Source organism: Triticum aestivum, chromosome 7D, assembly GCF_018294505.1.
Source record: "Triticum aestivum cultivar Chinese Spring chromosome 7D, IWGSC CS RefSeq v2.1, whole genome shotgun sequence".
Taxonomy (NCBI): Eukaryota; Viridiplantae; Streptophyta; class Magnoliopsida; order Poales; family Poaceae; genus Triticum; species Triticum aestivum.
The window spans coordinates 260,187,819-260,259,907 of NC_057814.1; the positions used below are offsets into that span (position 1 = coordinate 260,187,819).

At 46.0% G+C, this 72,089-nt stretch overlaps 2 protein-coding genes across 2 annotated transcripts; one reads left to right on the forward strand and one right to left on the reverse strand.

Moving 5' to 3' along the window:
- The first annotated feature begins 40,030 nt into the window (after nucleotides 1–40,030).
- Nucleotides 40,031–45,810, forward strand: LOC123164765 (rab GTPase-activating protein 22). The gene is made up of 5 exons (XM_044582323.1): nucleotides 40,031–40,605; nucleotides 41,673–41,808; nucleotides 41,963–42,012; nucleotides 43,808–43,861; nucleotides 44,223–45,810. Exons 1-5 carry the CDS (start codon nucleotides 40,370–40,372, stop codon nucleotides 45,439–45,441), a joined length of 1,695 nt encoding a protein of 564 aa, XP_044438258.1. The 5' UTR covers nucleotides 40,031–40,369; the 3' UTR covers nucleotides 45,442–45,810.
- Nucleotides 45,811–54,408: 8,598 nt separating this feature from the next.
- On the reverse strand, nucleotides 54,409–56,607 carry LOC123166011 (cytochrome P450 78A9). Its single transcript, XM_044583770.1, has 2 exons — nucleotides 55,491–56,607; nucleotides 54,409–55,377 (listed from the first exon to the last, which is right to left on the reverse strand). Exons 1-2 carry the CDS (start codon nucleotides 56,499–56,501, stop codon nucleotides 54,730–54,732), a joined length of 1,659 nt encoding a protein of 552 aa, XP_044439705.1. The 5' UTR covers nucleotides 56,502–56,607; the 3' UTR covers nucleotides 54,409–54,729.
- Between the last annotated feature and the right edge of the window lie 15,482 nt (nucleotides 56,608–72,089).

The window sequence follows — 72,089 nt, forward strand, 5'->3', positions numbered from 1 at the left end:
GGGTAGGGGGTCCCGAACTGTGCGTTTGAGGATTGATGGTAACAAGGGACAAGTGGGACACAATGTTTACCCAGGTTCGGGCCCTCTTAATGGAGGTAAAACCCTACGTCCTATTTGATTGTATTCAATAAGTATAGGGGTTACAAGAGTTGATCTACCTCGAGATCGTAATGGCTAAACCCTACATGTCTAGCCTATGGGAGTTCTGGTAGCCTCTACGGACGAAACCCCTCCGGTTTATATACACACCGGAAGGGCCTAGGGTTGTACAGAGTCGGTTGGTAGGGGAAGGAAATAATATATCCGGACACGAATCTTGCCATCCACGCATAGGGGAGTCCTACCCGGACACGGGGGAAAGTCTTCTACTTGTATCTTCACGGCCCATCAGTCCGGCCCATATCAAATAGCTCAGACACCCGAGGACCCCCTAATTCAGGACTCCCTCAATGAGCAAAGCTCTATTTCAAGTATGAACTAAACCAATGCTAACCCTAGAAAGAGGGAGGAGGAGGAGTATATAGTCTAATTGGACGAAGGGGTACATGGGCCTCGGCCCAACACGCTATCAACACACAGGCGTCGGACGTCCAATAGTCATCGGTCGTCCGAAGGCTCGCGAGGATCCGGACGTCCGATACTTGTCGGAAGTCTGACGTTTTGGCTCTGGTCAGGTTGTGTCGATCGTCCAGTCAGGGTCGAATGTCTGAGACGTCGGTCGTCCGGAGGCTTCCATACTTCTGATGTTTTGGCTCGGCGATGGTGGTGCTCGGTCGTCCGGTGGTGCTCAGCCGTCCGGGCGCTGGAGGGTGTCGGACGTCCGATCGGCGTCGTTTGTCCGGTCACTGGAGCGTGCGCAGGCTGGGACTTGGCGGGCTGGCTGATGCTCCAGGCGTCGGACGTCCGACAAGTCTCGGTCGTGCAGTGGCTGGAGATTTCCTAGCAGCTCTTCTTCTTGTTCCTTGTACTTGGTGTCCTTGCCGTCTTGTCTGTTGGGTGTAGCTGATCTGTGGCCTTCCTCCAAATACCTGATCACACATAGGGTCTCCGCTTGAGGTAGTATCCATGTCTCATATGTATAAAGTGGTAGTTCGGAGAGGAGCGACTTCACCTTATCTTCAATAGCCTTTGCTCGAGCTCTTGTCATTGGTCCAAGTGGTGTCGTGGGAGATGTAGGTAGGTCCATGGGGATGACCTTGGGATGCTCCGCATCAGATTGCCATGCAACGGATGCACTAGAGCTATAAGTTTGTGAAAGCTCAAGAAGAAACTAAGTGGGTGTGCATCCGACTCGCTTGCTCACGAAGACCTAGGGTAATTTGAGGAAGCCCATCATTAGAATATACAAGCCAAGTTCTATAATGAAAAATTCCCAGTAGTATATGAAAGTGACAACATCAGAGACTCTCTATCATGAAGATCATGGTGTTACTTTGAAGCACAAGTGTGGTAAAAGGATAGTAACATTGCCCCTTCTCTCTTTTCTCTCATTTTTTTATTTTGGGCTCTTTGGCCTCTCTTTTTTTCGTCTGGAGTCTCATCCCGACTTGTGGGGGAATCATAGTCTCCATCATCCTTTCCTCACATGGGACAATGCTCTAATAATGAAGATCATCACACTTTTATTTACTTACAACTCGATACTTAGAACAAAATATGACTCTATATGAATGCCTCTGATGGTGTACCGGGATGTGCAATGACTTAAGAGTGACATGTATGAAAGAATTATGAAAGGTGGCTTTGTCACAAATACTATGTCAACTACATGATCATACAAAGCAATATGACAATAATGAAGCGTGTCATAATAAACGGAACGGTGGAAAGTTGCATGGCAATATATCTCGGAATGGCTATGGAAATGCCATAATAGGTAGGTATGGTGGCTGTTTTGAGGAAGGTATATGGTGGGTGTATGGTACCGGTGAAAGTTGCTCGGCACTAGAGAGGCAAGCAATGGTGGAAGGGTGAGAGTGCGTATAATCCATGGACTCAACATTAGTCATAAAGAACTCACATACTTATTGCAAAAATATATTAGTTATCAAAACAAAGTACTACGCGCATGCTCCTAGGGGGGTAGATTGGTAGGAAAAGACCATCGCTCGTCCCCGATCGCCACACATAAGGAAGACAATCAATAAATAAATCATGCTCCGACTTCATCACATAACTGTTCACCACACGTGCATGCTACGGGAATCACAAACCTTAACACAAGTATTTCTCCAATTCACAATTACTCACTAGCATGACTCTAATATCACCATCTCTATATCTCAAAACAATCATAAGGAATCAAACTTCTCATAGTATTCAATGCACTTTATATGAAAGTTTTTATTATATCCCTCTTGGATGTCTATCATATTAGGACTAATTTATAACCAAAGAAAATTACCATGATGCTTAAAAAGACTCTCAAAATAATATAAGTAAAGCATGAGAGTTCAATATTTTCTACAAAATAAAGCCACTGGCGTGCTCTAAAAAGATATAAGTGAGGCACTAGAGCAAAATTGCCTAGCTCAAAAGATATAAGTGAAGCACATAGAGTATTCTAATAAATCATGATTCATGTGTGTCCCTCTCAAAAGGTGTGTACAGGAAGGATGATTGTGGAAAACTAAAAAGTAAAGACTCATATCATATAAGACGCTCCAAGCAAAACACATATCATGTGGTGAGTAAAAATATAGCCTCAAGTAAAGTTACCGGTAGACGAAGACGAAAGAGGGGATGCCTTCCGGGGCATCCCCAAGCTTAGGCTCTTGGTTGTCCTTGAATATTACCTTGGGGTGCCTTGGGCATCCCCAAGCTTAGGCTCTTTCCACTCCTTATTCCATAGTCCATCAAATCCTTACCCAAAACATGAAAACTTCACAACACAAAACTCAACAGAAAATCTCATAAGCTCCGTTAGTATAAGAAAATAAATCACCACTTTTGTTATTGTTGTGAACTCATTCTTTATTTATATTGGTGTAATATCTATTGTATTTCAAATTTTCCATGGTTCATACCCCCCGATACTACCCATAGATTCATCAAAATAAGCAAACAACACATAGAAAACAGAATCTGTCAAAAACAGAACAGTCTGTAGTAATCTGGATACTTCGAATACTTCTGTAACTCCAAAAATTCTGAAAATTTAGAAAAACTGAGGAAATTTGTATATCTATCTTTTGTATTAAAATCAGAATTTTATCACACTTCTGTGATTTTTAAAAATTCTGGTACTGGGCGCAAAAATTTGTGTTTTTCAGCAAGATCAAATCAACTATCAACTTAAGCCATCCCAAAGGTCTTACTTGGCACAAACACTAATTAAAACACCAAAACACATCTAACCAGAGGCTAGATGAATTATTTATTGCAAAACAGGAAATAAAAATATTGGGTTGTCTTCCAACAAACGCTTTTCTTTAAAACCTTTTAGCTAGGCATTGAGATTTCAATGATGCTCACATGAAAGAGAAGAATTGAAGCGCAAAGGGAGCATCATAAAACACGTGACAAACACATCTAAGTCTAACATACTTCCTATGCATAGGCATTTTATAAGCAAACAAATTATCAAGGCAAGCAAAAAACTAGCATATACATGGAAGAAGAAAGAAACAATAGCAATCTCAACATAACGAGAGGTAATTTAGTAGCATGAAGATTTTCACAACCATATTTTCCTCTCTCATATTAATTACATGTAGGATCATAATCAAATTCAACAATATAGCTATCATATAAAATATTCTCAACATGATCCACATGCATGCAAAGTTGACACTCTTCCAAAATAGTGGGATTATCATAAAATAAAGTCATGAATTCTCTAAGCCCACTTTTATCAAAAATTTCATAAGATTGAACATCCTCCAAATATGTGGGATCTAAAGTTGACACTCTTCCGGACCCACTTTCAATATTGTTGCAAACATTATTATCAATCTCATACTCATCATGGGGTTTAAACAAATTTTCAAGATAATAAGAAGAATCACCCAATCATGATCATTACAATAAGTAGTGGACACAGAAAAATTAGCATCCCCAAGCTTAGGGTTCTGCATATTATTAGAACAATTCACATTAATAGAATTTATAATAACATCATTGCAATCATGCTTTTTATTCAAGGATCTAGCGTGAATCACTTCATAAAGCACTTCATCGCAATTTTCAGATTCACGGATTTCAAGCAAAACATCATAAAGATAATCTAGTGCACTCAAGTCACTAGAAATTGGTTCATCATAATTGGATCTTTTAAAAAGATAGTAAGTGGACGAGGATCCAAAAACTCTTTGGTTTCTGATTTTCGATAAGTACACAATTATTCCAACCAAACAAGCAGCCAAGTAAGACATAAAGGCAAACGAAAAGACGAACGAAAGAAGGGCGAAAAAAGGCAAATCTTTTTGAAAATCGTCTTAGAAGTGGAGGAGAGGAAAATGAGAGGCAAATGGCGAATAATGTAATGCAAGAGATGAGAGTTTATGATGGGTACTTGGTATGTCTTGACTTGGCGTGGATCTCCCCGGCAACGGCGCCATAAATTCTTCCTGCTACTTCTTAAGCTTGCGTTGGTTTTTCCATTTAAGAGGAAAGGGTGATGCAGCAAAGTAGAGATAAGTATTTCCCTCAGTTAGAGAATCAAGGTATCAATCCAGTAGGAGACAATGCACAAATCACCAATACCTGCACAAACAATCAAACACTTGCCCCCAACGCGATAAAGGGGTTGTCAATCCCTTCACGGACACTTGCAAAAGTGAGATCCGATAGAGATAGATAAAACTAAACAAAAGATAAAATAAATATTTTTCGAGTTTTTTGGTTTATAGATCTGAAAATAAAAGATTCCAAAATAGTAGATCGGAAACTTATATGATGGAAAATAGACCCAGGGGCCATAGGTTTCACTAGAGGCTTCTCTCAAGATAGCAAATAATACGGCGGGTGAACAAATTACTGTCGAGCAATTGATAGAACAGCGCAAAGTTATGATGATATTTAAGTCAATGATTATGAAATATAGGCATCACGTCCGTGTCAAGTAGACCGACTCCTGCATGCATCTACTATTATTACTCCACACATCGACCTACTCCTGCCTACATCTAGAGTATTAAGTTCATAAGGAACAGAGTGACGCTTTAAGTAAGATGACATGATGTAGAGGAATAAACTCAAGCAATATGATGTAAACCCCATATTTTTATCCTCGATGGCAACAATACAATATGTGCCTCGCTACCCCTACTGTCACTGGGTGAGTACACCGCAAGATCGAACCCAAAGCTAAGCACTTCTCCCATTGCAAGAAAAACCAATCTAGTTGGCCAAACCAAACCGATAGTTCGAAGAGAATTACAAAGATATCAAATCATGCATAAAAGAATTCAGAGAAGATTCAAATAAATTCATAGATAAACTGATCATAAATCCACAATTCAGCGGATCTCGACAAACACACCACAAAAGAATATTACATCGAATAGATCTCCAAGAACATCGAGGAGAACATGGCATTGAGAATCAAAGAGAGAGAAGAAGCCATCTAGCTACTAGCTATGGACCCGTAGGTCTGTGGTAAACTACTCACGCTTCATCAGAAGGACGATAGGGTTGATGTAGAAGCCCTCCGTGATCGAATCCCCGTCCGACAGGATCCCGGAAAAGGCCCCAAGACGGAATCTCACGGGAACAGAAGGTTGCGGCGGTAGAAAAGTGTTTTCGTGGATGCTTCTTGTGGTTTCGGAATATATGTGAATATATAGGAGGAAGATCTAGGTCAGGGGGTCACCGACGGGCCCACAAGGTAGGGGGCGCGCCCTCCACCCATGTGGCCGCCTCGTGGCTCTTCTGACTTGCACTCCAAGTCTCCTGGGTGTCTTTTGGTCCAAGAAAAATCATCGTGAAGGTTTCATTCCGTTTGGTATTCCTTTTCTGTGAAGCTCAAAAACAAGGAAGAACAAAAACTGGCACTGGACTCTAGGTTAATAAGTTAGTCCCAAAAATAATATAAAATAGCATATAATGCATATGAAACATCCAAAACAGATAATATAATAGCATTGAACAATAAAAAATTATACATACGTTGGAGACGTATCACCGATCATACCCAGTTAGACCTAAGAGCGGTGAGAAAATATGTAGGGACATGAGGGTCCATATATCGGTGTAATGGAGCACTAATGTATCTACCAAACTAGACCAGGGCTGAAATATTATTTGAAGTGAATTTATTATCTATATACGATGCATCACTAATGGAAAGGTATTGGATTGGTATGAAGAATATGTTTAGATATCTTCTGGACACCAGAGACCTTTGTATAAGAAAAGAAGATATGACCATGGTTATATATAGTAATGTTGGGCATGTATCTAATCCCCATAACCCCACATCATATACTGGCTTTGTCTTCTCGAATGGAGGTACAACCTTCTCTTGGAAGTCGACAAGACTGACTTTAGTGGTTGCATCTACTAATCATTCTGAAAATAGTTGATTTGTGAAGAAACACACCAATGTATGTGGCTTCACAGAATAATGATTTTTGTTGAAAGTTCAAGTAAGATTGATTGGTAGAAAACACCCACCATTACCTATGAAGATAATGTTGTTTATATTATGAAGATTCATACATGTTATAAAAAGTGATATTAGAATGTGTATTGCTCCAAAATTATTTAGCCCGTGAATTGCAAAGAAATAGAGAGTTTAATATTTTTCAAATTGCAGTCATGTGGTAATCTGGGTGATTTGTTCACAAAGTCTTTATCAAGTTCTTCATTCCAAAAATATGTTAATGAAATTGGTACGAGATGACTTTGTTATATATAAGGTTCAGGCCAGTGTGCTCTTGAAGGATAACCTGTTTGAGATCCTCGGATCCTTGATATTCCACTCTTTTTGTTTATGTTTTTTTTTGCTATGTGGTTTCTCATAGAAGATCTTGAATGAGTTAATAGTAATACAAGCATTAGATATGTCAGTTTCTCTTTATTTTCTCAGTGCTTATTCTAAAAGAAGTTCTAGGGGGGTTGTTGTGAATTAATTAAATCTAATTGATATATATCATCTCCTTCCCCTCCCCATTTCCCAGTCGTTTGAGACGTTGGCATCTCCAGAGGGCAACTCCAACCAGGAGACCCAAACATGCACGGATTTTGTTTGTTTGGGTCGCCAAATGGAAAGGCGGGTACAGGCGGTGCACCCAACGGTGCTACCCCATTTGGTGAGATGTCCGCTTCCGGCATTTCGTCGAACACCTAGCAGGAACGACCGCCGCCAACGTCAATGATTTGCACTGTGCCAATGTAGCTGCCGAGGGATGCCGAGAGCCAGAAGAGCGTTGTCGGGCCTTTGTCAAAGGTGAGGCCGCAGATGTTGTTGAAGGTGAGGCGGAGGAGGAGATCCTGCATGTCAACGTACACGCCCGCGGAGGCCACATCGGAGAGGATTGGGAGCATGCAGTGGTGGATGGAACGGGAGATCCAACAGGACATGCCGATGCGAAGCATGCGCGTGGTGAACTCGAGCGTGGCCGCCTTGCCCTACGCCACCCACCCATCTCGCTCTGCTGCATCGACGAGGGCATTGAAGTGTCCGGCGGCCGAGTGGTGCTTGGTTCCGGGTGGACCATGCTTCGACGGCCAGGAGGCGCGATGGCTCAAGGTGTGGTGGCTCGGCGTCCATCGCGATGAGAGAGACGAAGGAAAGATCAAAAAGTGTGATAGGCGGGAGGAAAGAGGCTATCATATGGCAAAAAAGGTTTCCCCGCTTTATATTATAAAGCAACGATCACCACATTGCATCCGAGTAGACCGATACAAACACACGCCACCACCGCACACAACACAAACATCCAAGGCAAGATACAAAGGTGTCGGGCACCGATACACCACACACCGACTACCAAGCTAATTACAGATATGCGAAGAAGACTGCTAGGAGCCGACGGAGACCTCCACCATGAGCAATTCACATGGAGAGATGAGACGGACAACGATGAATCCAGGAGAGCTGTTGTCATATGGGCCAGCGCGCGGACAAGGAGGACAAAACGGATGGTCTGTGTCCCCTTTCATCCAAATTTAACATAATTTCGGACGACTCTTCACGAACACAAAACGAACACGATATTTGTTTTGGTCGCTTTGTTGGGCCGTGTTTTTAGCTTCATGGACCTAAACGGGCAAAAGTGGACGATTGGGTCGGTGCGTTGGAGTTGGCCTTAGAATGTGCGCACACACGCGCACACAAAGTGATAGTCACTGTTCATTTTGACATTCATCAGTTTCAAACAAGAAGCACATGAGGCCCCTGTTTGAGAAGCAAAGAATTTTCGGAAACTAGCTCATGTGCACATGAACACGAGGAGAGCCAGAGAAGAGCAACGTGGCCCGGTCTTCTTGAGGGCACAGTTGATGAGACGTAGACGCACCACGTGCCGTTGGCACGATGTTGCACGCCGGCTAGCTCGCTCTTCTGTGCGGCGCCGCATATATATAATGTATAAACCAGACCGTGGTCTCTCGCCGGGGGAACAGCATGTCGTCGCCGTTGGGTTCGGTCAGTCGACGCAACCAACGGCGGTATCCTGGAAGGACTGCGATCGAGTGTTCCTCGAAAGATGCGACGAGTGCGGCGCAAGCTGCGGAATGGGCCTCTCCAATTCCGACCCAAAGTGCCTTTTGTGTGGGCATTTTCAAAATGACCCGTAAATGTTTCGCAGCGGTTCGAATCTATATTAATCTTTCGCAGCCGTTCGAATCGTAGAATCTCTATATAGCTATATTGGTCCACGGAGTGGTTCAGATGCGATCTCTTCCATAAATCGAAAATAAAAGTGGGAAGGTTTGCAGAAGTCCTCTCAAACTCGTTTCTGACCGTCCTGGCTCATCAAAAATCCCTCATCCCTCTCACGCGTCTTCGGTCAGCGCCGCTCCAGAGAGTCAACGCCCACATTCATGCCAACCCAAAGCGGACGAGGCCGCTCACTCGCGCCGGCATTGAAGTAGTGTGTGGGCCGAGAGAGTGTCTCCCGCGCCGCTTTCCGGTGCAGGCGACTGCCGCATGTTCAAACGACGCGAGGGCCGCCCGTCCGTTCTTCTGCAGCTCACATTGATGGCACGCGGTTGCCGAGGCATCTTCTCCTGCGCCACTCGTCTGTCCGTCTGCCGCCCACTGGTGCTATATAAACCGCTGTCCCGGTGCCCCGGCAATAGCCACAGTCATCCCTCTCCACACCATTCCCCGCCATGGATCCCTCCGCGGCCAAAAATCTCTGGGACGAGCTGACGTCGGAGCAGAAGAAGGCCATGGCCGCCATTGCTGCCGACTGGCAGGCAGCTAGGCAGCCAGAGGACGTGCAAATGGAGGACGCCTCTGACGACGAGCCAGCGCCACCCTCCTCTTCCTCCGTGACACCCTCCTCCTCCGCTCCACTCTCGTCGGTGCATTGCACCCTGACCATCGGCGAGGTCCGTGCCCATTATATGGACATGATGCGGGAGGAGCAGTTCTGGTAGGCACATGCCGACGCCAACTACAACCACAGCCTCCTCCAGGAGCATCTGCAGGTGGATGAGCAGGTCACCGCCGGCAGGGCGGTCACACTGGACTCGGATCTGGCAGAGCAGGAGGCGCTCCTCGAGTCCTACCGCTCCACCCGCGAGATCCGCCTCGCTCGCTGGCGGTACCAGCAGCGGGTGGCGGAGGTAGCGGCCGCCGGCAAAGGAGCGCGAGGACGACGCGGGCGAGGCGTTGTTCGGCGACACCAACGACGAGGAGGCCACGCCCCGGCGCCACGACCACGAAGAAGTCGACACGTCCGTGGGCGCCACCGTCAGCGGGGAAGAGTTGTGCATGGTAGGTCGCCGTCGCTCGGGTCCCAAGAAGGCCATCATTCCTCCCCTCTCGTCGATGCCAAGCTTGGTGGGCTCAGCATTGACAGCCAATTAGTCACTTGACGACGACGTCGAGGCGGACAACTTCATTTCCTGGGGCTCTAGATGCGGAGCTGGAAAAGACGAAGCTTTCGTTCTCTTCACTCATGACGAAAACGGGGACCCACGCCGGCGATCATTTAGATTAGCCCGCCTAGAACCGCTTCATGTATTTGTAATGAAATCCGTCAAGTTTATATGAAATCCACATTTGTTTGCACAAATTTCATCTCTTTGATTTGAGTTGTTATAAAAATGTATGCAGTTAATATTTGATGGATGTCTCCCATATTCATATTCATGGACTGATCCTATGCGGAAGGTTTTTGACGGGTTGTAGTTGAAGATGCCCTTATTATGCGGCTTTCGTCCGGGTGCTCGCACGAATTGCGAGCAGAGCGGGTGTCGAACGAGGGAAGGCGGCATGGGCATGCGTCGTTGTTGAGCGCAGATCGTTGTCGAGGGAAGGCGGTATGAATGGACGACGCACTTGTCTCATCATCTCGTAATTAACGACCGTATTGTACTGTTATTCACTGGCCAGAGACACTGTCCTTTTCGCTCAAGTATAAGTAGTAGTGTCGTTGAATTGTCACGGCAGATGTCCTCGTGCAAGGACTTAGTCGTGGAGCCATCGCAGCTAGGAAGCTTAAAGGGGTTAAACGGGACAAGGAACACGAGGGTTATACTGGTTCGGCCCCTTACGGAGAAGGTAAAAGCCTACGTCCAGTTGAGGTGGTATTGCTTAGGGTTTCGATGACCAGGGAGCTTAATCGCTATGCCTGGCTTTCGACGAGATCTTACTTGTCCCTAAACTGCCGCCGGGTCGCCCCTTTATATAGAGAAGTTGACGCCCAGTGGCTCTCAGAGTCCCGGCCGGCTCATAAGAGTGTCCGGCTCGGACTCTCAACTATTCTTGCCTTACACTACAAGTTCCATCATAACGGCGGTTATCACTACGGGCCTTAAGCCATCTCCGGGTCTTAAGCCCATTATCTAACCCGCCGTCTTCAAGCTTGGTACTGGGCTTCGCGTGATGACCATTATGACGTAACCCGGCCCCTCCTGGGTGGGTGACTCTAATGGTTATATCCTCAACATTAGGCCCCAGATTGATTTGAACCGGTTCATGTCAATCTTCAATTCCTTTGAGAGAAAAAATCTTCAATTCCTTTGAGAGAAAAAATCTTCCGGCTTATGGTCGTGCGAAGGTTATAACCCGCCGTGACGTCATCTTCTGGAGTCCTGGTAACCCGCCGTGACGTCATCTTCCATTAAGTCCATTTTTTTATTCTGTTATACTCCAACGGATCTTATCTTTAATGGCTATCCCGAAAATCGAGGCGCTTTCGCGGCGAGATAATCACGCCGTGGCCTCCTCGTTTCTCGCGCCCACTTATGAGCCTCACCTTATAAATAGCCCGGCCCATGAGCCTCCAGTTACTCGTCGCCTCCATCTTCTTCCTCCTCTCGCCACTGTGCTGCCGCCCGAGCTCCGCCGCCGCCGCGGGTTTCCTCGTCTTTACCAACTCAGGCCACTGCATCAACCTGACGTGACCAGAGAAACGCGACGAACCTCCGCAGTAACTCCGCATCTGTAAGCTTTCTCCTCCCTGTTCCTCAGATCCGCATTAGCGACCTTCGAGTTCGTCGGTGTTCGTCGATGTTCGTCATGAACACTTGATAGATTCCACTCTTAATACCCCTTCTTGATCTTTAGACGGTATAGAACTGCTGCGGTAGCTGTTTCGCACCCGTTCCAGATGTACTTAGATCCCTTTTCATTGCACAGAGGCTCCGTTCGAACCTGTGAACTTCCTCTGTGTCAGTTCTAGGTCTAGAAATTTTCCCTTTCCAGTCGATCGTTTGATCCAGAATAACTACTGTGATCTGTGAAACCTGTTTGCGCCGCACTTAGTCAAAAATTGCCTCTGTTTAGACATGGCGGCTCATATCTCCGGCTTAAAAGAGGCCACGCGTTGTAGAATTTCCGGCTCATTTATGATAAAACTGTAGACAATTTGAATTACTCACGATGCCCTCAGCGGCTTAGATAACCCGATGCACTTAGCCATATGTCATTAGGCCCCTTCATAAGCCGCCATTTTGAGTGTTGAACTGTAAATCTCCTCCGGCTTATAATTGAACCGGACATTTCCCTTTTGTCATAGGCTTCATCTTTCACAATGCCACCCAAGGCTCCCAAGGCATCCATCACGTGCAACTGGATGAGATCCAATGTCACTGATGACACTTTAGCCGATTTCGTGAAGACGCGTTACCTGCCCAAGAAGGAGGTCATGTCTTATCGTGCCCCTGACCCGTCAGAGGAAAGACCTCAACCTAGAGATGGCGAAGTAGTGATATTTACTGATCACATGAGCCGGGGCTTCGCACCGCCCGGCTCAAAATTCTTTAGAGAGGTTCTGAACTTCTTTGATCTGCGGCCGCAAGACATAGGACCCAATTCCGTGTCAAATATTTGCAATTTTCAAGTATTCTGCGAAGTCTATCTCGGAGAAGAGCCCAGCCTACTGCTCTTTAGGGAGCTGTTTTATCTGAACCGCCAGAATGAGTGCGCCAACGGGCTGAGCTTGGAACTTGGGGGAATCTCCATTCAACGACGGAGAGATTGCCTTTTTCCTTACGCTGAGCCGCCAAGCCATCCAAAGGATTGGAACCAGATATGGTTCTACTGCCAGGATACTTCTCCGGCTGACGAGAGCCCTCTGCCCGGCTTTCGTGCCCTGTGTCTGGAGCCAAATCACCCCCTGCCAGACAAACTGTCTCGAGCTGAGCATCAACCTCTGATCCCCACCATCAATAAGATCAAGGCTCTCCTGGGAAATGGCCTCAACGGCATTGATCTTGTCCGGGTCTGGATCTCTTGGCGGGTGATCCCCTTGAGCCGCCGCCCCGGCTTAATGTGCGATTACATGGGCCGGAAGGATGACCCTCTGCGGCACAGCCCCAACGATCTTCCTGAGGACGTCGTGGACGACATGACCAAGTCTCTCCTGAATGAGAGCTTAGCGGACTGTGGGAGAACCGGCTTAAACCCCTTCTGCCAAGCTAACCCGGCTCCGGCGGTAAGCCACTGACCTGAACACCTTGGTTTTCCTTTTAATAGCTTTCATCTGAACTTTAAGAAATCTTTGTTGTATGTTTCAGGCTAATGACAAGTTCTGGAAGGTCAAATATGACCATGAGGCGGCCAAAAAAGCCAGGAAGGCTAAGAAAGCCGCCAGGAGAGCCGCTCCCCGCAAGAAGGGAAGCAGGCCTACTGCCTCAGAGCTGCTTCAGCTAAGTGACAGCTCCGAGTCAGAGGTAACCCCTGAATCAGTAGGCTCTTCTTTTGTTTCTTGTTTATTCCCATCCGCCTTATCGATACTGATCATCAGCAGGATGACACCGGAGCAAGTAACCCGGTGACTGAAGAGGTAACGACACTTTCCTCCGACTCGGAGCCCTTGCCAAGGCTGAAAGTCCGAAGAGTAACCCGGAAAGTAAGATTTTCACATCCTTTAGCTTATCAAGATCCTCAATTTCTTTTGAAGCAACAGATTCGTGAGAGCCGGCGGCACACCCGGACCAATAAGGACGCAGACCTCTCCTCCGGCTTACCTGAAGCATCAAGGAAGCGCCGGACCGAGGTTATCTCCAACTTATATCCTTTTCATCCTTTGGCGGGCATTACTCATCAACCGCTCAATTCTTCTGATTCAAATTATCAGGAAACTTCACCTTCCTCTGGTGATTCTATGCAATCTAACCTGCTGGCTTTCAAGACCGCACCCGGGTAACGATGCATCTTGTGTTGTGCTTATCTTTACTCATGCTTTTGTACTAACCTTTTGTCCTTTCAGTGCCCAGGCAAAGCTCAGCAAGAGGGCAAAGAAGAATAAACCGGTCGAAGAGCCGGTCCTAACTGAACCGGAGATTTCAGCTCAAGAGCCGCCATCTGCCTCTGCTCCTGAAGCCACCGCTCCAACCGACGAGCCAGTCATAGAGACTTCCGCAAACCCAGAGATCCCCAGCCCAGCTCAGCCGGCCGATGACCCGGACGTCGTAATCACCCGGACAGAGTTTGTCGAGCCGGGGAGACCCACTGCGCTGGCCAAATGCTCCGCCAAAGAAGAACTGTTGGAGCGCCACAGGGCCAGGCTGGAGATTACTGATTATGCGAATTTGAGCATTGGAGACATCATCTCAAGTTACATTGGTCAAGTGCACAACAGCCGAGACTTAGAGATTGACATGGTAAAGCAAGTACAGCAAAAATCTGAGGTACCACTCTCTTGCTTACTCCATAGTCATTCTCCCCATGCTAGCCCCCAAGTCTACCACTGATGATAGAATATGTTGTAGACTTAACTTCCGGCTTACTTTCATGAACCGACAATGTATAAATAGAACCTTTCAGCATGCATTAGCCCCCAAGTGCCAAGTGTCTTTGCTTGGAAAGTGCTTGGGACTTTAAAGTTGTATAATAATTACTCATACTATAACCCGGAATTTGTACAGGCTGCTTGCAAGAAATTTGAAGCTGAGATCTCTGAGCTGAAGAACCGCCTGAAGACTCAGGAAACTGAGACCCGGAAGGCCAACGCTAAATTTGAGTTCAGTGTTGCTGCACAAGAGAAGCTGAAGAAGAAGTTTGAAACCGAAAGGAAGACTTGGGCCGAGGAGAAAACTGCTCTGGTCAGCCGAGCCGAACAGGCGGAGGTGGCTCTGACGGAGAGAACCGCCAAACTCTCCGGCTTAAAACGCTATGTGTCACAGATGGTCGCCGCAATCTTCGGTAAGTCATTCTGCAGGCTTTCAACAAGTTTACATTCTTTATGTCTCATAAGTCCCATCATTGCTAGCGGCTTACCTTACTTTGTTAAACAGGTCCCAGAAGCGCCAACCTCAATCAGAATGTGCTGACCAAGCTGAAAGCCGTGTACACCTTGGTGGAGCAACTCTACACCGGGTCACAGCGCGCCTTGGCCGTTGTGGCCCTGTCCAATGAGGTTCCGACTCACCTGGCGGACGTACTTCGGCAGCTTGCCGTTCTTCCTCAGCGCTTTCAAGAGCTACGACGGGCCTCTGCAAGAGCCGGAGCCATAGCTGCTCTGAGCCGGGCCAAGGCTTTCCTCCCGGAGCTAGACCCGGCGGAGATCGCGCTTGGATACCCTAGTCTGAAGGAAGACGGCACTCCCTTTGATCAAAAAGACTTTGCTGCCTGCGTGAAGAGTGTGCGCCCGGTGGCTACCTCGATTGGGAATGACACCGACCTCACCAAGTATCAGCCGGGCTATGACTCGGAAAATCAGAGGATCCCCACTCCACGCTATGAAGCAATCAGCTTGATCCCTCCGACTCGTAAGCATACCTTTGCCCCAGAAGTTGACCCGGCCGGGTTAATTGACGAGGAGGCTCAATTTGAAGCTTTGAGCGGCATTGACTGGAAATCGTCAACCTTCCAGGTCATGGGAACAGCCGGAGGAGCGGAGAGGGATGAGCCGGAAGCTTCGACCCAGCAAGCATCTTGACTCTTAGGCGGCCCATGGCTACGCCTTTAAAACAATGCCTCACCTTTTGGACTCGGGGAGTCTTGTAATAGAGTAGGACAAACATTTTAACCTTGTCGTGCCATCGTGCACGTGTTGAATGCTTAACTCCATTGAAGTTGCTTCCTTATATTCCTCCGGGTCATAATTGATCATTTATTGTCCTTAAGCTCGAATAGCTGTCTTTAACCATCCTGCATAGAAAACAAGTCACAAGTCTCTAGGCGGCTTACCGCACTGAGAATCATAGACCTTATATATATAACCCGCAATATGAATTAAAAATCACCAAAGACTGGCCCTCAATTACATCTTTGATGTAACCATAATAGCATATTTACAAGCCTTCAAGTATAGTTCCGGCTTATGTAACCCGAATAATGAGGTGAAGATCTCAACTCCGGTTTACCAGCATTAAGAATACTTACTATATGTTATCAACATTGTGAATCAAAATTAAGTCGGCAAAGGAAAAGCCGCCCTTGCACACTGTTGATGTGACCAACAGAACTTGTTGTAAGTCAGAAGATCAAAAACTTAGGGGCTTCCGGTTCGAATACGACCAGATAACCGTCCCAAAGGGGTTAAGCTAAGATTCGAATGCGATCATATAGCCCCCAGTGGCTTTGGCGATGCCAATCAAGAGGGTACCGACAGCTATGTTCTCTTTGGTTCGAATACGACCCATGTTTGAACAGGAAGCCCCCAAATGACCTTAAGAGTTGTTTAACGACGCCGATTCGAATACGATCCACGTCGGTTCCCAAAGGGGGTTGAGCTATGATTCAAATATGATCAACGAAAACTCCCCAATGAGCTCGGCACTTTGCCAATCAAGTGGGTATCGACAGCTATGTTCTCTTTGGTTCGAATACGACCTATGTTTGAACAGGAAGCCCCCAGGTGATTATATTGTTTACGGCTAGATTTGAATACGATCATAAGCCGGATCCACCTCCAAGTGACCATGTGATGTTGTAATGGAAATAACACGTTTACCTTTGGAGGAGAAAAGGACAGAGGTCCTGCTTTATTATTTAACATAATATATACATGGCTATAGAAATATGTACATTATGAGAGCCGGTGGCTCAAGTGTAATAAGGCCGAAGCTGAGCTATGTTCCACGGCCGACGGGTCTCTTCCTCCGACTTGCGTGAATTTTATGCTCCCGAACATCAATAAGGTAGTATGACCCGTTGTGCAAGTTCTTGCTGACCACAAAGGGCCCTTCCCAAGGCGGGGATAGCTTGTGTGCATCTGTTTGATCTTGGATGAGCCGGAGCACCAGATCACCTTCCTGGAAGACCCGGGACTTAACCCGGCGACTGTGATAACGGCGCAGGTCTTGTTGGTAAATCGCTGAGCGAGCTGCTGCCACGTCACGCTGTTCGTCCAACAAGTCAAGAGCATCTTGGCGCGCCTGTTCATTATCCGCCTCAACATAAGCCGCCACTCGAGGCGAGTCATGACGGATGTCACTGGGGAGGACTGCTTCCGCTCCATAAACCATGAAGAAAGGCGTGTAACCCGTAGACCTGTTAGGAGTAGTATTGATGCTCCATAACACGGAGGGTAACTCCTCCACCCAACAACCCGGCGTCCGTTGCAAAGGGACCAAAAGCCGGGGCTTAATGCCCTTCAAGATCTCCTGATTAGCTCTCTCAGCTTGACCATTGGATTGAGGATGAGCCACTGATGAAACATCAAGTCGAATATGCTCTCGTTGACAAAACTCCTCCATGGCGCCCTTAGACAGATTGGTACCATTGTCAGTTATAATGCTGTGTGGAAAGCCAAAGCGAAATATCACCCTTTTCATGAACTGAACCGCCGTGGCTGCGTCACACTTGCTAACTGGCTCTGCTTCAACCCACTTTGTGAACTTGTCAACTGCCACCAAGAGGTGGGTCTTCTTATCCTTGGACCTTTTAAAAGGCCCAACCATATCAAGCCCCCAGACCGCAAATGGCCAAGTGATTGGTATCATCCTCAACTCCTGAGCCGGCACATGAGCCCGTCGCGAGAACCTCTGACAACCGTCACATTTACTGACCAAGTCCTCCGCATCAGCATGAGCCGTCAGCCAATAAAAACCATGACGGAAAGCCTTGGCCACAAGAGATTTTGAGCCGGCATGATGGCCACAATCCCCCTCGTGAATCTCACGCAAAATATCTTGGCCTTCCTCAGGGGAAACACAACGCTGGAAAGTTCCAGTAACACTGCGACGATGCAACTTGCCATTGATGATGACCATTGACTTAGACCGCCGGGTTATTTGTCTGGCCAAAGTTTCATCCTCAGGCAAATCTCCCCGGGTCATGTAAGCCAAGTATGGTACCGTCCAGTCTGGGGTGATGTGGAGAGCCGCCACCAACTGTGCTTCCGGGTCAGGGACAGCCAAGTCTTCCTCTGTAGGTAACTTAACAGAAGGGTTATGCAAGATGTCCAAGAAAGTATTAGGCGGCACCGGTTTTCGCTGAGAGCCCAGCCGGCTTAATGCATCAGCCGCCTCGTTCTTCCTGTGATCGATGTGCTCTACTTGGTAACCCTGAAAGTGTCCAGCAACGGCATCAACTTCACGGCGATAAGCCGCCATGAGAGTGTCCTTGGAATCCCACTTGCCTGATACTTGTTGAGCCACTAGATCTGAGTCGCCCAAACATCGTACTCTGCTCAAGCTCATCTCCTTAGCCACCCGAAGACCATGGAGCAAAGCCTCGTACTCAGCCGCATTGTTAGTGCATGGAAACATCAACCGTAGCACATAACGGAACTTGTCACCTTTAGGGGAAGTCAACACGACTCCAGCCCCCGAGCCCTCCAATTGCCTAGACCCATCGAAGTGAATAGTCCAATATGTATTATCTGGCTTTTCTTCCGGCACTTGTAGCTCTGTCCAATCGTTGATGAAATCCACCAAAGCTTGAGATTTAACAGCAGTGCGCGGTACGTATTTCAGACCATGAGGCCCGAGCTCTATAGCCCACTTAGCCACTCTTCCTGTGGCTTCTCTATTTTGGATGATATGTCCAAGGGGAGCAGAACTAACCACAGTGATAGGGTGACCCTGGAAATAATGCTTAAGCTTCCGGCTTGCCATGAACACACCATAAACAAGCTTCTGCCAATGTGGATACCGCTGTTTGGACTCAATGAGCACTTCACTGACGTAGTAAACCGGCCGTTGAACCGGGTACTCCTTACCCTCTTCCTTGCGCTCCACCACCACAGCCACACTGATGGCTCGTGTGTTAGCAGCTACATACAGTAATAAGGGCTCCTTGTCAACCGGAGCAGCAAGGACTGGGGGCTCAGCCAGCTGCCTCTTTAAATCCTCAAAAGCAGCATTAGCAGCATCATTCCAGATAAAGTCATCAGTTTTCTTCATCAACTGGTACGGTGGCATAGCCTTTTCACCCAAGCGGCTTATAAACCGGCTCAAAGCAACAATGCTAGGCGCTGGACGTCGTTTATACACGCCGGCTTAGCCAGAGAGGTGATTTCCTTGATTTTTTCCGGGTTAGCTTCAATGCCTCTGTTAGAAACCAGGAAACCCAAGAGCTTGCTTGCAGGAACACCAAAAACACACTTGGCCGGGTTAAGCATCATTTTGTAAACCCGGAGATTATCAAAGGTTTCTCTAAGGTCATCGACTAGAGTCTCCTTCTCCCTGGATTTAACCACAATATCATCCACATAGGCATGAACATTGCGCCCAATCTGGTTATGAAGACAATTCTGCACACAACGCTGGTAAGTCGCATGTGCACTCTTGAGTCCAAAAGGCATAGACACATAACAGAAGGCTCCAAAGGGAGTGATGAATGCCGTCTTCTCCTGGTCCTTAACTGCCATTTTAATCTGATGATATCCAGAATAAGCATCCAAGAAACTTAAGTGTTCACAACCCGCCGTAGCATCAATGATTTGATCAATACGGGGGAGAGCAAAAGGATCAGCCGGACACGCCTTGTTTAAGTCCGTGTAGTCCACACACATCCGCCAGGTGCCATTCTTCTTGAGCACGAGCACCGGGCTAGCTAACCATTCTGGATGAAAGACTTCGACAATAAACCCGGCTGCCAAGAGCCGGGCCACCTCCTCACCAATGGCTTTCCGCCTCTCCTCATTAAACCGCCGAAGGAATTGCCTGACCGGCTTAAATTTCGGATCAATATTGAGAGTGTGCTCAGCGAGTTCTCTAGGTACACCTGGCATGTCAGAAGGTTTCCATGCAAAAATGTCCCTATTCTCACGGATGAACTCGATGAGCGCGCTTTCCTATTTTGGATCCAGATTGGCGCTGATGCTAAACTGCTGAGATGAGTCACCTGGAACGAAATCAACAAGTTTAGTCTCATCAGCTGACTTAAATTTCATTGCCGGCTCATGCTCCGTGGTCGGCTTTTTCAGAGATGTCATATCTGTTGGGTCAACATTATCCTTGTAAAACTTCAGCTCCTCTGTTGCACAAACAGATTCTGCATAAGCCGCGTCACCTTCCTCACACTCCAAGGCTATCTTTCGGCTGCCATGAACCGTAATGGTCCCATTGTGACCCGGCATCTTGAGCTGTAAGTATACGTAACACGGCCGTGCCATGAACTTGGCGTAAGCCGGCCGCCCAAATATGGCATGATACGGACTTCTTATCTTGACCACCTCAAAGGTCAATTTTTCCACCCTGTAGTTGTATTCATCTCCAAAGGCCACTTCCAGTTCGATCTTACCAACTGGATAAGCCGACTTACCAGGCACCACACCATGGAAAACAGTATTGGACTGGCTGAGGTTCTTATCAATCAACCCCATACGACGGAAGGTCTCATAATAGAGGATGTTGATGCTGCTGCCTCCATCCATGAGCACCTTAGTGAACTTATATCCTCCCACCTGAGGAGCCACCACCAGGGCCAAGTGACCCGGATTATCAACCCGGGGAGGGTGATCCTCCCTACTCCACACAATAGGCTGCTCAGACCATCTTAAATAGCGTGGAACCGCCGGCTCAACAGCATTCACAGCCCTCTTATGAAGCTTCTGATCTCGCTTACACAGACTGGTGGTAAACACATGATAGTGTCCACCATTGAGCTACTTTGGATTGGTCTGGTATCCCCCCTGTTGCTGTTGATGGCCCTGGCCGAACTGCTGATTAAAGCCCCCTTGAACATTCTGAGGATTGGAATTTGAGCCACCGCCCGGGCCATGAAAGCCGCCAGCGCCTGAGCCGCCGCCCGAGCCATTATTGCCATTAAAGGCGTTGGAATTCTTAAAGGCCTTCATGATTGCGCAATCTTTCCATAGATGAGTAGCTGGCTTCTCCCTAGAGCCATGCCTTGGACAAGGCTCATTCAACAACTGCTCAAGCGTTGGGCCTGAACCGCCGGCTCGGGGAGGTGGCCTCCCTTTACGTCGCTGGTTGTTACCCTGTGAGCTGGCATTGGCCACAAACTCCATGCTGCCAGCAGCCTTACGCTTGTTACCTCCTTGGTTTGCCGGGTTATGCTGAGGACCCTTGCCATTGCCGTTCTTCTTTCCCTTCCCTGTCCTTTCATCATCTGACGCGGGGTCCTTGGTACTATCAGAGTCGGCGTACTTGACGAGAGCCGCCATCAGCGTACCCATATCATTGCAGTCGCGCTTGAGCCGCCCGAGTTTCATCTTCAGGGGCAGGAAACGACAATTCTGCTCCAACATTAAGACTGCAGAGCCGGCATCCATCTTATCAGATGAATGTATTATCTCTTTGACCCGGCGAACCCAATGTGTCGTAGACTCACCCTCCTGCTGTTTACAGTTAGTCAAATCCACAATTGACATAGACTGCCTACAGGTATCTTTGAAGTTTTGGATGAACCGGGCTTTCAGCTCAGCCCAAGACCCGATAGAATTCGGCGGCAGCCCTTTCAACCAAGTGCGGGCAGTCCCATCTAACATCATGGTGAAGTACTTGGCCATCGCCGCTTCGCTGACCTCCAGCAATTCCATGGCCATCTCATAACTCTCGATCCAGGCTCCGGGTTGTAAATCAGCCGTGTAATTAGGCACCTTCCTAGGCCCTTTGAAGTCCTTGGGTAGACGTTCATTGCGAAGAGCCGGCACTAAACAAGGGACACCTCCAGTCCTCGTAGGGATACCCACGTCGACGGAAGCCGTTGGATAAGCCGGGGGTGTCTGGTAAGCCATCAACTGAGGCACCTGTTCCGCCTCTTGCCGTGCTCTGTCTTGGTCTGCTGCGTGAAAGGCCCCGTTATGAGCCGGGCCGTGGCCAGGTGGCAAGTCATGGCGTCGGACATTACTTGAGCCGGCCGCTGAGACCATGTGTCTGCTATAACTCGGGCTCCGGCCTGGACGAGGGGTTGAATGGATCCTGTCCCGGCTATAAGAGTACGCCTCTTGCTGTGCCAGAGCTGTCTGAAGGAGCTCTCTGACCCGGCGGGTTTCAACCGCCATTGGAGAGTCGCCATCAATTGGGAGAGCCGCCAGCCGTGCCGCCGCGGCGACCATGTTTTCCAACGGGTTGGCATAATGACCCGGTGGTATTGGCATGTACTGAGGCGGGGCAGGGTTCACCCGGGGAGGTCCCATCACTTGGGGCTGAATTGGTGTCCCAGCCCCGGGCACTATGATCTCCGGCGGGTTACTAGACCCTGCACCCGGCGTGTTGAAGAGGTTTCGAGGATCGTAAACCGGAGAGAGTCGAGATTGGGCCTTCTGATGCCTCCTTCTCATGACCTCATTGGATGTGTTTTGATCCATCGTGAGCCGGAAGGACTGTGCCTGAATCAGCTGAGTCTGGGCGTCGAGAGCCGCCCTCTCTGCAGCCATCCTGATCCCCTCCGCCGCCAGATCCTCCTTGGCCTTTGCTAGATCCAATTTTAACTGTGCCACCTCCGCGCCATGCTGAACTTGATCCACCGGAGCCACCGTAGCAGTCAACAGGACCGTCAGCTTGTCTGTGAGATCCATCAGCACCTGAGCCGGTGAAGGCACCGGGTTTCCTGACCCGGAGGCGGGGTTTTGAACAGGTTGCGCGCCGGCCATGAAGATTCCAACCCGGCTCGGCGGTTCAAAAGGGTCCGGAATGCTGTCGCCATCGGAACAACCCCTGAGCCTGCCGTCTTGAAGTTGATACGACGAGTTTGACTCATCCGTAGACGACTCGCCGTCAGAGCCGGCGGCCGTCTCATCACTAGATCCAGATCCTTCAGAGAGTCCTCCATGAACACAACCCACAAAAGCATGCTTCAAGGCAGGTAGAGCCCGGGCGGGTCGTGCGCGCTGAGCCGTCTCGATGAGATCGGCGCAGAGATCCGGCTTAGGGCCCGGCTCACCAATCTTGCCAGTGAAGACATGAATTCCGCCGAAGGGGACCCGGTACCCGTACTCAATTGAGCCGGCGTCGGGGCCCCAGTTTGCATCGTCGATGTAGAGCTTGCCGCGACGACTCTTAGTCATCCGGCCCACAGCGTATCCCTTGAGCCCTTCGAAGCTTCCCTTCAAGAACTCAAATCCACCGTGCGCCAGCCCCACGGTGGGCGCCAACTTTCGTTGAATTGTCACGGCAGATGTCCTCGTGCAAGGACTTAGTCATGGAGCCATCGCAGCTAGGAAGCTTAAAGGGGTTAAACGGGACAAGGAACACGAGGGTTATACTGGTTCGGCCCCTTACGGAGAAGGTAAAAGCCTACGTCCAGTTGAGGTGGTATTGATTAGGGTTTCGATGACCAGGGAGCTTAATCGCTATGCCTGGCTTTCGACGAGATCTTACTTGTCCCTAAACCGCCGCCGGGTCGCCCCTTTATATAGAGAGGTTGACGCCCAGCGGCTCTCAGAGTCCCGGCCGGCTCATAAGAGTGTCCGGCCCGGACTCTCAACTATTCTTGCCTTACACTACAAGTTCCATCATAACGGCGGTTATCACTACGGGCCTTATGCCATCTCCGGGTCTTAAGCCCATTATCTAACCCGCCGTCTTCAAGCTTGGTACTGGGCTTCGCGTGATGACCATTATGACGTAACCCAGCCCCTCCTGGACGGGTGACTCTAATGGTTATATCCTCAACAAGTAGGAAACTTGGAATGAGTGGTTTAACTATCTCAAAAACAATCAACAACAAAATAAGTATAAGTAGTATAGAAGCATAGTACGGAAACATGAGATTTTTTTTAGAAGAGGACGAAAACATGAGATGCGTTTAGTGTAGTTTATGGTTACAGAATCGTCCAAAAATCAATGGCATCATGCCATTATTATGGACTAACACTATTATGGCATTAGCGCCTTTATGAGTTTTTTTAATTTCTCATAATATAATCGTGCAGCAATTTAGCATCTGGTCCACTCCCATCGAGCACTTGCCTATTTTCTTTGACCGTTTGGGTGTTGGTTCCATGATGGAACGACTCGTTCAAAAGAGTTAGTCTAGTACTCAACCCTATCTTTTTGGGTATCGTATAAGCATATGATCGATTGACCACTGATATATGTTTCTCACTCAATTTCGAAAATCGCTACAAAATAAATAATTGGCTAACATATTATAACAGCCGAATTAATAGGAGATAGACTATCCATTCAACAACCTTCTTTTACACGGACTGTAAGAAACATGGAGGACTGACTAACAAGTTGACCTCGGGTATGCATGAGTGAAGACAAAGTATGCATCAAAGACTAGTGTTGGGTGCCTGGGTATATGAAACTAGTCTAAATTCTACACGGTAGCCAAGCTAAAAGTATATGAATGAAACCATGGGCATATGAACCCATTTCGAAAAACACATTCCTAAATGTCTAAAAAAATTGGAAAAAAATATCACGCATACATCTTTATATTCTATGTGCACGCACAAAGTTTCGTAGAAAAATATCTTTTTGTTTGGCACGTGCAAAAAGACAAAAAATGTGTCGTGGAGCGATATTTAGGAGCACTCAAATTTGTCTTTTTCGCGGAGGCAAAATAAAATAGATTTTTCACAAAACTTTGTGTTGTGCACATATATTGCAAAGATGTATGCGTGAAATTTTTGTTTTAATTTTTTCAACATTTTAAATCACATTTAAAATGTTTTAAAAGAAAGTGAGTTCCTATGTTCATGGGTTCACGACATCCACGCTCGCCTAGCGGAGTTATATATACGGTGACCAGTTTGAGGAGTTGCATGTATCAAACTTGCATTGCTTGGCTCCTATGTAAATACATCTAATTACATCAAATAATTAATGAGTATTATAAACAAAGATACCGAGTTATTGTATATTTGCAAAAAAGAGGGCATAGACTGGCCAAGGACATGAAAACCCATAAACAATCAGCATAAAAAGCGGGATGGTTAGGAGGAGAGTTGTGATGCCCCCGATTCGACCGTACACTAATCATACACGCAAATGTGTACGATCAAGATCAGGGACTCACGGGAAGATATCACAACACAACTCTAGACACAAATTAAAATAATACAAGCTTCACATTACAAGCCAGGGGCCTCGAGGGCTCGAATACAGAAACTCGAATACAAGCGTCAGCGGAAGCAACAATATCTGAGTACAGACACAAAGTTATACAAGACTGCCTTAAGAAGGCAAGTACAAAAGCAACAACGATCGAAGAGGCAAGGCCTCCTGCCTGGGACCTCCTAACTACTCCTGGCCGTCGGCGGGCTCCACGTAGCAGTATCCGTCGGTGGTGGCATCTGGCTCCAGGGATCCACCATCTGGTTGCGACAACCGGAAAGAAGGAAGAAGGGGGGAAAAGGGGAAGCAAAGCAACCGTGAGTACTCATCCAAAGTACTCGCAAGCATCAGATCTAAACTAAGTATGCATTGGTATCAAATGAAAGGGCTGTATCTGTGGACTGAACTGCAGAATGCCATAATAGGGGGGAAAGTCCTAGCCTATCGAGACTAGCATCTTCAAGCAGCTCCAAGCATCTTGCAGCATAAAGAAGAGTAAAGAATAGCAATTTAATTATTAAGCATGTTGTAGCAATAATGCCCAGAGATCCTTCCTCGACTCCCTGCGAGAAAGCAATCCCAGAGCCACATAACTTAAGTATCCATTTCTAGTTGTATTAGATCAAGATATAAGTCTGAACGTCCATTACCGTGGACACGGTATTCGAATATGTATCTTCCCTGCAGGGGTGCACCATGTTTTCCAACACGCTCGATCACTCTGGCCGGACACACCTTTCTGGGGTCAATGCCCGGCCTCGGAAGATCAACACGTCGCAGCCCGACCTAGGCTCAGCAGAGAGGTCCCCGCCAGTCTACATCCTAAGCACTCCGGGGTCTGGGCCCATCGCCCGTTGCACTCCGGTCATTGCGCGCAGGGCGATACAGACCACCTCCACTGGGGCGCCGACCAGGCCGTGCCGCAATGCTGAACTGGACGTCTGACAAAGCTTCGGCTGATACCACGACGTCGAGGCCCATAACTATTCTCGCGTGGTGGTTAGTGCGTAAAGGCCAAAGGCCAATTCAGAACAAATACCCAAACCATAGTGTATTATTAGCTTGCGGAGACGAGCAGAGACTCACGATAATGTGACCCCGTCGCCCTGTCTCGAGGAAATACGGTAAGGGCAAGCCCAACCCACTCGAGGGCTGCCTGACTTCCCGACCGTGCCTCGTAACCATCTTGCGGGTGCTCTCCGGGCCCGCCCAACTTTCCCAAAGGTCTCAAGTAATGTCAAGGTATCCGTGTGTCCAAACATCAAGGGGAAAACCCAAGGAATCACCCTCGGAGGATTCCACTCAATGTAATCATCAAGGTGAACGTAAGAGGGACCATCCTCGAGGTTCACACTTGAGGTGTTGAACGACAGAGCCGTATCGGGAATGGTGAAAGAGGAAATCACCCTCGATGACCACGACCGAATAGCTACACTACAGAATTAACATCAGGAGTGCGTTATGAGGGATCACCCTCGGCACTCGATAGTAGCTCTGCAGAGTCGAGCAACAAAAGGGGCGTGATGTGATGTGAGGTGTCGGGCTCTGGTCGTCGATTACGTAGATCGAGTCGTCGATGATGAAGCAGGGGCAACAAGGACAAGTGGGGGTCACTGATGGATCACTAACCAACCTATACTAAGAAGTTTAGGAGAAGCAGGTAGGTAACAATAGCAGGTACAAAAGCAGGCTATGCATCAGAATAGGAGCAATCAAATACTAGCAAAATCTAATGCAAGCATGAGAGAATGGAATGAGCGATATCGGGATGATCAAAGGGGGGGCTTGCCTGGTTGCTCAGACAAGAAGAAGGGGTCGTCGTCGACGTAGTTGATCACAGCAGCATCAACGGCAGTCTCGGGGTCTACCGGAGAGAAGAGAGGGAGAAACAGTAAATACATAGCAAGCAAGAGCATAACATGACAACAGGCAGAGCTAGACGTGTTCTAATGCGGTGCTACACGTTACCGGCGAAGGGGGATAACATCCGGGAATGTTTCCCCAGGTTTAGCATTTTCGGACAGATGAAACGGAGGGGAAAAGTTGCATGTTCACGTAGTTAGGGGCATGTGGCAGACGAACGGATCGCGTATTCGGATTCGTCTCGTTGTTCTGAGCAACTTTCGTGTAGAAAACTTTTTCATCCGAGTTACAGATTAATTTATATGATTTTCCAAAGATTTAAACAATATTCTAAAATTATTATTAATTCGAAAATAAATGCTAAAATGCTAGATGCACCCAACACAGGGTACACAGAACTGTACCCAATGGCTGACAGGTGGGCCAGGGGGTCCCAGTTGACCAGTCAGTGTTGACTAGTCAACAGGGGGTGGGGTCCCCGTGTCATACACTCACCTAACTAATTAAAGATTAGGTAGTTAATTAGCAGGTTAAGTTAATTAAGCAAACTTTAATTAAGTTAATTAATTGATTAACTAACTATTTATTATTATTATTTTAATCTTAATCTTTTTAAAAAAAATTGGATAGGGCGTGGGGCCCCCATTTCATAGGCCCGAGGGGGGCCTAACGGGCACTGGCGTTAGCGGGGCTGCGGGCGATGGCGCCCGCCTCGAACGAGCCACGGGCGCGTGTCTGCGCTAAGGCACCGGCGCCAGGCGCGTGGTCGGCGGCGAGGCTGGGCAGAGGCCGGCGAGCAGCGGGGAGGGGAAGGGGCAGACGGGCACCGGCCGACGCGCGCAGGCGCCGGTGGGCAGAAGCGGCGCGGGCAGGCAGGGCCGACGAGGTCCTAGCGGAGCATCGCGGCATAGCGTCGGCGCGGCCGAGCGCAGCGGCGGCGGAGCAACGCAGCAGCAATATCAGAAGGCAGCGGAGGAGCGACGGGGAGGCTGGTGGTCGCAGCCGGGGAAGGCGAGGCCAGCACGCGGATGGGGTACGGCCGGAGCACGACCATGGTGGCCAACGGCGTGCGCAACCACCTACGTCGATGGGGAGGAGGGGGGAGGGGAATCGGCGAGGGGCTCACAGCGGAGCGTAGGGGGTGGCAGTGGGCTCGGGATTGCGATGTCGAGGGCGTCGGCATCGGGTGGCGGCGACGTCGGGGCGGTGCCGACGGCGACGGCGTCGGGGACGTTGGGGTCGGGGCACAGCGGGGTTGAAGGCAGAGACGGGCGGTGCTGGCAAACGGCGACGGCGAGGTGGACACCGGGCACCGGGCGTAGAGCGACGGCGATGGGCATCCACGGGCGCCAGGGGCAGGGCGACGCGGTCGAGCCCTGATCCAGAAGAGGATCGGGGGAGTGGGGGGAGTGCGTGGGGAGTGGGGGCTAGCGGTTTAGGTCACGGGAGTGGGAGGGGTTATACAGGGGCGCCGGGTGGGCCTAGTGGGCCGGCCAGCTCGGTTGAGCCGGTTGGCAGAGACCCAGATGGGCGGGGGGGGGGGGGGTTGTGGCCCCTTTTATTTTATTTCTTTTAATTAGTTTATTCCTTTTTGCTTTTATTGACTTTAGAGCATCTAAACATCCTATAAATTTTTGTTTTCTCCACCAATATTACCAAATGATTAATTGTAACAACTTGGACATTTTAGTTAGCAAGTTTGACAAAATTTGAATTTCACTTTAAACTCAGTTTTGATTTTGAGTTGCGATTTGGACCAAGCGAAGTTTAGCAACAGTAACAGTGGTGACGTGGCACCGTTAGCATGAGATTACTGTAGCATAATTATTCGGGCGTTACAAGAGTGCTATTCCCAACCCACCTAGATTCATGGTCTAGACTTGATGTTGATGCCTGAATTTTTCTGGATTTATTTCAGGCCTTTAGGCAATATGTGTCGTCTCAGTCTCTCGGAGGTGCTCATAGAGGTAGGGTGTGCTTGTTTTTGTTCATAGGGGTGAGTGTGCATTTGTACGAGCGTATGCGTATGTACTATGTTAAAAAAAATGGGCATGTACCAAACCAAAATCATACTTTAGCGGGGAGAGATACTTCCTACGTTTCTTTTTGTCTGCGTATAATATTTGGTCAAAGTCAAACTTAGTAAAGTTTGACTAATTTTATAGGAAAAAATATCAATATCTACAATATTAAAGCTACATGGTATGAAAACTAATTTCATGATGCATATAATAATATTGATTTCATATTATGAATGTTGATATTTTTTTATAAACTTAGTCAAAATTGTCAAAGTTTGACTTTGACCAAGATTTATATGCAAACTGCAAAGAAACAGATGGAGTACATGCCAAATATTTAGTTCTCATAATAAGTATACCAAACATTAAATAATATTGATATAAAAGAACTTCAACTTATCATACGAAAAAGAGAGGAAGTACTTCAAAGAATTAGCTGATTATGAACCGGTTTAATATTCATAAACCAACCGAATTTGTTTTCTATAGATAGTGTTCCAACCAATTAATTCCCAAGGTAAGTACCAAGCGTTAAATATGATATAGTAAAGATGCTTGAAATGGGGTAAATTAAACAAATTACAACTAGTTGATTTCGTATTTGTAATTCATAAAGCACCATATTCTTTTATCGATTGACTTAATTTTGCATTACCACCAAGAATAATTACAATACCAAAGAACATCAACAAAAAAGAAAAAGATTGCCCACACAAAAAAGAAAAGAACTAGAGTTGGTCTGTTTTGATCTCTGGTATGCACGAGTGAGGACAAGGTACCATAAAAACTAGAGTCGGTCTGTGTTACCAGTCTAAATCTCATGTGGCAGTCAAGTGTAACAGCCTTATATTGGGTGACCAGTCTGAAAGAGTTTTTTCAAACATAATACAGATGTAGATGTTCATATATACGCACATACATTCACCTCTATAAACAAACACACGCATACTATATCCCTATGAGCATCTTCGAGAGACAGAGCCGACACATCATCTTGAGGTTGACAAAATTACCACAAGCGTCTCCTCAACCGACGGGAATGTCTACTCCAACTGAACGAACATCGTCAAAAAATATGAGCACGAGTGTCAAGTCTAGAACTTAAACCTAGTGGATTGGCTCCAAAAAAAACATAACCTTTTGAGTTAGACTCAGATTCATAGTATGAAAGAGTTATACACATCAAATTTGGATTGTTTCGCTACTACGTAAGTACTTCTAATTACATGAGTAATTAATTATACTATAAAAGAAAGATATAGAGCTATTGAATATTTTCAAACGGAATGACATAGACTGGCTACGGACATAGAAACACATAAATAACCAACACAAGAAGGGGACACATACCAAACCAAAATCTCATACTTTAGCAGGGAGACACCTGCCAAATATTTAGTTTGCACGACAAGTACCAAACATTAAATAAGATTGACATAAAAATATAAATAAGTGTTGGGGAACGTAGTAATTTCAAAAAAAATCCTACGCACACGCAAGATCATGGTGATGCATAGCAACGAGAGGGGAGAGTATCGTCCACGTACCCTCGTAGACCGTAAGCGGAAGCGTTATGAGAACGCGGTTGATGTAGTCGTATGTCTTCACGATCCAACCGATCCAAGTACCGAACGCACGGCACCTCCGAGTTCAGCACACGTTCAGCTCGGTGACGTCCCACGAACTCCGATCCAGCAGAGCTTCGAGGGAGAGTTCCGTCAGCACGACGGCGTGATGACGGTGATGATGATGCTACCGACGCAGGGCTTCGCCTAAGCACCGCTACGATATGACCGAGGTGGATTATGGTGGAGGGGGGCACCGCACACAGCTAAAAGATCAACTGATCAACTTGTGTGTTTATGGGGTGCCCCCTGCCCCCGTATATAAAGGAGCAAGGGGGAGGCCGGCCGACCCTAGCAGGGCGCGCCAAGAGGAGGAGCCCTCCTCCTAGTGGGAGCAGGACTCCCCTTTCCTAGTCCCACTAGGAGGGGGAAGGAAGGAGTGGTAGAGGGAAAAGGCAAGGGGGGCGCCGCCCCCCTTCCTTATCCTATTCGGACTCAAGGGGAGGGGGCGCGCGGCCTGCCCTGGCCGGCCCCTCTCTCTCTCCACTAGGGCCCATCAAGGCCCATTAACTCCCGGGGGTTCCGGTAACCCCCCCCCCCCCCCGGCACTCCGGTAAAATCTCGATTTCACCCGGAACCATTCCGATGTCCAAATATAGGCTTCCAATATATCGATCTTTATGTCTCGACCATTTCGAGACTCCTTGTCATGTCCGTGATCATATCTGGGACTCCGAACTACCTTCGGTACATCAAAACACATAAACTCATATTACCGATCGTCACCGAACGTTAAGCGTGCGGACCCTACAGGTTCGAGAACTATGTAGACATGACCGAGACACGTCTCCAGTCAATAACCAATAGCGGAACCTGGATGCTCATATTCTACGAAGATCTTTATCGGTCAAACCGCATAACAACATACGTTGTTCCCTTTGTCATAGGTATGTTACTTGCCCGAGATTCGATCGTCGGTATCTCAATACTTAGTTCAATTTCGTTACCGGCAAGTCTCTTTACTCGTTCCGTAATACATCATCCCGCAACTAACTCATTAGATGCATTGCTTGCAAGGCTTATAGTGATGTGCATTACCGAGAGGGCCCAGAGATACCTCTCCGACAATCGGAGTGACAAATCCTAATCTCGATCTATGCCAACTCAACAAGTACCATCGGAGACACCTGTAGAGCACCTTTATAATCACTCAGTTACGTTGTGGCGTTTGGTAGCACACAAAGTGTTCCTCCGGTATTCGGGAGTTGCATAATCTCATAGTCATAGGAACATGTATAAGTCATGAAGAAAGCAATAGCAATACACTAAACGATTGTATGCTAAGCTAACGGAATGGGTCAAGTCAATCACATCATTCTCTTATGATGTGATCCCCTTAATCAAACGACAACTCATGTCTATGGCTAGGAAACTTAACCATCTTTGATTCAACGAGCTAGTCAAGTAGAGGCATACTAGTGACGCTCTGTTTGTCTATATATTCTCACATGTACTAAGTTTCCAGTTAATACAATTCTAGCATGAATAATAAACATTTATCATGATATAAGGAAATATAAATAACAACTTTATTATTGCCTCTAGGGCATATTTCCTTCAGTCTCCCACTTGCACTAGAGTCAATAATCTAGATTACACAGTAATGATTCTAACACCCATGGAGTCTTGGTGCTGATCATGTTTTGCTCGTGAGAGAGGCTTAGTCAACGGGTCTACAACATTCATATCCGTATGTATCTTGCAAATCTCTATGTCTCCCTCCTTGACTTGGTCGCGGATGGAATTGAAGCATATCTTGATGTGCTTGGTTCTCTTGTGAAATCTGGATTCCTTTGCCAAGGCAATTGCACCAGTATTGTCACAGAAGATTTTCATTGGACCCGATGCACTAGGTATGACACCTAGATCGGATATGAACTCCTTCATCCAGACTCCTTCAATTGCTGCTTGCGAAGCAGCTATGTATTCCGCTTCACACGTATATCCCGCCACGACGCTTTGCTTAGAACTGCACCAACTGACAGCTCCACCGTTCAATATAAATACGTATCCGGTTTGTGACTTAGAGTCATCTGGATCAGTGTCAAAGCTTGCATCGACGTAACCATTTACGACAAGCTCTTTGTCACCTCCATAAACGAGAAACATATCCTTAGTCCTTTTCAGGTATTTCAGGATGTTCTTGACCGCTATCCAGTGATGCACTCCTGGATTACTTTGGTACCTCCCTGCTGAACTAATAGCAAGGCACACATCAGGTCTGGTACACAGCATTGCATACATGATAGAGCCTATGGCTGAAGCATAGGGAACATCTTTCATTTTCTCTCTATCTTCTGCAATGGTCGGGCATTGAGTCTGACTCAACTTCACACCTTGTAACACAGGCAAGAACCCTTTCTTTGCTTGATCCATTTTGAACTTCTTCAAAACTTTATCAAGGTATGTACTTTGTGAAAGTCCAATTAGGCGTCTTGATCTATCTCTATAGATCTTGATGCCCAATATATAAGCAGCTTCACCGAGGTCTTTCATTGAAAAACTCTTATTCAAGTATCCTTTTATGCTATCCAGAAATTCTATATCATTTCCAATCAACAATATGTCATCCACATATAATATTAGAAATGCTACAGAGCTCCCACTCACTTTCTTGTAAATACAGGCTTCTCCAAAAGTCTGTATAAAACCATATGATTTGATCACACTATCAAAACGTTTATTCCAACTCCGAGATGCTTGCACCAGTCCATAGATGGATCGCTGGAGTTTGCACACTTTGTCAGCATCCTTTGGATCAATAAAACCTTCAGGTTGCATCATATACAACACTTCTTCCAGAAATCCATTCAAGAATGCAGTCTTTACATCCATTTGCCAAATTTCATAATCATAAAATGCGGCAATTGCTAACATGATTCGGACGGACTTAAGCATCGCTACGGGTGAGAAAGTCTCATCATAGTCAACTCCTTCAACTTGTTGAAAACCTATCGCAACAAGTCGAGCTTTGTAGACAGTAACATTACCGTCAGTGTCTGTCTTCTTCTTGAAGATCCATTTATTCTCGATGGCTTGCCGATCATCGGGCAAGTCAACCAAAGTACACACTTTGTTCTCATACATGGATTCTATCTCAGATTTCATGGCCTCTAGCCATTTTGCGGAATCTGGGCTCATCATCGCTTCCTCATAGTTCGTAGGTTCGTCATGGTCAAGTAACATGACCTCTAGAACAGGATTATCGTACCACTCTGGTGCGGATCTTTCTTTGATTGACCTACGAGGTTCGGTAGTAACTTGATCTGAAGTTACATGATCATCATCATTAGCTTCCTCACTAATTGGTGTAGTAGTCACAGGAACAAATTTCTGTGATGAACTACTTTCCAATAAGGGAGCAGGTACAGTTACCTCATCAAGTTCTACTTTCCTCCCACTCACTTCTTTCAAGAGAAACTCCTTCTCTAGAAAGGACCCATTCTTAGCAACGAATGTCTTGCCTTCGGACCTATGATAGAAGGTGTACCCAACGGTCTCCTTTGGGTATCCTATGAAGACACATTTCTCTGATTTGGGTTCGAGCTTATCAGGTTGAAGCTTTTCACATAAGCATCGCAGCCCCAAACTTTAAGAAACAACAACTTTGGTTTCTTGCCAAACCATAGTTCATAAGGCGTCGTCTCAACGGATTTAGATGGTGCCCTATTTAACATGAATGCAGCCGTCTCTAAAGCATAACCCCAAAACGATAGCGGTAAATCAGTAAGAGACATCATAGATCGCACCATATCTAGTAAAGTACGATTACGATGTTCGGACACACCATTACGCTGTGGTGTTCCGGGTGGCATGAGTTGCGAAACTATTCTGCATTGTTTCAAATGAAGACCAAACTCGTAACTCAAATATTCTCCTCCACGATCAGATCGTAGAAACTTTATTTTCTTATTATGATGATTTTCCACTTCACTCTGAAAGTCTTTGAACTTTTCAAATGTTTCAGACTTATGTTTTATCAAGTAGATTTACCCACATCTGCTCAAATCATCTGTGAAGGTGAGAAAATAACGATACCCGCCGCGAGCCTCAATATTCATCACATACATCAGTATGTATGATTTCCAACAAATCTGTTGCTCGCTCCAGAGTTCCGGAGAACGACATTTTAGTCATCTTGCCCATGAGGCATGGTTCGCAAGTACCAAGTGATTCATAATCAAGTGATTGCAAAAGTCCATCAGAATGGAGTTTCTTTATGCGCTTTACACCAATATGACCTAAACGATAGTGCCACAAATAAGTTGCACTATCATTATCAACTATGCATCTTTTAGCTTCAATAATGAATATGTGTATCACTACTATCGAGATTCATCAAAAATAGACCACTCTTCAAGGGTGCATGACCATAAAAGATATTACTCATATAAATAGAAGAACCATTATTCTCAGATTTAAATGAATAACCGTCTCGCATCAAACAAGATCCAGATATAATGTTCATGCTCAACGCTGGCACCAAATAACAATTATTCAGGTCTAAAACTAATCCCGGAGGTAGATGTAGAGGTAGCGTGCCGACCACGATCACATCGACTTTGGAACCATTTCCCACGCGCATCGTCACCTCGTCCTTAGCCAATCTTCGCTTAATCCGTAGTCCATGTTTCGAGTTGCAAATATTAGCAACAGAACCAGTATCAAATACCCAGGTGCTACTGCGAGCATTAGTAAGGTACACATCAATAACATGTATATCACATATACCTTTGTTCACCTTGCCATCCTTCTTATCCGCCAAATACTTGGGGCAGTTCTGCTTCCAGTGACCAGTCCCTTTGCAGTAGAAGCACTCAGTCTCAGGCTTAGGTCCAGACTTGGGCTTCTTCACTTGAGCAGCAACTTGCTTGCCGTTCTTCTTGAAGTTTCCCTTCTTCCCTTTACCCTTTTTCTTGAAACTGGTGTTCTTGTTGACCATCAACACTTGATGCTCCTTCTTGATTTCTACCTCCGCAGCCTTTAGCATCGCGAAGAGCTCGGGAATTGTCTTATCCATCCTTTGCATATTATAGTTCATCACGAAGCTCTTGTAGCTTGGTGGCAGTGATTGAAGAATTCTATCAATGACATTATCATTCGGAAGATTAACTCCCAGTTGAATCAAGTGAGTGCAGTACCCAGACATTTTGAGTATATGCTCACTGGCAGAACTATTCTCCTCCATCTTGCAGCTGTAGAACTTATTGGAGACTTCATATCTCTCATTCCGGGCATTTGCTTGAAATATTAACTTAAACTCCTGGAACATCTCATATGCTCCATGACGTTCAAAACGTCGTTGAAGTCCCGGTTCTAAGCCGTAAATCATGGCACACTGAACTATCGAGTAGTCATCAACACGCGACTGCCAGGCATTCACAATGTCTGCAGTTGCCGGCACGGGTGGTACACCTAGCGGTGCTTCCAGGACGTAATTCTTCTGTGCAGAAATGAGGATAATCCTCAAGTTACGAACCCAGTCCATGTAATTGCTACCATCATCTTTCAACTTTGCTTTCTCAAGGAACGCATTAAAATTCAACGGAACAACAGCACGGGCCATCTATCTACAAACAACATAGACATGCAAAATACTATCAGGTACTAAGTTCATGATAAATTAAAGTTCAATTAATCGTATTACTTAAGAACTCCCACTTAGATAGACATCCCTCTAATCATCTAAGTGATCTGATCCAAATCAACTAAACCATGTCCGATCATCACGTGAGATGGAGTAGTTTTCAATGGTGAACATCACTATGTTAATCATATCTACTATATGATTCACGCTCGACCTTTCAGTCTCAGTGTTCCGAGGCCATATCTGCATATGCTAGGCTCGTCAAGTTTAACCCGAGTATTCTGCGTGTGCAAAACTGGCTTGCACCCGTTGTATGTGAACGTAGTGCTTATCACACCCGATCATCACGTGGTGTCTCGGCACGACGAACTTTCGCAACGGTGCATACTCAGGGAGAACACTTATACCTTGAAATTTAGTGAGAGATCATCTTATAATGCTACCGTCGATCTAAGCAAAATAAGATGCATAAAAGATAAACATCACATGCAATCAATATAAGTGATATGATATGGCCATCATCATCTTGTGCCTTTGATCTCCATCTCCAAAGCACCGTCATGATCACCATCGTCACCGGCGTGACACCTTGATCTCCATCGTAGCATCGTTGTCGTCTCGCCAACTATTGCTTCTACGACTATCGCTACCGCTTAGTGATAAAGTAAAGCAATTACATGGCGATTGCATTTCATACAATAAAGCGACAGCCATATGGCTCCTGCCAGTTGCCGATAACTGTGTTACAAAACATGATCATCTCATACAATAAAATTTAGCATCATGTCTTGACCATATCACATCACAGCATGCCCTGCAAAAACAAGTTAGACGTCCTCTACTTTGTTGTTGCAAGTTTTACGTGGCTGCTACGGGTTGAGCAAGAACGTTCTTACCTACGCATCAAAACCACAATGATATTTCGTCAAGTATGTGTTGTTTTAACCTTCACAAGGACCGGGCGTAGCCACACTCGATTCAACTAAAGTTGGAGAAACTGACACCCGCCAGCCACCTGTGTGCTAAGCACGTCGGTAGAACCAGTCTCGCGTAAGCGTACGCGTAATGTCGATCTGGGCCGCTTCATCCAACAATACCACCGAATCAAAGTGTGACATGCTGGTAAGCAGTATGACTTGTATCCCCCACAACTCACTTGTGTTCTACTCGTGCATATAACATCTACGCATAAACTTGGCTCGGATGCCACTGTTGGGGAACATAGTAATTTCAAAAAAAATCCTACGCACACGCAAGATCATGGTGATGCATAGCAACGAGAGGGGAGAGTGTCGTCCACGTACCCTCATAGACCGTAAAGCGGAAGCGTTATGAGAACGCGGTTGATGTAGTCGTACGTCTTCACGATCCGGCCGATCCAAGTAGCGAACGCACGGCACCTCCGAGTTCAGCACACGTTCAGCTCGGTGACGTCCCACAAACTCCGATCCAGCAGAGCTTCGAGGGAGAGTTCCGTCAGTACGACGGCGTGACGACGGTGATGATGATGCTACCGACGCAGGGCTTCGCCTAAGCACCGCTACGATATGACCGAGGTGGATTATGGTGGAGGGGGGCACCGCACACAGCTAAAAGATCAACTGATCAACTTGTGTGTCTATGGGGTGCCCCCTGCCCCCGTATATAAAGGAGCAAGGGGGAGGCCAGCCGGCCCTAGCAGGGCGCGCCAAGAGGAGTCCTCCTCCTAGTGGGAGTAGGACTCCCCTTTCCTAGTCCCACTAGGAGGGGGAAGGAAGGAGTGGGCGAGGGGAAAGGCAAGGGGGGCGCGCGGCCTGCCCTGGCCGGCCCCTCTCTCTCTCCACTAGGGCCCATCAAGGCCCATTAACCCCCGGGGGGTTCCGGTAACCCCCGGGCACTCCGGTAAAATCTCGATTTCACCCGGAACCATTCCGATGTCCAAATATAGGCTTCCAATATATCGATCTTTATGTCTCGACCATTTCAAGACTCCTCGTCATGTCCGTGATCATATCCGGGAGTCCGAACTATCTTCGGTACATCAAAACACATAAACTCATATTACCGATCGTCACCGAACGTTAAGCGTGCGGACCCTACGGGTTCGAGAACTATGTAGACATGACCGAGACACGTCTCCGGCCAATAACCAATAGCGGAACCTGGATGCTCATATTGGCTCCTACATATTCTACGAAGATCTTTATCGGTCAAACCGCATAACAACATACGTTGTTCCCTTTGTCATTGGTATGTTACTTGCCCGAGATTCGATCGTCGGTATCTCAATACCTAGTTCAATCTCGTTACCGGCAAGTCTCTTTACTCGTTTCGTAATACATTATCCCGCAACTAACTCATTAGATGCATTGCTTGCAAGGCTTATAGTGATGTGCATTACCGAGAGGGCCCAGAGATACCTCTCCGACAATCGGAGTGACAAATCCTAATCTCGATCTATGCCAACTCAACAACTACCATCATAAACACCTATAGAGCACCTTTATAATCACACAGTTACGTTGTGACGTTTGGTACCACACAAAGTGTTTCTCCGGTATTCGGGAGTTGCATAATCTCATAGTCATAGGAACATGTATAAGTCATGAAGAAAGCAATAGCAATAACTAAACGATCGTATGCTAAGCTAACGGAATGGGTCAAGTCAATCACATCATTATCTAATGATGTGATCCCGTTAATTAAATGACAACTCATGTCTATGGCTAGGAAACTTAACCATCTTTGATTCAACGAGCTAGTCAAGTAGAGGCATACTAGTGACGCTCTGTTTGTCTATATATTCACCCATGTACTAAGTTTTCGGTTAATACAATTCTAGCATGAATAATAAACATTTATCATGATATAAGGAAATATAAATAACAACTTTATTATTGCCTCTAGGGCATATTTCCTTCAATAAGATCTTACTAAATCCTTGAAATGAAAGAAGTTCAACCTCTTCTACAAAGAGGGAGGAATTCTTTTTTTAAAAATAGCTGATTATGGCTCGGTCTATAATTCATGAACCAACCGAATTTATTCTTTATAGATATCATTCTAGATAATTAATTACCGAGATAAGTACCAGGCATTAAATAAGATATTGTACTAAAAATGCTTGAAATGGGATAAAAATTACTACTAGCTGATTTGGAACTTATAATTCATAAACCACCGTATTCATTATCGACCAATTTCGCATTACCACCAAGAATAAGTACAGTACACCAAAGAACAAAGACAACTGCCTACAAAAAAAAATACTTGAACGGTCACACTAACTTTGGTTGGTTCCACAAAAAAAAAACCTAAACTTTTGTGCTAGACTCGATTCGTAGTACAAATGTGATATACATATCAAATTTGGATTGCTTCGCTACGACGTAAGTACTTCTAATTACATGAAATAATTAATTATACTATAAAAGAAAGAAACGAAGCTATTGTATATTTTCAAAAGGAATGACATAGACTGGCTACGGACATGGAAACCCATAAATAACCAACACAAGAAGCGGACACATACCAAACCAAAATCTCATACTTTAGCACGGAGAGATGACAAGTACCAAACATTAGATAAGATTGACATAAAAATTTAAAAGATCTTAGTAAATCCTTGAAATGGAAGAACTTCAACATATTCTATGAAAAGAGAGAGAGAACTTCAACAAAATTGGCTGATTATGAATTGGTCTATTATTCATAAACCAACCGAATTTATTTTCTAGAGATACCATTCCAAACAATTAATTCGTGAGATAAGTACCAGGCACTAAATAAGATATTGTACCAAAAATGCTTGAAATGGGATAAATTAAAAAAATTACTACCAGCTGATTTGGAATTTATAATTCATAAACCACCGTACTATTCATTATCGACCGTATTCCGCATTACGACCAAGAATAGTTACAGTACTGCCAAAGAACAAAGACTACTCCATACAAAAAGATACTCGAACGATCACACTGACTCGTGGGCCCGGAGAATCCTACTACTACCTCATACGTCAGTCTCAGTACGCGACTGTTTAAAACCAGCACCCACCGCACCCACCTTTTTTTAACTCCCCTTGTCTCTCTTCGGAGAGAGAGAACCGAATCACCAATCGACCGCACAGTGATCCGCATCCGCCACTGAGTCCCACCTCGCCGCCGGCGAGGTCCTCGTCGTTGTCCGGCGGCGTCGATGGAGAGGCCCGCCGCCCTCACGCGGGAGAAGTCGGTGTGGGCTTGGTCCCGGTAGTTACAATCGGTTGGTGGGGGCGGGGGCAGACAGGACAGGAGAGCGCCGCGGCGATGAAGGCCCTGCGGCGATCCAGCACCTCGTCTTCGTCCTCATCCTCGTCGTCCCCGAGGACGCCATCCTCGCCGCCGCCGCCTTCGTCGCGGATCCACCGCCGTTCGCTTCTGCTCGTCGCCTCGTCGGCCTCCTCTTTGGCGGCGTTGGGGAAATCGGCCGCGGCGGCTTCGGCTTCAGCGTCGCCGTTGCTTACCGCAGATTCCTCGTCGTCGTCCCCACCGAATTCGGACCGGTCAGTTCTCTCGTCCGGAGTTATGACCACCGATCAATACAGAAATGAAGTTGCTTAAATGGGGGATTTTTGCCCAATAGCATTTTTTGTTTTCTTGGGCCATAGTTAGATTAAATCAACTAATGATGCTCAAAATCATGCTTCTTGTGTGTGTTTTGTTGGAAATGGTGGTTTGGTCAGTGGTAGTACTGATGTAGATGCCCCTTTAGACTAAAAAAATGTTACTTTTGTTTAAGTGCTCACTGGTCAGACCAAGTTGTTTTACGCTTTGATCTGGATAAGGCTTAGTTAGGAGTTCACACTTTGTAGGCAGGAAGTCGTAGCTCACCTTGTTAGTTCCGTTTCCGTGAAATGCACGCCAGTTGTTCAGCCAATTTAGTACCAAAATCAATGAGTCATCTTAAAAAAGTTTGGACATGCAGGGTGTTTTGGTTTCATTTGTTGGCAGTTGTAGAGTTGTTTCGCAAGTATGTGCCATGGATTTGTTCATTGCAATTGTTTCCTAGCATCGTGAACTGGGCACCTTCAGCATCTGTTTGAGTGGTCTGTTCAGAGTTACTCCCTCCGTCCCATAATATAAGATGTTATTACAACCAATATACTCACATACTGGTTGTAATAACATCTTATATTATGGCTTATGGGACGGAGGAAGTAGATTACAAGTTGTATGTGGGTGTTGGTAGCAACTCATAAAGAGGTACATTTAGCTTCTAAGGTTTGCATTACCTGTGGCAGCCGTGTCCAAAAACAGTTTCATACCAAACCGTGAAATCCTTAATTCAGTTTTTCGTACTAACTTCACCACCCTATTTGAAAAGCAACAAATGAAAATGAACTATGCCACTGATTGCCGGTTTCCATGGGTTGAGTAAAAATCGTTTTGAACACCCCTAACATGTGACTGATAATATTGGTCGTAGAACAGTAGAAGGAAAGTTGTATTGTGAATACAATGCTGAACTGCAGTAATGCATAACTTAAATCATCACCGAATTATCATTTGGTGGCACCAGTTTATAGAATTATCCATTTCATTTTTTATAAAGCAAGCAATCTTTTTCCAGAGGTGCAATTAAATCTCCATGGTCTCGGAGGAAAAGAAAACAAGCACTCTCTTGTCAAAACTGGAGCCGTCTATTTTCTGTGAATGGGAAGTTTCGTGATGGAGGAAGAAAATTTCTGAAGAAAGTTCGCAGTGGGGTAAGTTTCGTTAGCGTCCAGGTTTTATTTGTAATGGATGTCCGACATACATATGTGATCATTAGCTGTACACATGTTCGCTATGATGTAATGTTCTGCATCTAAGTCCACTTTAAAGAATGTCAAGGTTATTAATTCTATAATTCTCTTACAGGGAATTGAACCAGGTATCAGGGCTGAAGTTTGGCCATTTCTACTTGGAGTGTAAGTTACCTGATCCCTCTATTTTTATACATCTAGTATGGTATAACAGTCATCTTGTTAACATGGTTTGAAGTTGTAAGCTTGTAGACATGATTGCAATTTCAGTAGCAAGCATCTCGCGTTTTTTTCCTGTAGTTTAGAGAGGGTTTTCATTGTTCTAGTACTCCTTGAGTACTTAATGTTATATTTACTTGTTGCTGTCTGCCTCTCTATTTGTTGCTTAGCAAAATAATGTTGTGACCCTCAAAGAATGTATGGTGAACCTGTTGAAATATTACCTATCTGGGCCCCTTCTTTTGCATGTGCTAGCAGAGTTTTTAGGATTAAATCACCTATAGCATCAAGAACTATTTAGACAACCTTGCATGCGGTACAAACATCTCAGTTGATGGCAAATGTAAATTGGGTTAAACTAGTATGCCTGAACTGTAATCCAGCCTTGAAGTGCTGCGAAGCATGCGTTTGATGGCTGTATCATAGTTTAGGCATGAAGTCCGAACATTGTGTCACTAATGCTTAGCTGGTTAATGCAGAGAGCCATCAATTATGGCTTTTAAGGTGTGTTCTGAACCTCCTTCCTGTCCTTGCATGCATTTAAGTATGAACTTGTTGATCTATGCTCATGATAGCGAGTAATACTATGCTCTTGTAGTTATTTCAGCCATATAGTTGAAAGTGATATTTCACATGATAGCTGCAATAGAGATAAAATCTGATATTGCACCATGTGTTGAAAACTGCAAAGTCTATTTGAATCAATGGATTTCCAAAGGAATGTTAGAGGATTCTGATCCTTATGAAATTTTCCCACATGGGTTGTTTGATTCATAGGATTGCAGACCATAGGAATTTTTTCTTAGGATTCATTTGTACTAGGTTCTGTAGGAAAAATTTCCATCCACTCCAGCCTCTTGGAAAGAATGCTATGTTTCTCCTATGCACAATAAAAAAAAACTGTTCAATCTTGTATAGTAGTGAAGATAGCATGACATTCCAAACCTGCTTTTTTCCTATTCCTGCGTTTGGAAATCCTGCAAATCCAAGAGGCAAATGGTTTCGGTGACCTGGATTTTCATAGCCAGCTTTTCATATTGTTCTTTCTGTCTTTCAAGAAAAGGCATACACCACCAAAATTGAATAGAGGAATTATAACCCATGTTTAGCAAGATCCAAATTCCTACCAAACTCTTTAAGGATCACCAGCATGCACAGGAAACAGTTTTAAGACCCAGACAGACGAGTAAGCTGTTATGGCAACTGATCAAGAAAACTACTCTTACAGAATACAGTTTTAAGACCCAGACAGGCGAGTAAGCTGTTGTGGCGACCGGTTGAACGGCTGGAACTATGGTGCGAGCTGCTTGACTGTGGCCAGATAGCATACTGTATTTGCCAGCAATCAAGTTCAGCTCAGGTTGTACTGTTATAGCCTGATAGGGAAGGTCCTCCGTGAGGGTGAGGCTGAGGCTGAGGATTGACACATATTTTGCACGATTTTTCTTTCACTGTTTCCATAAATTGTCCAATTGCTGAAGTGGACCAGACCTGCCAATAGTCTAGGACTTTTCGGTCTAACTGGTCTTGTCAGGTTTTTTAAACCATGCTTCAGAATTCAGAACTGTGTCTGAAACAGTAATATATGGTGGTTCTGTTTTATATGGTGTAGTAAAATCTAATGTGAACCTGTGAACAAAGTACCTCAATATTATATTTTAAAACATTTAATAAGTACTTCTTGCTTAGTATGCTTTTTACACTAAGTCTGAAGATTGACCAAATTTCTTGTCATATACAGCTATGATTTAAATAGTTCTGAAGAGGAAAGAAATATCATCAGGACAAAGAAAAGGTAACAGTTTCATAACAACTCACCTTCTGTCGGTCCTTTCTAGATTTTAGTTGTACACATGGTCTGCATTTATTATTACTCACCTTCACATATAGCACGAAGTGAGAGTAGATAAGTACTCCCTCCGTCCCAAAATAAGTGTCTCAACTTTGTACTAACTTTAGTGCAAAGTTGTACTAAGGTTGAGACACTTGTTTTGGGACAAGAGGGAGTAATACATATAAGCTTGGGTGGAACTTCCATGACCCATGTTGGAATTTTCTGTGTTTCAAATTATCAGACGAGAATGGAGTGTGAATACTGACTTTAATGATGCCTGATTAATTTATTTGCATTTTGTTTGGCACATCTTCTGGTGCAGGAATGAGTACGAAAAGCTCAGGCGCAAATGCCATCAAATTCTGAACTGCCAAAAGGGATTTGGGCTAAAGGTTATAAATGAAATCAACAATGAGGGGTGTTCTCGTGGTGTGCCTTATCTGCAAGATGTTAGTGCGAGTGTTTCTGTATCAGCCAAGGAATTTAATTGTTCAGGGAGCGAGGCAAATAGTCCGGATAATGCTGCCTGTGGTGCTGCAGAATGCATGGATGATGATACAAGTGAGTTAACTTGTGTAGATCAATCTATGGCAGAATCAGAATCTTCTGACTCTGCATCTTCTGATGAAGAAGACCACGGGCAGATATCCGTCTGTGCTGATATAGAAGAGAACGGCGCTCCAGAGCCTAAATTTGTCAGGAGTACCTCGTCCAAGTCAGACTTCTTTAGATCTAACAAAACTCCAGAGGATTTTGCAACATGGCAGCGCATTATACGTCTAGATGCTATCCGGGCAAACACAGACTGGGCTTTATTCTCCTGTAACCAGGCTGAAATCTCCGAGGAAAAGGCATTGCAGCGTGCATTGTCTGTTGGTTTGAAAGATTATGACCATTTAGAGCCTTATATGGTATATCATGCTGCCCGGTTAGTTGCATTGCTTGAGGCATATGCACTCTATGATCCAGAGATTGGCTACTGCCAAGGTATGAGTGACCTGTTGTCACCTATAATTGCGGTAATGAAGGAAGACCATGAAGCATTTTGGTGCTTTGTGGGCTTCATGAAGAAAGCTCGGCACAACTTCAGGCTGGATGAGGTTGGAATAAGAAGACAGTTGAAGACTGTCTCCCAGATAATCAAGCGCAAAGACTCGCACCTCTATAGACACCTGCAGAAGCTGCAGGCCGAGGACTGCTTCTTTGTGTACAGAATGGTGTTGGTCCTCTTCAGGAGAGAGCTCACCTTTGAGCAGACTTTATGCCTGTGGGAGGTGATGTGGGCTGATCAGGCCGCTGTTCGAGCTGGGATCGGAAGGTCCACTTGGGGAAGGATAAGGCTCCATGCTCCTCCAACCGACGATTTGTTGCTGTATGCCATTGCGGCCTGCGTCCTACAGAGGAGGAGGCTGATCATCGAGAGGTACAGCAGCATGGATGAGATACTGCGGGAGTGCCATAGCATGGCTGGGCAGCTCGACGTCTGGAGGCTGCTTGATGATGCGCACGACTTGGTTGTTAACCTCCACAATAAGATCTGATTCAATCGCTCTTTTCGGATCATTTGTAGACCTAAAAAATTATGCCCGAGGTATGTTCTCAGTGAAAGTGAACTTTCATCTGTTGTTTGTCACCCGGCATAAAAACCATTCTAGGTATAGAGATTGTTGTAAGTTTAAGTGGATAAAGTTCCCTGCAAAGAAAAGAGAACATGGAAGATCAAGTATCCCAAGTTCAGCAAAATACAGTACATCTTTGGATGTCCATAGTTACCAGGTTGCTGCCATTGTAAACAGTCGGTTGTTTAATTTGATGTAGGGAACTTGCTGTTTTTGCCTTAAAAATTCCTTCTTGGCAAGAACAGCATCCCCCCCCCCCCCTTTTATTATAGTCGAAACAGATTTTTACCCTTATTAAGGAATAAAGAGCAGTATACGAACTACTTCCTCTGTTGTGTTTACTGACAATATTTGCACCGAATGAACTTCCATCTCACACACGCAAATCACAGCTCCCACTTTCCTTGCTGTTTTACTCAGAATGGTACGTACATATGTTTTAGATAGAGAAAGGGTTGGATGCTGTCGTGTGAATCACATGCACAGCTGTTGGAATTCAGATTCAGATATGCACATCCGAGACTGATCTGAATCACATGCTCTAGTGGAGCAATTTCCTGGTCGTGTTACTGTTCGCGCTGTTTCCATCGGCGATTCAGACTTGACAGCTGCGTCCACTTGATTTGAGGACGTCTTCTTCCGCGGAGGAGAGCAACGAGAGAAACGGTGCTGATATTTGCACTGCTCGGGGGACACCTGCGCTAGAATCCAAAGCCTTGATGCGATCTTACCTGAAGCAAAAGGAGGCAACCACATCAGTGGCCCTGTTTGAATTCACGGGTCAGAGTTAGTTTGAGATTAGTTTAGACTCAACTAACTCAAAAATATCTAAACAGAACGATTAATTTAGGTTAGATACATCTAACTCATCCAAAAAATCTAACCCACCTAAGAGGTGCTTATTTGGGGTAGTTCTTCTCAGAACCACTAAAAAAACACCTTTTTCTCTTGCTCTTTCTGAGGTAGATCCCTCGTCACTTCCTCGAAGCTTCTTGTCCTCTCCCTCCCTCCCTCTCGCACCGTCCGTGGAGGCGCCTCGCCGTATCCGCGCTCCATCTAATCCTGCTATCCAAACACCTTTTTGGTTAGAGTTAGTTCAAGATTAGTTCAGGGTTAGAATCTAACTCTAACCTTTAATTGAGTTAGAGTATCCAAACAGGGCCAGTTTCAGTTGCCATGGCCCACTAATGGGACACACGCGCGCATTATGTGTTTCCCGACCCCGCGCCTTTCACAGATCTTCGCATATCCTCGTGGCACATACAAGGCACCTGAACGAGCCATAGAAGTATAACATCAGGGAAGTCACAACTCACAATGATATGATAGCAACATGTCATGTATTTACCTTAATACCATTTCAACGCTAACGATGGTAAGCACTGGATGTCGTTCCGGCAGTGCCAAATTTACCAAAATTAGGAACTTCTATTGAGGGTTTTTTTGGCAAACTTTATAAAGGTTTTTTTTTTGAGGGAACAAACTTTATAAAGGTTGACAAGGCAATTGGCAACCAACTACTAATTCATAGTCAATTTTTTTTTTAGGTTTGCCTAAACGTTGATAAGTGAAATGTTGGCATCGGACCAAACATAGGTAATTACTACTCCCTCCCTCTCATACCTCCATCTCATAATATAAGAGCGTTTTTAACACTAATGTAAAAAACACTCTTATATTATGGGACGGTGGGAGTAAAATATAATCCCTCTGTCCAGAATTACTCATCACTCGAATAAATGTATTTAGCATTGAAATATGTCTAGGTACATCCATTTTAGTGACAACTAATTTTGGGACGGAGGTAGTAGTAAGTTATAGGCCGTGTCGCCGAGTTGATCTTTCCGGCAGCCGTGATCGTCGGATCCTCCACCATTGCCGTCTCCGGCGTCTTTTTGTACGGCTCCATGTGGCGGTGGTGGCAAAAATGGGCGGGAATTGGGGTGGATAGCGGCAGGATGATAGAGAGGAGGGTTGAGAAAGGGGATTTTGTCATGGAAACAGTGCGGTCAGTTTCAAATGCGCGGGCTCTGCCTCAGTTTTGGGTGGGCCAGGGATGACGGAGTCCTATGTGGCTGGTGTTCGGACTCCCGAAAAGTCCCCGCTTCTGGTTTGCGGGAAAACGGACGTCTGGACTGGTCGGCGGACCGATGCGGGAGTAGTGGTGGAGACCGGAGGACCAGCAGGGGCCGTGGCACCCCCTAAGAGCATCTACAGCCGGACCTCTCAAACCCGCCTCATACGCCCGGACGGGCCGCCCGGTCATGTTTTTCGACCCAGACGGACGCCTCAAACCGGCCTCAAACGCCCGGGCTGACCGGCACCCCCCATATCCAGCCCAAATATGGGGGCGCCCGGGCGCGCCCGCCACGTCGGACTGACGAAGGGGGCCTAGCCGGAAACGCCCTCAAACCTGGCGGTCCGAAGCTCATCTCAGTGCCTTGCCCGGCTATTTAAGTCGACCGGCGGCACTGAAACCTTACCTTCCATCCACATTCTCCTTCCCCTGTCCGCCGCCGCCGTCACTTTTCACTCCACCGGTTCGCCTAGTAGCCATGCCTCCACGCCGCCGGGTGAGGAGTGAGCTATTTTTTACGCTGGAGCGCCGACTCGAGCTACTTGAGCAGATCCGGGCTAGGCGCGAAGCCCGAATCGCCGCGGGCCTACCTCCGGATATAATGGATTCGGAGGAGAAGGAGAGGGATGAGCCGAAGGAGAAGGGTGTGGGGGACGCTGGCAACAGGCGGAGCAGCAGGCCATCCTGCTTCACCGACGATCATCTTGGCCGTGGCTAAAGTGATTATTGCTACTACTTGCCTGACACCGACGATCATCCTGGCCCTGGCTTCACCCCTGTACAGCCGTGAATAGTTAGTCCTGTATGACAGAGCTGGGGCAGCAACAGTCTGGATTGTCCAACAACTGGACCAAGCAATCAATCACTCAAGATTTGAAGCTGTCTACAGGAGCCGTTGGTCCGGTGGCGTTTGAACGAGAAAGGGCTGTATATGCTGAGGGAGGGAGGGAGAGATCTCTCTGGATCACTCTCCAGCTTGCTGCTACTGTGTGCAATGGTAACATACTGTGTGGGAGGCTCCGTGATTGCGATGGGTGCTGGCCTGCTGGCCAAGTGGTCTCCGGTGCAACCCCCGGGCCACGACCAGTTTGGTTGGGTCGCCATGGATGGATGTGATCTGACCTTGCTGCCTTTTCCAGCTGCCTAGCTTGCCTTGTGCTTGCACGTGCAGATGCTGATATGCCCGCCCGAATTCCTCCCCAATCTAGTGCGACCGGCCGGATAGCTAGCTACGCGTGCTACGGCCTACAGGGCTGGAGAGTGGACACCTTAACTGAATTATTAATTCCTAGGAAATGCATATAGTCTACGTGCTCATGATGCTTTGTACCCCTTCAGAAATACTACTTCCATTGCCTCCATTTTTCAGGGATGAGAGAACTGAGACTTTCTTAGCCTAGTGATGTCCGTTTACCTCCGTTGCTGTCCTGTAAGTGTAAATTACTCCCTCTCAACTGAGCTGAAAAAGGTAGCCTGGCCTCTAGCTAAGCTAACCAATTGGAGCGTGCTACCTGCTAGCCTCAGTGTGGATCAGTGCAGTGACTGAGCATTGCAACTTGCCCTCATTTCCTTGGTCCTGCCTGCAACTACTAACTGCTTCCAAGGAAAGCTTCAAGCCATGCATGCCTGGAAAGCATGCATGCAGTGAGTTTTAACTGATTAGTTTTCTCTCTCCTTTCGTAGTGGACTCAATGTTATATATATTCAGCCTAGCTCGTGAATGTTGCATCAGTACTAGTACTACTAGAGTACTACCTATCTATCCCTAAGCCTGTACCGTTTCAGTGAGTGTCGCTGGTGAAGCTGACCTCCTCCTTTACGTGTGTCACGAGGGGAGGCTACAGCTCCAATGGACTCCAGCGTCGTGTCGCTTTACCCAGCGTCGCCGGCCGGCCGTACGTCGTGCCCATGGGGCCGCCCGGCATTCTTATCTTCAGCTCGAAGCTAGGCTGGCCAGCTGCGTGCTGATGCCATGCTTGGGATAGATAGATAGGTAGCCTAGACCTTACCTTAGTGGTGCCTTACAGCATTGCTAGTGCATAGCGCTATCTGCAGGGATCGCTAAAGAAGATACAGGCACGGACTGTGAGCCTTCTCGATCTGCATCACCAACATCGATCCAGCTTTGGGCCAGGTGGCGGCGGGGATCATTACGTCCTGCTAAAGACCATGTGGGTAAATCCTGCCTAGCTAGCTAGCAATATTTTCTTGTCGATCTCCAGCCACCTTTTCTCCATCCTGCCTTTGCATATACAGTATGCAGATAATTCGTCATGAAGCAAAGTATTTTTTTGGAGCATTTCTAGTGCTATGTACTGCTTCAGCTTGTTTCAAGACTGCACCAGATGTTCACCCAAGTGCTCGAATCGGAAAATTTACTAAGGCCTTCTTTGGTTTATAGGGTAGGAAAATCGTAAGAATAGGAAAGTCGTAGGAAATGAGATGACATGTATCTCAAATCCTATGAGTAGGAATAGGAAAGGAGATGTCCTTTGATTCACATCATAGGATTTTTTTTCCATTGAGTCTAGGCTAATGTTTATTTTCCTATGAAATGTGGAGGATAGGAAGAATTTCTCCATAGGAATAGGATTTCTTTCCTACAAACCAAAGGGCTCTAAAGGAATTTTTCCTATAGAAATCCTATCCTATGAAATTCCTACAAGATTCCTCCAAACCAAAGAAGGCCTAAAGGCACAATATCACATGAAATAAAGAGATGTGTTAAAAAAAACATAATAAAATATCTGGTCGTCGATCTGGTGGATCATTTCTTTATTAGTAAACCATTCCTGTTAGAATTTACATAACCGTATACAAGCAGAGAACACCCGTTAATAATATATTACCTGTTTTACATGACCGTATATAAACAGAGAACATCCATTAATAATATATTCTTAATTGTATCTAAATAATAGTTCATAACCTATTAGATTTACACAACCATGTCAAAACGATCTCAACTATTAGATCTACCTAGCCAAATAGATTGACTCCTCGTAATTTTATCTAAACGGACCGTATCCGTTAGATATTTATAATTTTACATAAACAAAGCATAATTGATAGTTCTTTCATAAGTATAGCTAGATAAATAAAAACATATTTATGTTCATAGTTGCACTAAGATATATCTAGCATGATAGTTTTAAATCTACATGTTAAGCGTTAATTGAACTATAAGTACATGCTATGCCTGATTTAAACAATTTATCATCATTATATATTTATGGGACCCCAATAACGCCCGAACATTCGGGATTTCGAACTTCTCCGATGGCAATTTTAGTGACACGAGGATGGCAAGTTTAGTTGGCAAGCATTGCAAATCCGTTTTAGTGTATCTTTTGCCAGAAAGTTACCGTGCATGTCAACTAAATTTGTCATTCTCGCGTCACTAAATGCCATCGAAAACGTTCGATTTGCCACGGTTAAATCCTGAACCTTCGGGATTTATCATTTCCGTATTTATAATCTAATGCAACATATGGATACACACTAGGAACGTAGAAAAAACAACCAACGGAAAATCTCCTCTTCACATCTTATGATCACAATTACTACTATCGGGAGCGTACAAATTTATTAGGGGCGATAGCCTAAATAATGACTAGGCACCAACGTAAGCATCAATAAACGAGAGTTGGTTACTAGACAAATGGTTTGAGGCTGTGTTGGTTCTTGAGTTGTTGAAATTGTCGTTTTATTCATAGAAGATGGATCAAATGTATACATGAGTAATAACATCAAGGTAATGCTTGAATTTTAGATGCAAAAATGGATAATATATATAGTCATGAACAAAATGATAAAGTGGTAGCTAAATTACTTATTAGATTTTTTCCAAGAACTTTCTCCCGTTTCCTCCCCTAACCCTAGGAGGTCAGGGCAAACTTTTTCCTCCAGACTTCATCGGCAAGCCCGCAGATTCATCTCCCCTCTGCCTGACGCTCTGGCGGCCGGTGGCGGGGAGGAGAATCCCGGTGCATCCACTCCAGGTAGTAGTTTAGGTTAGGTTTCTTTAGTCCTCACAGGTGCGGTGCTCGGGCAGATAGCAGCGCTGCTTCTTCGAGTTTGTATTTCGGGCTTTCATCCTCCTCGAGTTCGTCATTTTGGACGTAATCGACGGAGCTCCAGCGTAGATTCCCGTCATCTCCTCGGGGCAGTGAGGTTAGGCTTTCTCGTCATGTGGCGAGATTTGGTGTCAAATGCTTCAGATCTATGCAAGGGTTCAATGACAACGACTGCGGCTTCAGAGCACTGGTCCTTAGGGGCAAATGCACGAAGACTTTCCGGCTGTCATCGACAAAGTCAAGCGGGCTCCAGTAGGGGAGCAGTGACAGCGGCAAGTTCTGACGGTTGTAGTGGTTGTTCGGTAGTTTTGGAATCCTGATGTCAATTTTATTATGTCTGAGATGCTTTGTACTTTTGAAGAACTTTTATAATAGATACATTTTCCTAAAAAATAAAACAAATAATAGAGTGGTATATAACTACATATAATTGATCAAGCTGACGTGCACATCGCAAGTAAATTTGGTTGGTGTACTTACAACTCCAAAGTTACACCTTTGAAAATATATCCATTTCTAAATCGTCACGTATTTTGCAATGAAGATGGTAGATGTGTGTGTGTGAGAGAGAGAGGGAAATATTTGCATAGGATAAAAAAAACGTACTAATAGTTTTGGGAAAATGCTAGACTTACCTAAGGTTTTTACGTAACCTGCATAAACTACTTTTCCCTCTAACTACCCCCCCCCCCTTCTGATTTTCAGGGTGGGCCCCAGCCCCCACTAAAGCTCAATTAAAGACTGCCAAATCTCCCCATAGGTAAGGTATGTAAGAACCCCTTTGTAGATGTAGCATTGCTCATAGTTTTGATATGGAAATTTTTTTTGTTGATTGTTGATTTTTTTTATAGCTAAGCAATCGTGTCAAACGGTGGTTTCTTTTCCTTTTTAAGTAGTATAAGAATAAGAAAGTATAGCTGACTGTTTCAAAGTCGTTTGCACCCAGGTCTTGGTCGATAAAGCTAAGGTCCATCATTGTCTTGACCGTCGCACTCGTGTGCCATTTCAGAGAGGGCATTAGCCGGTAGGTATATCTTTGGACGAGATATTCCGTGCTAATGGCATCGCCAAGCTATTCCGTATGCTCCCCTAAAAAAAAGCTATTCCATATGCATCGTGCAAACTTACTTGATCAACATAATAATAAAAAGGTGAAAGCAGCCGTCGTGCAAAAATGTACTATGTGTGCATATATGTGTGATGGACGTAGAGCGCGTGCGTGCAACTTGGTTCGATCTACCGGGAGTGGCGCGTCCACGTACGCGCCGACAGGGACAGCAACTCAATCGGCATCTGGCGCGCGCGTGCGACAATGAAGGCCAAGCTAGGCGCACACACGCTCGCTTGGGCAGCTAGCGATGACTCCAAAGTTGCCATCGATTGATCCATCCCCCACTGCATATACATTCATTTTTTTAATTTTTACTTTTTTTTTTTTGCGGGATGGGGGGTAATAGACATTCATACACCAACAGACCGAAAAAGCATCAAATCGCGGCCGATTTGCTTGGATCCGTATATATATTATTTCCATATATTATTCGCTGCCGCTATCCCGAATCAAGTGGCTGAAGCCGATCTCATCCGTCCGCGCGCGAGGCGATAAAAAAGATCTGGCTAGCTCCGTCGATGATGTCAATTTCAGAAGATCATCTCTCAGGTGTTATTCTTGTGTACTGTAGCGACATCGTTTTCTTGACTTCGTCAGCGGCCAGACGACAAGCAACAACCAAGCGATCCTGTGATCCATCGATCTTGATGCGCAGCCTGATACAGTAACATAATTTAATTATTGACCTGCCGGAATGTGATTGGCAATGATTGAGGCCGGCAAACTATTTCCTTTTGAACTGTGCTTCCGACCAGTCAGATGGTGCTATCTCACGGGACGGGACGCATATATACAAACTAATAAGAGAATAAACAGGAATATACAAAAGCGTTCCTTAGTTCTCAACACTGTCTTTTTATTGAAAACATGTGGTAGATACAACTTGTTAGATATAATTTTTTAGGATTAACTTTAACACATGAACTTAATCTCATGATTAGAACACCTTTTATGCAAAATAGTAGTGACTAACCGTGATTGGCAGGGACCAATAGAAGATAGCCCATGGCTGCACCTTGGGGTCTCCGGCAGTAAAGGCATGGTCGAGGAAGAAGGGCAGCACCACCTGGGTGACATAGATGGCAGCAGGGAGAGTCACTGACATGGCCCTCGTGCCATCCGTTGGTGGAGATAAAGCAGCTGATCGCTGGTGGCAGCAGGAAGCCGCCAGCACTGATATGGTGGCCGGCGGTGGTAGACGGTCTTCTAGCCCTTTTAACCATTTTTTTGGGCGGCTTAACAAATAAGCTACCTCTCCCCAGCTTAAAAAATAAGTTGATCCCAAAAGAATTTGAGGCTTCTAAATTAGTTATCTCATAACTAGTTCAAAAGCCTCAATAAATGATGCTAATGGCTTATGGGAAAAGCGAGGGAGGAGGCGGCTTATTTTTTAAGCCGCCAAAAAAACTGACCCTAACACTTCCTTTTATGGATCGGTGGTTAGGAGTCTGTGGGGTCTAGCCCGTATATCTCACCTATGCAAATGTGTACGTTCTCTTTTTATATACGTGATAGTGCTAAGGAACCAGAGACCGAAACCGAACGTTAGTTTTGGCGTGCCTCCGATCAAAGCACAAAAATGGGAAAAGACTCCCCCTATTCTCTCGGTCAATGACAACGTGAGATCAACTCTAACACAACTGATACTTGCATTAAAATAAATATTTTTACATAGGAACTTGTAGTAGTACATCTCTAGGCAGCAAACCGGAAGCACAAGAAAACTGTCACACTCACTTCCTGATAGTAGCTCATAACTACGCAATTAAACATCTACCCTGCTAAGAACAGTAAAGGACAGCAGTACACGTACCAGGGCCGGACCTATTGTAGTAGCAGGTACATTTCCAAAGCGGGACACTACATTACCACTACACTACACGCACTGATAGTAGTAAAGAAGAAGAGGCCAACGTCTACCCTGCCCGCATGGCCCAGCCACGTCATCACACAGCACGCCTCGGCCTCAGCCTTGCCTCCAGCGGAGCTGCCATCTCACACGACAGCCCCAGCACCTCAGACAAGTCCACGCCACCTGGCCCGTCGGACGACGGCGGCGTCCACTCGAACTCGTGCAGCAGCGTGGCAACCCAGAATCCGACGGTGGCGATCGCGAGCGACTTGCCGGGGCAGCTCCGCCTGCCCGACCCGAACGGCGCGAGCCTGAGATCGGAACCCGTTAAAGAGAACTCAGCGCCGGCGGCGGCGTGGTCCGACGATGGCCCGGCGAGGAACCGTTCTGGCTTGAACTCCGCCGGCTTGTCCCACACGACTGGGTCGTGGGTTATGGCCCACATGTTGACCATGACAGTGGTCCCCGCGGGGACAAGTAACCCATCTACGTGGACGTCTGACGTGGCAAGCCGCGCCCACGACAGCAGTGGGCCTGGTGGGTGAAGGCGCAGGACCTCCTTGACCACGGCCTGGAGAAAGACGAGCGAGGCGGCGTCCGACTCGGTCACGGCCCGGTTCGGCCCGACCACCCGGTCCAGCTCCTCGTGGACCCTCGCCTGCACGTCCTGGTGCAGCACCAGCCGGGCCAGCACCCATTCGATCACCACTGCCACGGTGTCGGTGCCACGAAAGATCATCTCCTGCAACCCACACAGAAAACATTTCTCGTTATGAGCAAGCTAATTATCGGACACATGCATATCTATTTAAGTGTTCATTCGTGTTTTCCATTTAAGCGTATGAACGAACATACCCAGAGGACGGCGATCATGTCGGCGTCGGAGAGCTTGTCGCTGCCTTGGAGGGACAGCAGGACGTCGGTGAAGTCTACCACGGCGTCGGCGTCGTCGTTCCGGGCGGCACGGTGCTCGTCGATGATCCTGCCGACGAAGCAGTTCACGCGGGGGACCAGGGCGGAGCACCTGGACCGGATCTTCTGCGGGTCGAAGCGTGCGAGCCACGGGAGGTGGTCGGACCAATTGAGCTGGCCGAGCAGGTCGTAGCCTTCGTCGACCAGACTCTTGAGCTCCGCGGCCTCCCCGCTCCCGGCCTCGTCCAGCTCGTACCTCCGGCCGAAAACGGACCACATCACGTTGTGCAGCGACGCGCGTTTCAGGAACCGCCGCGCCTCGACGTGCTTGACGCCAGCGCCGCCGACGGGCCTCATGGCATCCACCATCTGGCGTGCGATCACTGCGCGCTGCGCGGCGGAGGCGGCCACCTGCCGCGGCGAGAAGAGGTGCGAGGACGACACGCGGCGGAGCGTGCGCCAGTAGGCGCCGTAGGGGGCGAACCCGATGGCGCGATGGAACATAAGCCCGTAGGCGGACTCCTTGACCGGCCGGTCGGCGAACGCCGGGCTAGCCAGCAGCTCTCTCGCCACGTCAGGGTCGGCGGTCACCACCACCCGGGTCTCCCCCATGGAGAACGCCATGAGCCGCCGGCGCCTGACGTTTCCCGCCGCCGCCGCCGCGAGCTTCCGGTGCGCGAGGCCGGTCATGAGGCCCATGCTGCCGATCACGGGGAAGCCCCGTGGCCCCGGGATACGGGCCTCGCCAATGCCCAGACCCTTCCTCGTCCACCAATACCTCCCCCACGCCGCACCACCCTGAGACGCCCAGCGCAGGAGCGACGTGACGACGAAGGCGGCGAGGAGAACGGCAACAAAGCCTACCACTCGGTAAGGCTCGCCGTCGCCGTTGGCGCAGCATTTGGCGGCGAGGGAAACGTACAGCAGCCAGCCGCACTCCTCGGATGGAGCCATGTCAACGTACGTGCACGTACTTTTCCCTCGTTCTCGCGCTGAGGCCGAAACACTAGGAGGCCAAATGAAAGGACGGATTGAGCTGGAAAGTCAAGTGCAGTTTGAGTTTGGGAGGACGAGACCGCGGGGCACCGCCTTTTATAGCGGCGGAGTCCATGTAAAGTGATAAATGATTTTTTTAAACCCCTGATCAAATAACAAGAGTCTTACAATTAAAGAAAAGGCATGTCCTATTTTAACCCTTTATTAGTAATTGTCTCACCACATATTTAGAGATATTTTATTATTAAAAATAAGACGAAGAAATAACTCATTGTACAGTACTTTATATTGTCTTCTAACAAATACATGACGGGCTTAAGATAAGATAGTCTTATTAACTGCTAATACATGCCTAATGTGTGCTTGCCTTGTGTCTGTGTGGATAAGGCTGTAAGAAAAGCTCGAGGGCTTGTGAGTGGTTCAAAATTGACTGAAAAAGAAATGAACAGTGGATGACTACTCTATGTAACTCGATCGAGAGACAAGCCAATCTTGACGCAACATTGGCTCGCTCTATACCTTGATAAAATATAATTATATTAAGTATTTCTGGTATCTATTAAAAAAAGGATAATTTATAATTATATGTGTTGTGTATGATTTTTCTTGATTTTATCTACTAGCAGAAACATTAAAGCTTGATTGATAACAAGTTAGGCTTTAATAGCCGTGTGTTAAATATCTTATTTTTTTCTAAAGTTTAAGAATAGACACATGTTCATTTTATTTTCTTGCTAGTTCATCCATGATCTCTGATATATTTTTACTAAATCCTTATCTGGTAGGGAATAATATTTTATAGTGGGTTCTTATGTTGTGTTGTGGCCTTTTTTGTTACAAATGTTCCTCTAAATTATTGGAAGAAAAAAAACTTATTTAGCTCTAAACCCACTCAAAATAGTTACAAGCAGAGCACGAGCTACTTTCTACAACTTGATCTTACGTTTCGTTGAAATCTTAGTATAACTTGAGCCGAGCACTAGTGCAACTCATTTGAAGTTGAGCTGAGCACTAGTGCAACTCATTTGAAGTCGACTCGTCTTCAGCCCTATATATGGCTCGTGAGGGCATCGCCTACGCTACCTCCTAAACGGACATAGTATATGTCCGCGTTCGCGTTCACGAATAGTGATACGGAGCCGGCCATCCAACCCTATCATCAGACATCCAGACACATTGCAAACATAATTTGATCAAACTAGACAATTTTCATGCAAGCCAGATGATTTTATTTAAATCGAACCAAACTCATGGCATTTTTAATATATTTTATTAAGCAAAAATGAACACAACATTTTATAAATCTTTGCCGGCCATGGAGGCGTCCCTGTTCCACGTCCCATCTTTCCCATGTCCGACGAGCTCAGCATCTTTGCCGGCCATGGAGGCATCTCTGTTCCACGTCCTGTGTTCCCCATGTCTGGCGAGCTCAGTAGCCATGAGCTCCGAGAAGTGAACTTGCGAATCGCCAGCAAGGGGAAGAGTAGGACATGGGACACGGAGCTTCCCCGCATGGGAAACGAGATATGCCAAGATCCATGTCCGACCTCCTGCTCTTCCTCGTCGGAGTCAGTCGTGTGGACGTCGCCGGTAGAGTGAGGTCCACGAGCGACACAGACGAGCAAACCTCGTCGTCGTCGTAGCCCAACGCAAACCGCGCGAACGACGCGGAGTTGCCCATGTTCCTGTTCGCTATCCCCTAGCCCGCGTCGCCTTCGCGTCCAAGATTGTGTTGCAGCCGACGTGAGCGCTACTGCGCGTAGCCTCGTAAAGCGCTTGTTTTTGCTTGACAAAGTCGAGGTCCTCCGCTAACGAACTCACCGTACATTGCCCTTTCCACCATCCGGATACGCGAGGAGAGCAGGGTTGTAGCGCCGGTCCTCTTGCGCGAGCCAGAACGCCGTCACCGTCTGCTTCTCCTCCATGACATTGTTAAAATATGTACGCGCATGTGGTGAAGACGGCATGGATCGACGTGGACACGGTGTCGACTCATTGTCAGACACCTTGGTCCACATGTTTGTGGCGATTTGATGGTCGGCGAAGATGCCCTAGTCCCACTACACTACTACTACCTCTGTCCTCGTATATTGGTCCACTTTGTAATCCGTGCCAAATTTTAACCAAATATTTAACTAACAAAATATTAATGCATTAAAAAATTATATTATTGGATTCGTATTTAAACATTTTTAAAGATATAGATTTTTGTGACATGCATAGACATTTTGTTAGTTAAATTTATGGTCAAAATTTCACATAAAATACAATGGGATCAATAAACGAGGACGGAGGTAGTAGTATGATCCGGTGGAGAGAAATATAGTTTAATAATGCAATAATGGCGGGAGTACTACCCCCTACAGCTCCGCTGATCACCTCTGCTTGGTTCCATGGCCACCGCCGCCGGCGGGCGCGCGGGTAGGCCCGACAACCCAGACACGCATAACGGAACGGAGCACACGTGGGTCCTGCGTGGCGCGGCACTCTGCGGTGGGGCCCGAGGGTGTCGAGGGCACGTGAGCTCTCTGTGGCTGCCCAATGCGCAGCCAGCCCGAGCAAGCGACGCGTCAGATGGGACTGGACGCGACGGGCATACGGGCTGGACCGTACTATACCTGACTGCTCTTGCTGCCGCGCGCCGCGCGCCGCTGAGAGCTCAGCCGGTTGTCACGTCCCGTCTCCGCCTCGATGGCGACCACACCGCGGCCGTCGACCGGCCGCGCAGCGCAGGCAAGGTGCATCGCCTGGTCGGCGCGATGTGTTCGCGTCAGATGGCTGCACCCTGTACCTGTGCCTGTACGTTCGGGCGATTAGTTACGAGTCGGGGCCTCGTGCCGGCGAGCAACGCGGGACGCGACGCATCCAGACCATGACGCGCCGTGCGGGGCGGCCGAGTAATGGGCGTTAAATGTGGGCGGATGGGGCTGGGGCCAGGTGCATCAATGGCGCCATCGATCCCATTGATCAATCTAGTTAATGTGTCGTTAGAGTGGGTTCAATTCGCTGGGGTTCGTGGCAGCGTGACGTGTCCAGGGTTTAACAGGATATCGTCGTAGTAGTACCAACGTACGACCACTCATCAAGGCCGTATCCTTTTTTTCCCCTAAAAAAAATCAAGGCCGTACAAAAATTTTCTAAAGAAAAGAAGAAGACTCATTCCACAAAAAGGCATACAATATTGGACCTGGAAGTTAAAGCAAACGCCACTAGCAGAGAAATTGCGCTTGACAATGGGTTTTCGACGCACGCTTGTGGATGAAAGTGACGGGGCAGTGGAGAGGCCTAGTGCTATCTCCACTAAAATTTTGCTAGAGTTAAACGAGATTGAAAGACGGTTTCTATTGATTCTAAGAATGTATACATATGGAAGAGATAAGAAGAAAATATGCTCGTTCTTAGGATGATAGAAGGGACATGATCGTTCCGGGTTGATGAATGGGTTGATATGGACCTAAAGGGGGAGAACAGGTACAATTATAAATTTTAATTCTTACATAACAATTCTAGGCAATAATGCGAAATATGAAAATGAGCCTATCAATTACAAAGATGAATCTACAAATCTCACGGCCGCCGCCTCTTCCTCCTCCTAAAAAAAGCAGCTAGGGTTTCTGCCTCTCGCCGGCTCCGACGCAGGTCCGCCTCGTCTCCGGTGGCCCTAGGGCCATGGAGACGCGGTGGATCCTGCCAAGGACCGGCGGGAGGGCTTCGCTTTTAGTCATTTCTTTTAACTTTGTTAGGGTTTGCGTTCTGCTCAGGAATACGAAAATGGCGGCGGCTTTCTGGAGATGGAATAAAGGTCTCCCCGCCTAGCTCCCGTTCCAGTGGTGCGTGTAGCATCGTTGGTGGGCGTGTGGAGGTGTGTCTCCGGCGGATCTATCTTTGGTGGATTTGCACGTATCTCGTTTGTGTTCGTCTACGTTCGTGTGTATTCGGATTGGATCCTTCCGATCTATGTTATTCTTCATCCGCGGCGATTGTTGTTCTGGTGCGCTGGTCCTATGGGGCCTTAGCACGACGACTTCCCGACTGTGTACTACAACAAGTTGTGCCCGACTCCGACGATGGAGGGGCGATGATGGCGGCGGGCCTTTGGCTCGCTTCAGTGCTTGTAGTCGTCGCTAAGTGGTCTACGGATCTGGATGTAATTTTTATTATTTTTGGTATTCGCTGTACTGCCATGATTGAAGATGAATAGATCGGAAGATTTCCCGCAAAAAAATTACAAAGGTGAATCTAGTGCAAGCAATATATATTCAACAACAACAAGTAGCAAAGTAAGCAAGCACAATATAATGCAAGTAAAGATTATGTGGGCACGCTGGTCGACGCTCCCAACTTAGAGAGTACATGGCGCGAGAAAGAATTGACGTGGTAGCGCTCCAGGAAACGATCAAACCCGATTTTACCTTTAGAGACCTCTCGGCTTATGACCCTCTCCAGCGCTTTTCTTGGAATTGGGTGCCATCATCTGGCCACTCTGGTGGCTTGCTGTTGGGTTGTAATAATGATATTTGCGATGTTGTATCTTGGGAGCATGGCTCATTTTTCATTTCTGTTACGATTAAGCACCGCATCTCGTTGTCTTCTTTGGCCATCGTTTGTGTCTACGGCCCAGCAAATCACTCTCGGTTGGCTGATTTCCTGGGGGAAATCCAAGCTTTGGTAGGGGCCAAGCAAGCCGACGCCATTCCCATCAAGGATGGGGTGCCAACCACGGGAGCGAGGCCAAAAGAGCTAGGGAAGCTCTGTTAGAGGAAATCAAGCAGCTTGATATCCTGGCCGACGCAGGTGCGTTTTCGGAAGCGGAATGGACTAACCGCTACGCCCTCGAAAACCAGGTGCTCTCAATTCTTAGGGAAGAAGAAGAGTACTGGCGTCGTAGGGGGGTATCAAGTGGGTCACGAAGGGCAACGCAAATACGGGCTACTTCCATGCTTATGCTAACGGCTGTAAACGCAAATGCACGATCCTTAGGCTCCAATCCGAGCAAGGGGTGCTAGTTCTCCAAGATGAGATTTCCGCCCACATTTACGACTTCTTCCTTGGCCTGTTGGGAACAACAGAGGAGAAACCGTTGCGACTGCGCTCTGACCTGTGGGGGCAGGAAGAACGCGTCTCGCAGGCCGAGAATGATTTGCTAGCCCTCTCCTTCTCCACGGAGGAAATTGACCAGGGCATCGGCTCTATGAAGTCGGATACGGCACCTAGTCCAAACGGCTGGCCGGTGCCTTTTTTCAAGAGGTTTTGGCCAATGTTGAAAGGGTTGTTTTACGACATCATCAACGGGTTTGCGCTAGGCTCGGTAGACATATCGCGTCTGATCTTCGGTGTCATTAGTTTGATACCAAAGGTCAAAGGGGCCGACCCGATCAAGCAATACTAGCCGATCACCCTGATCAACGTGCCCTTCAAAATTTGCACTAAGGCTTACTCAACTAGGCTCGCCCCCGTAGCACAACGCGTGATTAACCGGGGCCAAATGGATTTTCTCAAAGGGCGCAACATCCTAGAGGGATCGATAGTTTTGCAAGAAATTATTCACGAGCTAAAGCGTACTAAATAGCAGGCCATGATTTTCAAACTCAACTTTGAGAAGGCCAACGATCGAGTGAACTGGGAGTTCATTCGAGAGGTTCTGATTTGAAAGGGATTTGAATCAAGCTTCATCCACCGCATCATGCAACTGGTCTCGGGGGGCCAAACTGCGGTGTCCATTAACGAAGAAGTAGGGAACTTCTTCCGGAACAAGCGTGGCTTAAGACAAGGAGACCCCATCTCTCCCTTGATCTTTAACCTGGTTGCGGACGCCCTCTCGGCCATCATCGACAAGGCCAAGGGTGCGGGGCATATACGCGGAGTGATAAGCCACCTCATCCAAGGTGGTGTCTCGCACCTCCAATATGTGGACGACACGATACTGCTCTTTGAGCCCGATGACCATAGCATTGCTTCCATCAAGCTCATCCTCCTCGCTTTCGAAGTAATTTCGGGCCTCAAGATTAACTTCCTCAAAAGTGAGGTTATCGCCATTGGGATGGCTGGCCCGGAGGCGACCCGTGTGGCCAATCTCCTTAATTGCAAGCTTGGGAGCTTTCCAATTAAGTACCTGGGCCTCCCGATCTCGGACAAACACATATCCATCCACGAGTGGGAGCCCCTTTACGGAAAGGTGGCGAATAGGGTAAGCCCTTGGCGCGGTAGGTTCATGTCCTCCGCTGCCAGGCTTATCCTAACAAACACTAGCCTCTCCTCTCTACCTCTGTTTACCATGGGGATGTTTCTCCTTGCTGACGGCATGCATGCCAAGCTAGACACCCCTAGGTCAAAGTTCTTTTGGGAAGGGACCGGGACCAAAAATAAGTACCACTTAGTGAAATAGGCGGCGATTTGCAGGCCTAAGAAGTTTGGGAGATTGGGAATCCTTAACTCCAAACTTATGAACGTGGCCCTTCTAACTAAGTGGGTTTGGAAGCTGGCGAAAAATGAGCAGGGGCTTTGGGCTGAGATCCTTAGGGCGAAATACTTTCCCGACGGGAATTTTCCCACCTCCAAAGCCAAGGGCTTGACTTTCTGGAATGGGATCCAGGCAGTTAAGCCGGCTTTCGCTCTAGGTGCTCAGTTTCGGGTTAATGATGGGAGGTCTACTCGGTTTTGGCTTGATTCTTGGTACGGGACCGCTCCGTTATGGCAAAGCTACTTGACGCTATATCGTTTAGCTTCGAACCCCGAAACCCTAGTTCCAGACGCGCTTCATTCATCCCCGCCAGTGATCACGTTTATCCGCCCCCTCTCAGCTGCCGAGCGCGCGTCCTGGGAGGAGCTGTGCCTTAAGCTGTCAGCTACCACCCTAAACTCCGAGCCGGATGATGTTTCTTGGTCCCTCACTAGCTCCAGGAAATTTTCGGTTAAGTCTCTGTACGACAAGCTTTCGGAGGGCCAACACTTGACATAGCTCGGGGGCTATGGAAGGCGGCGATACCCCTTAAAATTAAGGTGTTCCTTTGGCAAATGTTTCATGATAGGCTCCCCTCGTCCAACAACGTGGCTAAAAGAAACGGGCCGTCAGACGGCTCATGTGCGATTTGTGGTGCGCACGAAGATGCGAATCACATCTTTTTTAACTGCCATCTGGCCCGCTTTGCTTGGAGCGCCGTTAGGGAAGCTTTCAGCCAAAACTGGAACCCTCACTCTAGTGGGGAGTTACGTGCCATCCTCAGCGCTCATAGGGGCGGCTATGCTAGAGTTCTTTGGAGTTGCGTAGGGGCGTTGTTGTGGTCGCTTTGGACCACCCATAATAAGATTACTATCGAACACAAGTTTCCACCTCACCCCGCTGACACTATTTTCAAATGCCACTTGTTCCTGCAGACCTGGATGCCGTTGGGGAAACAGCGGGACACTGAGAGGATGGAGGAAGCCATGGTGAGGATCCGCGCCATCCAGACTGATGCATGTCAATGATCCCCATGGTGCTTTTGTGGGAGGCTACCTCCTTTTGGTCGACCGTTCTCAGACTTTAAGTTTATCTTAGGCTTCGGCCGGTCGCATGTACTAAGATTGTGGGCCTCGCCTGATGTTGGTTGTTCTATGTTCTAAACCGGAATGCTGCCGGTTCGGTGGGCTTTATTAATTTAAAGCCGGACGCTCCTTGCGTCTTCGTTCTAAAAAAAGATTAAGAGACAAATAACCACAAGTAAAGAGTTAGATTTAGAGACAATTGCAGCTCCGGAGACAATGATGTATGCCGATGTTCACTTCCTTGGAGGGAAGCTACTTGCCATTGGAGGGACGTATATTACCACAAAAGCACACCAACACCACAAATGCTCACCATATTCTTCCCATGAGACAACACCACAAAGGCGTTTCTCAACCACTAGTGGTGGACCTTTGAAAGTGCAACTAATCTTCAGGTGGTTTTGATAATTCATAACAACATATATCTCATTGAACTAATATCCATTCAAGATAAATATTTTAGGATGTTCAATGATTGGCATGGCATGACATAGAGATGTGGACCCCTCAAAATGATAAGGACAAGGATTGGCAAAAGCTCAAGACTCTACATTTTTGTGTAAGTGATCCAAGATCACATTGAGTCCATAGAAAAGCCAATACTATTGAAAGGGGATGAGGAGTTGCATAATGATCATGTTGCTCAAGTGCTTAGTGATATTGCTCCAAAACCCTCAACCACTTTCTTTATCCAAATATGTCCAAAACCTAAACTCCAACTCGGCCCAACCGATATTTCTCATCCGGAGCCACCGAGTTCATCTTGACATAGCCACTGCCAAAACCCTAACAGTTCGGTCACACCGATATGGATCTCGGTCTCACCGAGATGGCCTTGCCAACTCTCTGTCACTTGTTGCAATTATTTCGGTCTCATCGAGAATTGCAATCGGTCTCACCGAGATGGCTTGCCAACTCTCTGTTGCCTTATTGCTTCACTTTGGTCTCACCGAGTTCATGCAATCAGTGCCATTGAGACGAGGTTTTACCTAAGCCCTAGCACATCGGTCCCACCGAGTTGTTCCCATCGGTCCCACCGAGATTCCTAACGTTCATATTTTTGTACTGATCGGTGCCACCGAGTTTACTAATCGGTGCCACCGAGATGGGTCAAAAGTGTGTAACGGTTGGATTTTGTGTGGAGGCTATATATACCCCTCCAGCCCCCCTTCTCATAAGAGAGAGCTATCAGAGCGTTCCTACACTTCCACCATTCATTTTCTGAGAGAGAACCACTACTCATGTGTTGAGATCAAGAGATTCCATTCCTACCATTTGAACCTTGATTTTTAGCCTTCCCCAAGTTGCTTTCCACTCAAATCTTTCTTCCACCATAGCCAAATCTGTGAGAGAGAGTTGAGTGTTGGGAGACTACCATTTGAAGAACAAGAGCAAGGAGTTCATCATCAACACACCGTCTATTACCTTTTGGAGAGTGGTGTCTCCTAGATGAAGGAAATATGCCCTAGAGGCAATAATAAAGTTTTTATTTTATATTTCCTTATATCATGATAGATTTTTATTATTCATCCTAGAATTGTATTGACCGGAAACTTGATACATGTGTGGATACATAGACAAAACACCTTGTCCCTAGTAAGCCTCTACTAGACTAGCTCGTTAATCAAAGATGCTTAAGTTTCCTAACCATAGAGATGTGTTGTCATTTGATGAACGGGATCACATCATTAGGAGAATGATGTGTGATACGTCTCCAATGTATCTATAATTTTTGATTGTTCCATGCTATTATATTATCCATCTAGGATGTTTTATATGCTATTTTATATGATTTTTGGGACTAACCTATTAACCTAGAGCCCAGTGCCAGTTTCTGTTTTTTCCTTGTTTTTGAGTATTGCAGAAAAGGAAAACCAAACAGAGTCCAATTGACCTGAAATTTGATGGAGATTATTTTTGGACCAGAATAAGCCCACGGAGTATTGGAGATGGGCCAGAAGAGTCCCGAGGCACCCACGAGGGTGGGGGCGCGCCCCCTACCTCGTGGCCGCCTCCGAGACCCCCCTGACTTGTTCCCGACGCCAACACCTCTTATATATACCCAAACTTCCAGAACATAACCTAGATCGGGAGTTCCGCCGCCGCAAGCCTCTGTAGCCACCAAAAACCAATCGGGACCCTGTTCCGGCACCCTGCCGGAGGGGGGATCCATCACTGGTGGCCATCTTCATCATCCCGGTGCTCTCCATGACGAGGAGGGAGTAGTTCACCCTCGGGGCTGAGGGTATGTACCGGTAGCTATGTGTTTGATCTCTCTCTCTCTCTCGTGTTCTTGAGGTGGTACGATCTTGATGTATCGCGAGCTTTGCTATTATAGTTGGATCTTATGATGTTTCTCCCCCTCTACTCTCTTGTAATGGATTGAGTTTTCCCTTTGAAGTATTCTTATCGGATTGAGTCTTTAAGGATTTGAGAACACTTGAGGTATGTCTTGCATGTGCTTATCTATGGTGACAATGGGATATTCACGTGATCCACTTGATGTATGTTTTGGTGATCAACTTGCGGGTTCCGTAACATTGTGAACTTATGCATAGGGGTTGGCACATGTTTTCGTCTTGACTCTCCGGTAGAAACTTTGGGGCACTCTTTGAAGTTCTTTGTGTTGGTTGAATAGATGAATCTGAGATTGTGTGATGCATATCGTATAATCATACCCACGGATACTTGAGGTGACATTGGAGTATCTAGGTGACATTAGGGTTTTGGTTGATTTGTGTCTTAAGGTGTTATTCTAGTATGAACTCTATGATAGATCGAACGGAAAGAATAGCTTCGTGTTATTTTACTACGTACTCTTGAATAAGAAAGGATAACTTTGAGGTGGTTTCGTACCCTACCATAATCTCTTCGTTTGTTCTCCGCTATTAGTGACTTTGGAGTGACTCTTTGTTGCATGTTGAGGGATAATTATATGATCCAATTATGTTATTATTGTTGAGAGAACTTGCACTGGTGAAAGTATGAGCCCTAGGCCTTGTTTCCTAGCATTGCAATACCGTTTACACTCACTTTTATCATTAGTTACCTTGCCGTTTTTATATTTTCAGATTACAAAAACCTATATCTACCATCCATATTGCACTTGTATCACCATCTCTACGCCGAACTAGTGCACCTATACAATTTACCATTGTATTGGGTGTGTTGGGGACACAAGAGACTCTTTGTTATTTGGTTGCAGGGTTGTTTGAGAGACCATCTTCAACCTACGCCTCCAATGGATTGATAAACCTTAGGTCATCCACTTGAGGGAAATTTGCTACTATCCTACAAACCTCTGCACTTGGAGGCCCAACAACATCTACAAGAAGAAGGTTGCGTAGTAGACATCAAGCTCTTTTCTGGCGCCGTTGCCGGGGAGGTTAGTGCTTGAAGGTATATCTTTAGATCTTGCAATCGAATCTTTTAGTTTCTTGTTTTATCACTAGTTTAGTTTATAAAAGAAAACTACAAAAAGTGGGAATTGAGGGTGCCTCATATGCTTCATCTTTTTAATGTCTTTCATGAAAATAAGGATTCCGATAATTGTGCCAAAGTGTTAGAAGAAGAATGAATTAGAATGTTTGGCACTAAATCTTTGAATGATGAGCATGATTGCAATGCTATTAGTATGAACTCTTTGAATATCCATAGTACTAATGATGATTGCACTATTCATGATGAAAATGTCTCTTATAAGCATGTCAATTTTTGTGGAGTGCATAGAGTTTGCAAATACACACCAAATAGGGAAGATAGATTTTGCAAGAGGCATAAGTATTTAGAAACTAAATGGTTGCAAGAAAGGATAGATGTTTGTGCTGAAAATTTAAAATTTCTTTGCCATCCTTGTGAACTTTGCAATGACCATGGTCATTTAAATATCCAATGCAAATTGTTTCATCGAATCGTGTCCAAAAATTGTGATGACTTGATTTCCCTTGTGCATCATAATGAACTTAGTTTGCTTGTGGGTTATGAAGAAATGAAACGTATAACTAAGGATCTTCCAGAATTTGTCCTTGATAAAGTTCTTGATTTTGATCTAGAGGAAATTTATATGTATTGTGCGGTGAATTGCATTAAAAATCCTTATATTGCCAATTACATAAAGACAAGAAAACAAATAGAAGATGAAGAGAATACTAATGAAAGGTAAGAGATTTCCCAATATCCTCCTATTCTTTCTTATGATGAATCAGGTAACGAGGAGGAGCTTTCTATTCAACCAATCTCATTAATAAGGAGCTCCAAAAAGAGGATTAAACCCACACATGATGCGAAGAAGAAAAAGAAAAGACGGAGAAGCAAAGGTAAAAAGGTACCCCTCCCAAATGATGTTGCTCCTACTACTTATTTTGATGATGATAATTGCTATACTATTGGTGCCATCCATACTATTAATGATCTGAGTGATTATGCTTATGATATGAAAAGGCCCAAGCTTGGGGATGCCATGTTTGATGAGAATGACATGTTTGAGAATTTATTTGCTGCAATTAATGTTTGTACCAAGCTTGGGGATGCTATGTTTAATTAATATGATATTTTTAGTCCCCTAAGTTTTGATATGCAAATTTATTATGATGATAGCATGCCTCCTACTTATGATGATTATATTGATGAAAGTGAGTTTGGAGAGTGTCAACTTTAGGAAGTAATGATCCCACTATTTTGGAGGGTGCCGAATCTTATTGTGATAATTATAAAAGTGGATTTGGAGAGGTCATGACTTTATTTAGTAATGATTCCACTATCTTGGAAGAGGTTTCAATCGATTATGATGAGAACAAAGTTGCTACTTATGATAATTATTCTGATGATACGTATGCTATAAAAAGTAGTGATGATTATATTTATAAAACTTGTCGTGATTATGATTACCCTTTTTCTTCACTTTATTCTTTCAATGTGGAAACAATTTATAGTATTCGAGTTTCTTATGACACTCTCACTACTCCGAATGAGAAGAAATTTGCTTATGTGGAGAGTAATAAAAATTCTATGCTTGTAGATCATGAAAAGAATGCTTTATGTGATGGTTATATTGTTGAATTCATTCATGATGCTACTGAAAATTATTATTAGGGAGGATTATATGCTTGTAGGAATTGCAATAATATCAAGTTTTCTCTCTATGTGCTTAAAATCTTGAAGTTATGCTTGTTTTGCTTTCCTATGCTAGTTTATTCTTGTTCCCATAAATTGTTTGCTCACAAAATCCCTATGCATAGGAAGTGGGTTAGACTTAAATGTGCTAGTCATATTCTTCATGATGCTTTCTTTATGTTTCAATTCTTATCTTTTATGTGAGCACCATTGAAATCATCATGCCTAGCCACGGGCGTTAAACGTTAGCGCTTGTTTGGAGGCAACCCAATTTTATTTTTGTTCTTTGATTTTTGCCCCTGTTTAGTAATAAATAATTCATCTAGCCTCCATTTAGATGTGTTTTTATGTTTTAATTAGTGTTTGTGCCAAGTAGAACCTTTGGGAAGACTTGGGTGAAGTCTTTACGATCTTGCTGTAAAAAACAGAAACTTTTGCGCTCACGAGATTAGCTGCCATTTTTTTTACAGAAGAGTACTTTTAAGTTTATTCTTTTTGCAGATGATTAATAGAGAAATTCCTCAGGTCCACCAATTTATTTCAGAATTTTTGGAGTTCCAGAAGTATTCGAATGATACAGATTACTACAGACTGTTCTGTTTTTGACAGATTCTGCTTTCTATGTGCTGTTTGCTTATTTTGATGAATCTATGAGTAGTATCGGAGGGTATGAACCATAGAGAAGTTCGAATACAGTAGATATTACACCAATATGAATTTAGAATGAGTTCACAACAGTACCTAAGTAGTGATTTGTTTTCTTATACTAACGGAGCTTACGAGTTTTCTGTTGAGTTTTGTGTTGTGAAGTTTTCAAGTTTTGGGTAAAGATTCGATGGACTATGGAATAAGGAGTGGCAAGAGCCTAAGCTTGGGGATCCCAAGGCACCCCAAGGTAATATTCAAGGATAACCAAGAGCCTAAGCTTGGGGATGCCCCGGATGGCATCCCCTCTTTCGTCTTCATTCATCGGTAACTTTACTTGGAGCTATATTTTTATTCACCACATGATATGTGTTTTGCTTGGAGTGTCATTTTATTTGCTTTTGTTTTGCTTGCTGTTTGAATAAAATACCAAGATCTGAAATTCTTAAATGTTAGAGAGTCTTCACATAGATACATAATTATTCAACTACTCATTGATCTTCACTTATATTTTTCGGAGTAGTTTGTCGTTTGCTCTAGTGCTTCACTTATATCTTCTTAGAGCATGGCGGTAGTTTTATTTTGAAGAAATAGATGAACTCTCATGCTTCATGATACGTCTCCAACGTATCTATAATTTTTGATTGCTTCATGCTATATTATATTCTGTTTTGGATGATTAATGGGCTTTGTTATACACTTTTATATTATTTTGGGGACTAACCTATTAACCGGAGGCCCAGCCCAAATTGCTGTTTTTTGCCTATTTCAGAGTTTCACAGAAAAAGAATATCAAACGGAGTCCAAACGGAATGAAACCTTCGGGAACGTGATATTCGGAACAAACGTGATCCAGAGGACTTGGAGTCCACGTCAAGACATCAACCAGGAGAGCACGAGGCAGGGGCGCGCCCTCCACCCTCGTGGGGCCCACGTTGCTCCACCGACGTACTTCTTCCTCCTATATATACCTACGTACCCCAAACCAACAAAAGCATCCACGAAAACCTAATTCCACCGCCGCAACCTTCTGTACCCGTGAGATCCCATCTTGGGGCCTTTTTCCGGCGTCCTGCCGGAGGGGGCATTGATCACGGAGGGCTTGTACATCAACACCGTAGCCTCTCCGATGATGTCTAAGTAGTTTACCTCAGACCTTCGGGTCCATAGTTATTAGCTAGATGGCTTCTTCTCTCTTTTTGGATCTCAATACAAAGTTCTCCACGATTCTCGTGGAGATCTATTCGATGTAATCTTCCTTTGCGGTGTGTTTGTTGAGACCGATGAATGGTGGGTTTATGATCAAGTCTATCTATGAACAATATTTGAATCTCCTCTGAATTCTTTTATGTATGATTGGTTATCTTTGCAAGTCTCTTCGAATTATCAGTTTGGTTTGGCCTACTAGATTGATCTTTCTTGCAATGGGAGAAGTGCTTAGCTTTGGGTTCAATCTTGCGGTGTCCTTTCCCAGTGACAGCAGGGGAAGCAAGGCACGTATTGTATTGTTGCCATCGAGGATAACAAGATGGGGTTTATATCATATTGCATGAGTTTATCCCTCTACATCATGTCATCTTACTTAAAGCGTTACTCTGTTCTTTTGAACTTAATACTCTAGATGCATGCTGGATAGCGGTCGATGTGTGGAGTAATAGTAGTAGATGCAGGCAGGACTCGGTCTACTTGTCACGGACGTGATGCCTATATACATGATCATACCTAGATATTCTCATAACTATGCTCAATTCTATCAATTGCTCAACAGTAATTTGTTCACCCACCGTAATACTTATGCTCTCGAGAGAAGCCACTAGTGAAACCTATGGCCCCCGGGTCTATTTTCCATCATATTAATCTTCCAACACTTAGCTATTTTTATTGCCTTTTATTTTACTTTGCATCTTTATTATAAAAATACCAAAAATATTATCTTATCATATCTATCAGATCTCACTTTCGTAAGTGATCGTGAAGGGATTGACAACCCCTTTATTGCGTTGGTTGCGAGGTTTATATTTTTTTGTGTAGGTGCGAGGGACTTGGGCGTGGCCTCCTACTGGATTGATACCTTGGTTCTAAAAAACTGAGGGAAATACTTACGCTACTTTACTGCATCACCCTTTCCTCTTCAAGGGAAAACCAACGCAGTTCTCAAGAGGTAGAAACAAGGATTTCTGGCGCCGTTGCCGGGGAGGCTTACGCGAAGTCAAGTCAAGATTTGACTCCCGACAACGAGCCATTTCTGGCGCCGTTGCCGGGGAG

Coding starts and splice junctions, on each gene's coding strand:
- LOC123164765 (XM_044582323.1), top strand. CDS start 40,370: ATGAAGGCCCTGCGGCGATCCAGCACCTCGTCTTCGTCCTCATCCTCG. Junction 40,606..41,672: donor TCCCCACCGAATTCGGACCG/GTCAGTTCTCTC, acceptor ATCTTTTTCCAG/AGGTGCAATTAAATCTCCAT. Junction 41,809..41,962: donor TGAAGAAAGTTCGCAGTGGG/GTAAGTTTCGTT, acceptor ATTCTCTTACAG/GGAATTGAACCAGGTATCAG.
- LOC123166011 (XM_044583770.1), bottom strand. CDS start 56,501: ATGGCTCCATCCGAGGAGTGCGGCTGGCTGCTGTACGTTTCCCTCGCC. Junction 55,378..55,490: donor ACATGATCGCCGTCCTCTGG/GTATGTTCGTTC, acceptor TGTGGGTTGCAG/GAGATGATCTTTCGTGGCAC.